The sequence below is a fragment of the Artemia franciscana genome, chromosome 5 (genome assembly GCF_032884065.1).
Source record: "Artemia franciscana chromosome 5, ASM3288406v1, whole genome shotgun sequence".
In the NCBI taxonomy this organism is placed as follows: domain Eukaryota; kingdom Metazoa; phylum Arthropoda; class Branchiopoda; order Anostraca; family Artemiidae; genus Artemia; species Artemia franciscana.
In genome coordinates, this window is record NC_088867.1 from 34,802,239 (window position 1) to 34,873,017 (window position 70,779).

The window sequence follows — 70,779 nt, forward strand, 5'->3', positions numbered from 1 at the left end:
CAAATGCTTCGGTAATGTCTTTATCGGTCTTTAAAGTGGTTTCCATTATTGTGAAATAGGGGATTTTTGAATTATAAGTTTTATTATTGCAAGCTATTCGATTTATAAGCAAATGAATTTTACTTGAAGGAACAATATTGTCAATTTTGGATGAAAAGTCATTCCAGGCTGAGCGCTTAGCCTTCAAAACTGTTTTCTTCGCTAAAGCTTCAGCCTTCCTCAGAGTAATGAAAGTTTTTTGGCTTGGATACATCCGGATAATGTTTCCTACTTTCTTTTTGCTTGTAACTGCACTTCTGCAGTCTTGACTCCACCAGATGTTGTTAGACTCCTTTAACAAAGAATTGGGCATTTGGCCAGAGAGTTTCTCGATTGAGTTTTCTGCTGCTGTTAAGAGAGTTTGCTTAGATTTTGGCTTTAATTTCAATATCTATATCTAGGCTGATAAAAGAGTAAGCAGTGCTATCTGATTGATTTTGACGTCTGATGACCGAGAGCCTATAATTTAAATTAAATGCACATGGCTTTGCAAATGAAACTTTAAGTAAGGTAAAATTAGACACTATTGAATGATGATAGGTGGTGACGATGGGATCCATAAAAGTATTAGAGTCGGTAATAATTAGAAAATAATGGAACTTTGGCAAACGTATTAGTTTTAAACCTTTAGTCAATCCCCTCCCCTGGAAAACTATGTTAGCCTAGGCCCAATGATAAAGCTTTTTACAGGGAAAAGTTATTGTAAACCTGAACCATAGGTCACTTTTTAAGGAAGTCTTAAGAAATACAGAAAAGTACTTTAAAACAATCATAAATAAGTTTAGCCTACTTACATATCTGATTCCTAAAGGTGCATTGCATCAATTTACCCCTCCCTTGTGATGGATGAATATACAGCCTACTATGTATTTTCTACAGTATATTAAAGCATTAAAAACTAACAATTACAATAAGAACATTGGTGAAGCAGCAAAGAAAAGAGTAGGCCTAGACTAGTGCTACCATAAAATATAGCCTAGGTTAATGAGGGAATATATAGCCTAGCAGGCTGCATATCTGTCCATTAAGAGAAAGGTATGGGCAGGGTCAAGGTAAAGTAATGTAACTTTAGGAATAAGATAGCCTAAGTAAGTATTTGTGATTGTTTTGAAGGAGTTTTCAAAATTATTTTTTCAAACAGTTCCTCAAACTCTTCCTCTGGAAAGCTGTATGTTGGTATCTATGCAATAATACAGGTTCTTATAGGAAATTTACTTGATAAATCTGAAGCCCAGGAGTATGTTTAAAGCAGACTATAAGACATTTAGAAAACCACTTGCTACTTAAATTAACTTAAACTAAATCAACTACTTACTCTTCTTATTGCTAAAGTGCTTTGCTTCACTTTACCTCTCCTCTCCCTCATGACAGACAAATATAAAGCCTACTAATGTATTTTCTATAGTATCTTAACATAGCCATCACTCACTGTAGGAACACTGGTCAAGCAGCAACAAAAAGAGCAGACTTAGCCTAGTAGGCTACTACTATATAATATAATGGGAAAATCAAGTAGTTTGAGGCATCTTTGTTGTCTCAAACTACCAAGCCTAACATATAGGTACAAACTGCCTTCAAACTTATCTTGACAAACATTGTTGCTGATTTATTCTTGTTTACCACCACCTCTTCTACCAGGTGTCCCTCAAAGAAACTGTCTAAGATATCATGCAGGCTTCACCAGAGAAATCAGTTCTTTTCAAACAGAGTCACCAGCCTTATCCATTAATGGAAAAAGATGGATAGGTCAAGGTGAAGTAATGCACTTTTAGGGATGTGAAGTAAGTATTTATTTATGGTTTTAAATGTGGTTTCAGAACTTTTTGGTTCTTGCTTTATATATGTCCCTGTGCTTTTGGTTTCCTAAAATTCTGTAAAGTTAGCTTCTGAGCATTGAATCAGAATTCAAAGTGTATACAACTGGCTTAAATTGGATATTTTATGACTTTATTTAATCAGTAGCCTAAGCTCTTTTTACATCAGAAATTATGAAACATTTCAAAGATCTGCTATAAGCCTGTTTTTGTAATAATATCCAGTCACTTTGAACTCTTATTTTGGATATTGTGCTCTGCTCTCTTGGATTATTAATGGTGCTAACCTAGTCCACCCACAGACTTCTCTCTTACTGTGCCTAGTCATTTCATTTTACTCTTCAACAATGGGCAAGAAACTGATTTGGAATGCAGTGCCAAATTTCTTGTTTCAAGCAAGAAATGTGGGGATTGCTTATATTGATATTGCATAAACTTCATGTGAATTTTTTGCCTCTGATTTGAAAATTCAAGCCAAGAAATTCTTGTGGATTGAAGCTGCCATTTCTACATTTGCTATAGATAGACAAAAGATGACTAATAATGTTAGAGGTATTAGATGTCTTGATCTCTCTGATGAATTGTGGTCCTACTCTGTTTTGTCATTTTTGAGCCTGATGTGGTGCCTGTAGTGCCTGGTGATACAACTGCTATACTTGCTCAGAAAGTCAATGAGTTATGCCTAAAGTTTAATAATCTAGTTGATTCTGAAATGCTCAGGGCTAGTGTTGGTTTGTTCCATAATGGATCATCCCAGGCTTCAAATTCAACCTATGCAGTAGTCTTGAAGAACCAACCCAAAGATCTTGATAATCCCATATTGCAAAAAGACTTTCTTAGTAAAGTTTGTACCAATAGTAATGATTTTATTATTGAATTAAAGCCCTTTAAGGATGCTTGGTTGCTTTTTTTTTGTATGATAAAGATGCTGCTCAGTCAGTATCACATGCTCTCAAAAATAATGATCAGTCTTTGAATTCCACAGTGAAAAGTCCATCATATTTTAGAATTACTTGCTGGACCCCTGAAAACCTTACATCTGATGATATTATTTAGCTAGTAGGAAACTGCTCTGAAGCTAAGCAGCTAGGTAGAACATGCTCCTTTCAAATCAAATTTGCTGAAAAGGCACATCTTGAACAAGCCTCTTGTGAAAGTTTATTGGTTGGACACAAGCACCTATCTATTAGCAAGTTCAAGTTTCTGCCTATGCAATGTTATAACTATGTTATAATTGCTAATTATATGCTATATAATTATAACAATGTTATAATTGCTGAGGATAAGGCTCCGGGTGCTGATAGTGTGATAAATAAGTTTCTTAAATATGGGGGCTCTGAGGTTAGGAACAAGCTACTGAAGATTATGAATATGAAAATCTTAATTAAACCACTGTATAAGAAAGGTGACAAGAGTGAGAGTTGTAATTATTGAGACATTAGTCTGGTCTCTGTAGATAGCAAATTACTTAGTAATATGATATTTTTTAGACTAAGAGATGCTGTAGACAAAGTTTTAAGGGGAGAACAGCGCGGTTTTAGAAAAGGTAGAGGACATGTCGACCATGTTTTCACTCTTAGGTTAATAATTGAGAAGTTCCTTTGTTGTCAAACACCTTTGGTCCCCAGTTTTATCAATTATGAGCAAGCTTTTGATTCTGTTGATAGAAGAGCATTAGCAAAGGTCATCCTTATATGGTGTACCAGAAAAATACATTAAAGTGATTTGTGCTATGTACATTAATAATACTGCTGCAATTAAGGTAGGAAATGAGGTTAGCAACTGGTTTTGTATTAAATCAAATTAATTTGAATTAAGCAGGGTTGTGTTCTATCCCCCTTTATATGGATCATTTTGATGGACTTCATCTTAAGGAGCACATGAAAGGCAATTGGAGACCACATAATGAAATGGGGAGGAAAAATGCTTCTGGACTTAGATTATGCTGATAATTTAAGCATATTAGATGAAAGTGTGAGCAAAATGAATGAATTTTTAGAAGTTTTGCTAGTTCAGGGTGCTAGAATATGCTTGAAAATTAATGTGAAGAAGACTAAGTCACTAAGGCTAGGAATAAGTGAAGATGAAAAGGTGATGTTGGATAACAAAAAGATTGATCAGGTTGGCAGCTTCACCTACCTTGGTAGTATTATTAGTAAAGATGGTGGGAGCAGTGAAGATGTTAAAAGTAGAATAGCTAAGGCTCAGGGGTTTTTTTCACAGTTAAAAAAAGTTTGGAAGAATAGAATGATAAGTCTGCAAACCAAGATTAGAATATTGGAAGCTACAGTGATGACAGTGGTCAAATATGGCTCTGAAGCATGGGCGTTTCAAAAAGCAGATGAAAATTTACTAGATGTTTTCCTGAGAAATTGCCTACAGATTGTTCTGGGTACCCAGCTGACTGACTGTATTTCAAACAGTAGGTTGTACAAAAAATGTGGTTCAATCCTGCTTTCTAGGGCTATAATGAAAGAATGGTTGAGATGGCTAGGTCACATTCAGATGAAGGATGACAGGTTGCCAAAGATTGTCCTTTTTGGCAAACCGTCTGGGGCTATACGGAAAGCAGGTCGTCTTTGTCTAGGTTGGGAGGATGTCATAAATAAAGATTTAAAGGAAATGGGAACTTCCTGGGAGGGTGTTAAGAGGGAGGCCTTGAATAGATTAGGTCGGAGGAGGAGCGTGCGTAGCTGTGTTGGCCTCAGGCGGCTTGGTGCTGTAGTGAGATATTAGTAGTTGTAGGAGTAATGTTATAACTGTCAACAATTCAGTCACATTGCAAAATTGTATAAGAATCCTCTCAAATATACAAGATGTTCTAGTGATCATCCAAAAGCTAAAGACAATCCATACAAGAAACCAATTAAATGTAGCCTCCAAGGCTCAGCTGACCACCCTTCATATGCATTTATGTGTCCAGTTGCATGGGCTATAATTAATAAATGACTGATTCTACAATCCAAATTTTTTCCTGGCACATTAATGGTAGTGTTTTAACAAAGCAACCTCTTCTAGAAAAATTCATTCAACATGAAACAAGTTTTAAGCTTTTTGTTCTATGTTCTATTGTTCTTTTTTTCTGTTTTGTTTGTTTAAAAAATGGGGCTATTCCAAGCTGGGGGGTGGGTGGTACATGATGAATCCTTGTTTGATGGTAATTTGAATTTGCCTGAATCCAGCTCTGGTGACATCCTCTCTTTGGGTGAGCAACTACTTCAGCTTCAAAATGATCCAATTGATTTTTTAGTTTAAAAAGTAATTCCATAGGTCAGTGTAATAAATTTACACCAAATCCCCATTTTTCCGCTGTTAGTAAGTATATTTCAGATTTATATGAAGTTTCCAAACAATGTTGTAGTTTTTCTATGCTTCAGCTAAACGTTCAAGGTCTTTGTGCTTTATTTGATTAGTTAAGACAAATAGTACACAGTGGCTATCTCATATCTGATTGTTGGTAATATATACTAGTCTCCCAATATGGGGTCTGTGACTTCTTTCCTTCAAATTCTTGATGAAGTTTTGGAAGCAATCCAAAGACATTCATGTGAAATTGTCATTATGGATGACTTCAATATTAATTTGTGTGACCATAGGTCATCTTTGTCCTTGGATTTTTCCCTCAGCTATGCTTGTTTGTGGCACACTACCTTTAGCATGTACTCCAACTCACATAACTGATACTACTGCTTCTTTGCTTGATAATGTTTTTTCATTGTTGACTTTGGTGCAAAATTATGTATTGATGAGTGATATCTCAGACCATTTACCTGTTTTTTCCATGTATGATTTTTGTGACTCCTTACCTAGGAGGCACCAGGGAACTAGTTTTTCTTCTTTAAAATTTAAAGACCAGGAGTTGGCTCTTCTTAGACCATGGTTGGCAGATCATTTGTGGGGTATTTTTGAAAATGAATCTGATGTAGATTCGCTTTTTAATTCTTTTGATACCTCTTTGAAAAAAAATTATATTGGATACTTGTTATGCATCCCAGTTGAATCTGGGATCAAAAAGAACAACCCCTTTGAATCCATGGATGACTCCTGGACTCTTTAGGAGCTGGAGTGAAAAAATAACTTTTGGAAGGCTTACAGGTCCTCTAAGCCATCTTCATGTAATTATCATTTTCAAATTTTTAAACCTTATAGAACAGATTACAATTTGCTTTGCCAGAGGACCAAATTGTAATTTTACTATAGTAAATTCTCTGCATGTAGTAAAGACATCAAGAAAACATTGCAAATAATCAATTCTGTTATTGCGCCATCTTCTTGGCCCCCTTCTGTAGCTTCAAGTGTTTTGAAGTAAAGTCATAGAGGGTGAGCCAAAAGCGCAAGACACATTTACTTCTTACTTTGCTAATATTGGGAAAACTACAGCCTCTTCTGTAAGTTCTTCATCCTCTCTAAATGATTTTAGGTGTTATCTTGGACCTCCTTGTCTTAAATCAATGGCTTTGAATCCTATCTATGGGTTTGAAATAGCCAGAATTGTTAATGGTTTGAAGGGCTCTTCATATTTTGGCCCAGGCCATATTTCTACTCTTCCTTCTTCAGTTCATTCTTCCTGTTATTGTTTCTGTTCTTTCGAGACTAGTCAATATGTCTTTTGAAAAGGGTGTCTTCCCAAGTGCTTTAAAGCATGCTCGTGTTATTATACTTTTTAAAGGTGGATCACGGAATGACTCTGCTAGCTATTGTCCTATATCTCTCTTATCAGTGTTTAGTAAAATTTTTGAAAGCTGTGAAAAGCTATAAGTGCTGTGAAATACACTTATAGCTTTTACAGATTACAGTACTCTTGGCACAGCCAGTAGAACTGAGTCCAATCTCTGTTCAAATATGATTGCCCTTTTTGAAAGAGTTACTCAGCGGTCATATTAATTATCTTGCCTTAAATGTTGGAAAGTAAAAATTTTCTTATTTTGCAAAGAGTTTCAAGGGCTTGTTCTGGTTTAAATGAAAAAATCATGTATTGAGGGGTTCTCTTAATAGGCCTAGGGATCGTTGTGTTCGATTCCTAGGCATTTTGCTTGATAAAAATCTCTCCTTCAAGCCTCATATTAACCTCATTAAAATGAAAGTCTCCAGAAGCCTCGGGATCCTTAAAAAATTGAAATACATTTTTCCAGGCTCAATTCTTGGACTCCTATTCTACAGCCTAGTTCAGCCTTATGTTTCATACTGTTCTATTATTTGAGGTCAACTTTTCCCTTATCACTGAAGCCACTTTCAAAACATATGATAAAGCATGGACTCTTATACAGGATACTTGCTGTTCCCTGCTTAAACCCTTGCTTGACTTGAGATCTCTCTATTTTCACCCTTGTGCTTCTTTTAATTTTTTGATGTTACTTGGCCAGCTTCCTGCTGCCCTATGTAATAATATTTTTTTTTATTTCCAAGCAAGTGACAAATTTTTTCTGCGCTTCCAATAATTTACAAATACCTTATACCCTGTCAATATGGTCTGACTTTAAACCTCTGATAGCTTGTAACATGATTTGGGAACAGTCCTCTGGAGTCAAGACTTTTACAAAAAGACTTTTTACAAGATTTTTTCTCGAAATGAATTTAGTTAAAACTTTGGGATAAGAATCTTGTTCAAAATAATCCATGTTTCACATAACAAAGCCTCTGAAGTTGACGCACCCTTGTATGACCTAAGGTCAAGCGTTGCATGTTATTACCCAGGGGCATAAAAGGTTTTATGGAAGGGAATTGTCGTACAAGCTTTGGAAGAGGATCTGTAGATTTGTAGATCTGTAGATGTAGAAAAAGTCTTGTTGTCTTTGCAGGGCTGCCACTCATTTGGTATCTTCTAAAAGTATGTTAAAGATTTTTTTTACAAACAATTAATTTTTTCCCAATTCTCTGATGAGTTGATGCCTGCGGATTGGTTTTGTACTTTATTTGTGTGGGTGGAAAATGAGAACGCTTCAATGAGAACACTAAAGCGACTGGATAAAATTTGCTTTGGATTTTTCCCTGAGATATTGCACAGACGCCCTTTTGACTATCTGGTGGCATGTAGTTTCTTTTGATTTAGTTTTACATCTCGTTCACATATCCCTGAAGTTTTAATTTAATCCTTTATTTTGTTCCTGAGGCGTTGTATCTGTGTCATTTTGACAACCTGAATGCACTTAAACTCTTTTGATTGAATTCAATAGTAGTAGTAGCAGCAGTAGTCACAGTCTGAGTAGTAGTAGTTGCAGCAGTAGTAGCAGTCACAGTATCAGTCGCAAGTAGTCAAACTTGCATGTGGTCGTAGCCACAGTCGCAGTTGCAAGTAGTCCCAGTCGTAAGTAGCTAAAGACGCAAGTAGCTGTTTCATTTACAGTCACACGTAGTCGTAATTGCAGTTCCAAGTGGTTGCGGTTGTATTAAGATGTAGTTAGAGTCACAGTCATAAGATGTCAAGAAGCGTAATTAGGCTATGGTATTCACCTTTTCAACATCACTTCTTAAGTAATAGCAACATCACCTATTTGGTATTCTCTGTTGGTTTCATGTTTAGCTTCAATGTTCATTGTAGCTTCTATTCGTTTTATTTTTTACTCTTCATTTGGTAAAATTTTTGCTTTTTAACCTCGAAATATTTTTTCTTCTGATGTCTGTCAGTATTCCTTTAGGTTTTTTTTACATGTCACCAATAATTTTTATTTTTCCTTCATAAACCTGTGCTTGCCTCATTATTGCTTCGAGGACTGAAATATTTCTCTGATTTTCATTTAGGTGTGCTCTCTAAAGCTTTTGATTCGGTTTGCCACACTCAATTATGACATTCTTTTTACCCTACATGGCACGATTTCTTCTGTTAAGTTTGTCCTTCAGTCCTGGAAAGCTAACTTATACACTTGATCTTGGTTAAGGGAAACTTTTGTTGGGAATATACCCATTCGGTCTGGTGATCAATAGAGTTGTCCTGTCTTCATACATTTTTTGTGTGTTTGTTGATTCCGTGCTTTCCCGTATGAATCCCTCATAGTTTACTGGCAAAACAGATCTACAGTACCTAATACAGATTATAGATTACTTATTAGTCGTGCTAAGCTTAGCCTAGCGAAGTCGACCCAGCTTATGTCTAAGCTCTGTATGAAAATAGGCCTGAAGCTGAACTCTATAAAGTGAGAATATTTGATCTCGAATCCTGAAGACCGAAGTGACGGTTTACTAATCCCAAACTGGGATTTATTCAATCTCTTATGACCCCTCCATTCTTTTTCTGTAAGGTTTACGCCAATAGTAATATATGGGATATAAAATTTTTGAATTACCATTATTGTAAATATTTATCAGACCTGGCACCGCTACTGTTGTTTCTGTATTTGTTTAGTCTTTTTAGTGTTATTTACTATGTTTTTTTGCATTTGTGTCTAAGCTATACGTTTGGGTTGTTTGTATTTTTTCTTTTCCTTTTTAGTGTAATGCACTACGCTTGCTCTAAGGCAAAAGTGGGTTGAAAATAAATTTTAGTGAAATAAAATCTTGCGTGTTCATGTTCTAATAACCTTTGAATTTAATAAAATGTTTAGTTTGATGCATGATGTGTAATCTTTGGCTGTTTTCTAATGTTTAAATTTCCTGTTTCATCTCTTTCATTCTTTCCAATATTTCAAATCAAACACCCACCATCAGCAAGTTTTCTTTTTTTCTAAGTTTATATCTTATTTATTTTTGTTATCAATGATTCTTCCTTGCTCTCAACCAATTTAGGTCGAAGTTTGATGTTAAAGTAGCCTACTGTGAAATTTTTACTCCTAAAAAGAAAATTATTTTTATTTGTTTTCAATTGTTTGTAGGATCCAGACTTGGCAGAATTCCAAAATGACTGAGCGAAGAGTCACTCGAAACGCTTGGTCTCGTAATAAAAGTTGCCTTGCTTTAAAAAGGGATTTTGAAGAAGAGTCTACATCTGAAGAAGAAATTGAAATTGATTTAAGTGAATGCATAGAAGAAGTAAGAGCTAAGAAGAGATGTGAAACAAATGAACAGGAAACAATGATTGAAAATGAGTATGTCTCTACAGTTATTGCTGCCTCTTCAGCTGACGAGGAAGCTGAGAAAGATCCTAAAGGCACAGAAGAAAACAAAAAAGCCGATGATGTCGACGTTGGGCATTTTCTGGCAACACCAGTTGGAACTTGTGACCCAAAAAGTATTTGGATGTCTCGGCAAGTTGGAAGGCCGAAAGCTAGCCGATATATTAACAATCCAGCAAGAAGAAGGCTTCAGGAATTACAAAGGGTTGTGAAACTGAAGGAAAAAAGGAGAATCTCAGAAGCTAGAAAAAGAGTCACTGTAAGTCTGTTTGAGATAATGAAGATCTGTTTTTCGTTACTTTTACGTACTGCACGCATAGAGAAAAAAAAAAGAAAGACAAGTATTTACAAAAATATCAGCTTTTGCCAGCACAAAGAATAGCTCGTTTTTTTTTTGTTTTTTTTTTTTTGGCAATAAATGATTTTGGTATTTTTTCTGCATATATGGGAACCTCTTGTAACTTGAACTACTCGACATGAATCAACTACTACTTCTGCCAACTCATCACATCATTAAGAAGCTTTTGGTTGACAGAGTGGTGAACACCGGTCCTCTTCTTCAACCTCCTCAAATTGTCTACTTTGACGACCTCCCTAAAAATATCCCAGTATTGTAAGTCTTAGTTAGATTTTTCTCATCGATATTTTCAGTGCTTCGCATTATAGATATATGAATTTTTGATCCAAAAAGAAGGCCAGACAATGCGTATCATCAAAACTTAGTTAACTAAAAAAATTTCCTTGGAGGAGGGGGGGGAGGTTATAAACGTAAAATAGGTGCAATTTCCCCAAGGAGATTTCTCGTGTTTGCAAGTATGATTACCATATTCTCAAGACTTAAATTTTAAAGTAAAAAGAAGAAAACGAACAAATTCTCATTTTGTTTTGAGAGGATTTAAAGTCACCTATGAAATCTTCTCAAATATCAGCGGGATTTTACAACGTTTGTGAATTTGCCAGATTATCGCTAAGGGTATCTACAAGAAAAAAACAAAAAGAATTTCTAGTAAAACTTTGAATAGTTGTGGCAGATTATCGAAAATGCTGGGAAGATGCGAAAAAAAAAATCTTGTGAAATCTCAGTAAAACTCTGTAAGCAGTTTGCTTGCCCTTTTGCAACAACCTATTTTTTTCTGTCTTGTGGCAATTTCGGGCACGCAAGAAAAGTCGTCTCTCAGCCAGTAAAAACAGTTGTTTTGTCTAAAGCTGTTGATAGATTTTTTCAGTAGAAAAAAAAAGTCTAACTGGCTTCATCTGTCCTATCCTATATCTTTATATAAACCTTTTTGTTATTATGTATTATTATAGTATTATTTGTTATTATGTTATTATGCACAATACCAGGACATTCTGCTACAGAAAAGTATATCTTGTCAAAGAGCAGAAAATTTAAGTTTTTATCTGTAAATTTTTCCCTGGAACTATTATCGAACTAACACTAATGCACTGATAACAAGTAGGATAAGGTTGGTAGGGGGAGTTCCGTGCACCCCTTCAATCTGCCCATACAAAAGAAATTGTATCCCCCAAGCCAAAACCACCATACGTTCGCTTTTCGGTAGAACCAACGTATCCCAATATCTAATTGTACAGCACTTTTCAGTGCTCCCAAAATAGGCACGTAAATAAAGTATTTCACATCTTATTTTCACTTCAGGGCACAGTGGATGAACAAGGGGTTGAAGCCGGCACTGAAAAGCTTACTAGAAAAGGAGAATTTCGTTCAAAAGTGGAACTGACCAAATATTATAGGAATGATGTGTATACTTTTGAAGAAGTCACAGCAATACTTCAAAAAATTGAAGATGAACATGGTGTCAAATTCAACAAAGTCGGACATTCAACAAGCTTTAAATCAGCGCTTGAAGAATATGTTGAAAAATACGGTATGATATACATACCCTAAATAATAATCAGCTGTAGCTCTCTTCATGCCCCAAAAGTTTCAACTTTTCCCTTCACATTTCCTGATTTATCATAGATATGCCTTTTTGACAGCATCAGGTGTACATACTGTTTTTTATTTAATTTAGTATCCCCAGCATAATGTCCTAAGTTACAAGGCAATACCCTTAGTCGTCCATGAAAATAAAGTTAATTAGTCAAAATCTAAAATAATCTATAAAACCTAAAATAAAATAAAATATAAAACTCAGAAATTAAAAAAAAAATCTCTATGCACAATTGATGCTACTATGATTTACTTCAATGAGAACACTGAAGCGACTGGATAAAATTTGCTTTGGATTTTTCCCTGAGATATTGCACAGACACCCTTTTGACAATCTGGTGGCGTGTAGTTTCTTTTGATTCAGTTTGCATCCCAGTCACATATCCCTGGAATTTTAATTTAATCGATGATGAATATGGTGTTATATATATATATATATATATATATATATATATATATATATATATATATATATATATATATATATATATATATATATATATATATATATATCTATATATATAAAAATAAGTTGTTTGTGGGTTATGTCTGTCTGTCTGTCTGTCTGTCTGTCTGTCTGTCTGTCCGCATATGACGTCTGAATTATTTCATCATATGAAGTATATACCAATTCAAAAACGAAAGTATACAAGCTGATGTAGCTAAGTTGGTAACGCGGTATGTTCCAGGTTCTAGGTTCGAGAGATTCAAGGTTCGGACCTTAAATACAAAAGAAGAAAAAAACTAAAAAAGGTAAAAACTACAAAAAAACTAAAAAGGAAAAAAACTAAAAAAAAAAAACTAAAAAAGCTAGAATACTAAAAAAAAACTAATAAAAGTTAAAAAACTAAAAACTAAAAAAGAAAAAAACTAAAAAAACGTAAAAACTACAAAACTAAAACCTAAAAAAAACTAAAAAAAAGGTAAAAACGAAAAAAAACTAAAACGAAAGAAAAACTAAAAACTAATAAAAAAACTAAAAAAAACTAAAAACTGAAAAAGAAAAAAGACTAAAAAGAAAAAAGAAAAAAACTAAAAAAGCTAAAAAAAAAGGGTAAAAACCAATAATAAAACTAAAAGACACAGGGACACAACTACAATGGCGCGTAACTAATATTGGTAGAGCGTTATGTTTCAGGTTGTAGATCTGAAAGGTTCAACCCTGAATACAAAAGAAGAAAAAAAACTAAAAAAGGTAAAAACTACAAAAAAAAACTAAAAAAAAGAAAGAAAAACTAAAAACAAAAAATTTATTTCATAAACCAATTCAAAAACGAATGTATTCAAACCCGAGTAGCTGAGTTGGTAACGCGTTATGTTCCAGGTTCTAGGTCTGAGAAACTACAAAAAAAAAAATAAAAAGAAAAAACTAAAAAAACTAAAACAAGGTAAAAACTACAAAAAAAACTAAAAAGAAAAAAACTAAAAACTAATAAAAAAATTAAAAAAAACTAAAAAAGAAAAAAAAGAAAAAAAGGAAAAAAACTGAAAAATAAAGGAGAAAAACAAAACTAAAAAAAAAAACTAAAAAGGTAAAAACTACAAAAAAACTAAAAAGAAAACAGAGAAAAAACTAAAAAAAGGTAAAGAAAACAGAGAAAAAACTAAAAAAAGGTAAAAACCAAAAAAACTAAAAAGAAAAAAGGAAAAAAAAACACAAAATTTATTTCATCATATACCAATTCAAAAACGAATGTATATACAGACCGGGACACAGGGACACAAATGACGACCGGGACGCGGGGGGGCACAGGGGGATATCTAAATGACGACAGGGGCACAGGGAATGTTCGATTAGCAATCACCATCAACTCACCATCAAAGCTCAAGGGCAATCATTAGAATCATGAGGTATAACTAAAAAAAACTAAAAAAAGGTAAAAAACTAAAAACTAAAAAAAAGACCAATTCAAAAACTAATGTATATACAGACCGGGACACCGGGACACAGGGAATATAAATGACGACCGGGACACTCAAAGAGAGATTACAGACTGGGACACCGGGACACAAATGACGACCGGGACACAGGGAAGAAAAAAGAAAAAAAACTAAAAAAAAAGTAAAAACCAAAAAAAAAAACTAAAAAGAATATAAATGACGACCGGGACACAGTGACACAACTACAACGGGGACCCGGGGGGCACAGGGGGATATATAAATGACGACGGGGACATAGGGAATGTTCGGTTAGCAATCACCATCAACAAAGCTCAAGGGCAATCATTAGAATCTTGAGGTATAAATCTGAATACGGATTGTTTTGCCCATTGAGAATTATATGTTGCATGTTCAAGAGTCGGTAAACCTGACAATCTATTTATATGCACAGACAATGGGACAGCAAAGAATGTCGTATATTCGTAAGTTTTACGTAGTTAAAAACATATATATATATATATATATATTCACAGGTGGGACATAGGGACACAACTACAATGGCGCGTAACTAATATGGCGCGTAACGACTTACGCGCGTGGGGGGCCTGGGGGGGGGCGTGAAGCGCCCCCACCAACTAGGTGTTGGGGTGGCGCGAAGCGCCACCCCAACAGCTAGTATATATATATATATATATATATATATATATATATATATATATATATATATATATATATATATATATATATATATATATATATATATATATATTTATTTATATATATATATATATATATATATATATATATATATATATATATATATAAACGATGGCAGTTTTACATGTGGCGCCATCTCACAAAATAGGAGAGGCTGCCAAATATAAGGAGAGGTGCAGCTAGCTCAAAACCTATATTTGCAGGAATTTGAATTTGTTTAATGCCTAGATATGATTAAATATTGTAAACTAACAGCTAGCAGCATATTATTGGCATAATCGCCCTGCATAAGCTCAATAATCATGGTTGAAGCGGTGCTGCAACCTAGTAAAGGATGGACCACAGCCCATAGTAACCCAAAAAATTAAAAAGTGTGTTTTTAAAAATTGGATAGTGAGAAAAGATTGCCATTTTAACTGATTCTAGAATGGTACCTATATTTTCGATTAGTCTTAATAGTAAAATCTTATTTCGAAAACAAATTTTTGGGAATTTTGAGAAATAGCCTAAAACATCTAAAAATTTTGCGTTGAATCGAAACGAAAAGAACAGCATTGGGATCGCCATGACCGAAAACTCTATACAAGAAACCCTTCAATTCCCGTGAAAATCGAGCAATATTACAATTTAAAATGAACAGAAATAGTTCTGTATATGGGAGGGGGGATTGTCCCCTCCTCAGTTCCATGGTCTTTACGCTAAAATTGGACTTTTTGTCTCAATTCAAAAACGACTCCTGGAACACAAGGTGGTTCAATTGGAATATGAAGCTTTCTTAAAGTACAAAGAAAAAAAAAATTAAGCATAACAACTTAGGGAAGGCAGTCCCCCTTATGTATGGAGTAGTCTCTGCTCGTTTTAAGTTTTAATGTTGCTCCTTACTTTCAGTTCACTAAACTTTTATTTTTATATTTAGTTTAACCAGAACGGGCTATTTCAGCAAAGATTTCTGAAACATGCATGGCAAGTGATAGCAAATAGTTTCTTTTGAAATCAAAAGGATTATTTCGTAGATAACGCTATTCACCAGATAGCAGGAGGCACTTGTATTGTGCATCGAATTCAACCGCGTTTTTTCAGAGAGTAAGTTTTCAGTTGGATGGCAGCATTATCATAACTGTCAGTATAAGCATAATCGTGCTGCAAAACTAAATAATAATTAAACGTTTTTATTTCTAAAAACGTTTATATCTTTGTAATTAAACGTTTGATACTCAACGTTTTTATTTTCAAGTAGTAGAAACAAGTAGTAGTCAGTTTCAAGTAGTAGTAGTTTCAACTGTCAGTATAAGCATAATCGTGCTGCAAAACTAAATAATAATTAAACGTTTTTATTTCTAAAAACGTTTATATCTTTGTAATTAAACGTTTGATACTCAACGTTTTTATTTTCAAGTAGTAGAAACAAGTAGTAGTCAGTTTCAAGTAGTAGTAGTTTCAACTGTCAGTATAAGCATAATCGTGCTGCAAAACTAAATAATAATTAAACGTTTTTATTTCTAAAAACGTTTATATCTTTGTAATTAAACGTTTGATACTCAACGAAAGTAAAACAGTTCAAAATAGGGATGATACCTTTTTATTGACAACCCTATTTTGAACTGTTTTACTTTCGTCATGGAAAGGCAGTGTGGTCTTCGAAGTTATCTACGTTGATACTCAACGTTTTTATTTTCAAGTAGTAAAAATATTGCTTCGGAACTACTCCTGGTAGCCTTGTTGCTGGATAGTTGTTCTGTTACGTCACAATTTTTATACAATCTAAAAAGGCATCCTTCTGAACAAATTTCTGCGGTGAAGTTTTGACTTTGAAGTTCGTACATAAAATAGACGCTAGATGTACGTTTTAAACGGTGCTTATTCTTTTTATTGTGTCTATTTCCTAGCGTCTTCAAAACAGGCAATGGTTCACTTGATTTGCATGCAAATTTAACTATTTGTACGTTTTAACTGAAGTAAGATGTCTTGTTTTTTTTTCTCGCGTTTTTCTTCATTAGTCTTTTCAGACAAAGCTGGCTAAATGACGTCAAAATGGGTAGCTAATTGGGTTGACTTTACATGGAGTCTTCTTGGCCCAACTCCACTGAGGTAAACACGATTTTTCGTCGATTCTGTTGAAATCACCTCGTCGGTTTCACCGGAGAAAAAGGCGTATGAAAATGCAGTATCAGTATTTTGAATATGCATACAGCATGGATTACGCCTGCCAAATCCATAGCATCTTCAACTATGAATTTAAACTATTCTATTGGGTCGTTCACGATCGAAAATGATAAAAATAAATTCCGTTAAATAAAATTAATATAAGTAGTTGTTTTTCATACTAGAAAAGCTCATACGGATAAAAGCTCAGAATAATATATATAAAAAGAGAAACAAATATAAGAGAATTTACACACATAAAAGAATATTATAGAATAACAACATCTCGATGGGGCATGTATGGGAACGGTTTGATGAGACTTCTACTTATTATCTTCAATTAGAAAATAGGAGAGACACGAAATAAGATACCTCTAGAATAATTGTTGATGTATAAGAAGGACATAAAAATGCCTGACCTTTATCCCCCTAAGGATTTGACATTTCTGCTTCTATGATGTGAAAAGCACCAGCCTTGAAAAACAGAGAACATTACATTTATCTACTGCTGCTGTTACAATTACTGCTACTACTGAGCCTAGTGATATTGGGGTGAAACCTTCAGTGAATGTTGTGAGGTATGCTGAATTAATTCAAAACACACTATGTATGTGCAGGTTGTCCGAAGGGTATTTAAGCAATTTTCGAGATTGTGCTTCGAGTATTTATTTGAAACTTTCATGGCATATCGTGGGGGATGTTGAAATCACTAAAACGCACAATGTTTGTGTTAAGACTATGGCTACTACTACTACTGCTGTAGCTACTACTATAACTGAGACTAAGGACATTAAGAGTAAACTTTCAGGGAATATTTTGGGGGCTGTTGAACTAAATCAAAATATACTATATCGGCCTTAGACCCACTTGTTGTTTCCATATTTATTTCTTTGTTTTGTCATGGCCGGCCAGATCGGATTTAGATCTTATATTATTTTTAAATAAAACTTTTAGTTGATGCTGGGGTGTGCCATTAACAAAATGAAAACACTATTATATGAATACAGGTTGTCAAAAGGGCGTTTCAGCAATCTCAGGAACGGCCGAGGGTATTAAATTTTATTTTTCATAAATTACTAATTATACTGCTACTAATACTGCAACTGCGACTATTTTTGACTGGAACACGTTGTGTTTGTGACTACTTGCAACTACAAAAACTGAGACTGAGACTTTAACTGTTTGTGACTACTTGGAATTGCTATTGCAACTTCATGTGACTTCACTGCTACAACTACTTGTGACTGCAGCCACTTACAACGGTGACAGCAACTTTATTGTGAATGCTTGAAACAGTGGATGTGACTACTTGTGACTATGCTTATCTGTGACTTTTATTACAACTATTGGAACTTCAACTGCGGCTACAAGCAGTTTTGACTACTTGCAACAGAAACTGCTTGCGACTGCTACTTCTGCTACTGCTGCTATCTTTTTGTTAGCAAATGGGTCGGAAAAAACACAACATAGAGATCTCCATGTAATACTAACAAAGCTGCATATAAAACTAACTTCAGGAACTTCTAAGGATAGTTGATTTTATGTCAGGAACTTCTAAGGATATTAATTGAAATTGTCAAGACATGTTGATTGGGAAATTGAGCTAAATCAAGATTCACTATGCTTCCAGGGTTGTCAAAAGGGTGTATCTCAACTATCTCAAGAAAGGCTTAGGTAATTAAGTTGAAACTTGTAGGGTTAGGGGGATAGTTGATTAATATTTGTCCATATTCAAGGTTGTAACACGACGAGGGTTAGAAATGCGTCAGCCCTACAGATTTTCCACCCACAAATTTGAATATTTCACCCGGTATTCATCGCTCCAAAGCATTATAGTACTGCTGTTAAAAGATATAAAACATTCTTTTTTTTAACCAATGAAATACATATTAAGATAAGATATTTATTTCAAAAAGATCACTATCACAAGCCCACAAAGGGCCGAATTCGAACTTTGGAGTCGGCAAATCTTATGATTACACGAAAATGTCGATGAAGACCGGACAGAAATTAATTTAAAAAAATATCCACAAAAGAATTTTCACAAAAGTAGCAAAAGACATTTTAAACGTTTTCTTTTTTTTAACTTTAATAAATCCAAAATGATTATGAATTTCAGGAATCAATATCAGTATATACATTACAGTGTAAACTCACAATTTTTTTTTCAGTAATCTTGGTTATGATTGCGTTTTTCTTTTTTTTTCTTTTTAATATTGTTTAAAATAACAAATACATTGCTTGAAATCGGGATTGTTTTCAGTAAAATGTAAATTATGTTCTGGTCTTTAGAAGTCACGGAGGGCATTAGCCTTACTCCTCTTTGTGGTATTTCTACATGTTTTGAATTTGACGTGACTATTTATTAGAAAAGACAAAGTATATTTAAAGCTAAATAAGGCCATGTACGCAAAAAGAGAATCATATAAACGACATCAGCAATCTCTTCTCTTACAAATTCATATCCATTTCTACCCCAATCTCTACTCTTACAAAAAGAGACATATTTCTAGGTTGCTAAATTGCGATCATTATCACGGTTTTATTTGCGTTTTTGGCGATTCGTCCCCGCGCCCCTTCTAATGGTCCCATATAACCTTAGACTTTGTAGAATAAACTAACATAATCATTGATGAAAACTGATTCAAAAAGATATAAAAAAACGAGGAAAAACAAGGAAACGTGATTCCTTGATTCTTGGTGCATATTATAAAGTAAGAATTTCATCTTTTTTTCTCTCTTTTTTGCATAGCCTAGAGGTATATGACACCAATAGGGGGGCTGGGGATGAATTTTCAAAAACGCGAACAAAATTTTATAGCAATGTCAGAATATGTCTGTTTTTGTTCTAAGATGTCACATTTTTAAAATAACCTTTTCGGTATTTTCATGGTGAAAAAAAACGACATGTCTTCCTTCCTCCCAACAAAATATCTATAGTATCTTGGCCAAATCTCTTTTTGTATTTACAGTTTTTATGTAATTATTAGGTGATCCTTGTAGACCCGCCAAGCCGGTTTCTCTTTGGTGGCGAATGTCTGATTTTTAAGGTAAACGGCGGTGCGGCATGGCTGGCCGCCAATCTTTCTCCGGTGACGTGCCGCCGACTGACATCTGATTTTTCAGTGTGATTTTGTGTTTTGTCATGATTAGCCAGCGTAGTCTCAGAAATTATTTACAGTTTTCATGTAATTATTAGGTGATAAAATATGTCAAAGGCAGAGATTGGTCTACCAGTCGAGTACTGCATTTCCAATAAAGTACTTTGGCAATCCTTATTTGGTCCTTGAAGAAAGTATACATCTGTGTGAGTATGGCATGGGGAGAAAATACAAGGCCGAACCGAAGGTGAGATCAATCAATTTGGAAACTGGGTTTTCCCATTGTTTTGTAGCAAAAAATTTTTTGCTCAATCAAATGTTTTTTCAAAGGCAGTTTGTATGTTAGGGGTCGTCATATAAAATAAATTTTTATAAAATAAATTTTTTGCTGAGCATATAAAATAAATTTTTTGGCTGAGCAAAAAATAGCTATCATATTTGTTAAGTTTTATTGTATAAGAATAAATTTAAAAAAACTTTCCGAAAAGGAAGTTTTTCAAAGAAAAGTAAAGGCCATTTTAAACTTAAAATCTGCAGATAGAAATGCCTGTTAAAATTCAAACTCAGAACGGCCAGAAATTACCGTTAAAGAGTACATGAAACCCGAAACGAACAGTAAATAAATAAAGAATCATAGCAAAAAATATATACAACAAGTAATAATATGAATGAATAAATAAATCTTAAAGCGAGTAATGCTTAAATTGAATATGCAAATCGAGCTTAAAACGAAAAAAAAATATTTTGCTATTGAAGTATAAATATAACCCAAAATAAACAAAATTAAATAAACAATCAACGCATATAGATGCTAATATAAATGAATAATTAAATCTTAAAACGAGTGAAACATAAACTGAATATGCAAATCAAGCTTGAAATGAACAAAAATCACTACAAACAAGAGTTTGGGTATCGCCTCCTTCTCTCACTGTAAAAGTCTAAAATCTACTGCATCATTGGTGCTTTACTGAAGACTATATGCGTCTTGAACAGTCGTGGAAAGTATAAACAAAAATGAAACTGAATATTTGATGTATAATGACATTAATTGTTGAAAATTCCATCAGTTCAAGATTATATTTCACTGTAATTCTATTTTCATTCCTAATGCTATAAGAAGTGGAAAAGAAAATATTGTAATGTAATTCGTTTTCAGTGAAGCGCCAATGACGCAGTAGGCTTTAGATTTTTACTGTTAAGGAAGGGGACAGTACCCAAACTCTTGTTTGTAGTGAAACTATATTCGTCTTGAGCAATTTTAGAAAGTACTAATAAATTAAACTGAGTGTTCGACGTATAATGATACTAATTGCTGAAAACTCATCAGTTCAAAGTTTTACTATAATTTTAATGTTTATTTTCAGTATTCAGTATAAAAGAAAATATTTGTAATATAATTCGTTTTCACTAAAGCGCCAATGATGCAGTAGGTTTTAGACTTTTACAGTGAGAGAAGAAGGCGATACCCAAACTCTTGTTTGTAGTGATTTTTGTTCGTTTCAAGGTTGATTTGCGTATTCAATTTAAGTTTCACTAGTTTTAAAATTTACTTGTTCATATATATTAGTATCTATTGTGTGTTTGTTTTCATTGATTATTTATTTAATTTCTGTTTGTTTTGGGTTTCATTTGTACTTCAATAGCAAAATATATTTTTTCGTTTTTAGCTTGATTGCAAATTCAGTTTAAGCATTACTCGCTTATTTATTTATTATTATCGTTGTATTATTGTTCATATTATTGCTTGTTGTATGTTTTTTTGCTATGATTGTTTATTTAATTTCTGTTCATAGTAATTTCTTGTCATTTTGAGTTTGGATTTTAACAGGTATTTGTATCTGCTGATTTTACGTTTAAAATGGCCGTTACTTTTCTTTGAAAAACTTCTTTTCAGAAAGTTTTTTTTAATTAATTTTTGTTTGTTTTTGATTGCAATTTTTGATTACTCCTTTAAGAATTTCATATGCCCCCAGGACATAACTTACAACGTCGGTCCCCTTGCTCTGGGGGGTTGTGTCGACCCTGGAGTTTTAATACATGATGTTTGAACTCTTTTAACAAAATAATCATCTCAAATTTTTATCTGGTCGGTTTGGTGGAAAATTTGCGTGGAGGCAGAGGGGCTAGTTGTCCTCTGATCTCTTTTGACTCTGAAAAAGTGAACTAGAACTTTTAATTTCCAATCAAATGAGCCCTCTCTGAAGTTTATACGCGTATCCTTTCTGTAAGAACCGTATTTGCCCCCAGTCCCTAACTTGCAACGGCTGCCAACCGTCCCTGGGACGTTGTCGACATCATATTTTTGTTATCTGACCTTTGAACTATTTTTGACAAAATTACTTTTTCAGAATTGTTATCTGATGTAATTGAGGAAAAAAAGAACGAGGGGGTGGAGACTAACTGCCTTTCGATCACTTTTGACTCTTAAAAAGTGAACTAGAACTTTCAATTTCCAATCAAATGAGCACTCTCTGAAGTTTGTACGAGCATCCCTTCCATACGGACCATATATGCCCCCAGAGCATAACTCACAACAACTGTCCCTGGTCCCTAGGGGGGGGGGGGGTCGACAACGGAGTTTTTGCTATCTGATGTTAAAACTATTTTATTTTAGTGGCTGTGTCAAAATTTTTATTGGATGAGTTTGGGGGAAAAAGTGCGAGGGAGGGCTAATTGCCCTTGGATCTCTTTATACTCCTAAAGAGTGAACTAGAACTTTCATTTCCAATCAAATGAGCCTTCTCTCAAGTTTATACGAGCATCCCTTCCATAAGAACCATACATGCTTCCAGGGCATAACTTACAACGCCTGTCCCCGGGCAACGGGGGGTTGTATCGACCCCAGAATTTAAATATATGATGTTTGATCTATTTTTACAAAATGGTTATCTCAAAGTTTCCATTGGATGGGTTTGAGGAAAAAAGGCGTGGATGGGGGGAGTGGCTAGTTGCCCTCCGAACTTTTAATTTCCAATAAAATGAGCCCTCTCTGAAGTTTATACGCGCATCCCTTCTAAAAGAACCATATTTCCCCCCAGAGCATAAATTATAACACCTGCCAACGGGCCCTGTGGGGTTGTGTCGATACCAGATTTCTTGTTATCTGACCTTTGAACTATTTTTGACAAAATGACTATCTCAAATTTTTATCTGATGCATTTGGGGGGAAAGGGGGCATGGAGGGAGGAGGCTAATCGCCCTCCGATAACTTTTGACTCTTAAAAAATGAACTAGAACTTTCAATTTCCAATCAAATGAGCCCTCTCTGAAGTTTATATGAGCATCCCTTCCGTAAAAACCATATATATCCCCAGGGGACAACTTACAACGCCTGACCCTGGGTCCTGGGGGGTTTTGTCGACACGGGAAATTTTGTTATCTGACCCTTGAACTATTTTAAAAAAAATGGCTATCTCAAAATTTGTATCTTCGTTTGGTAGAAAAAGGGCCGTGAGGGGAGGCTAGCTGTTCTCCAATCACCTTTGACTCTTGAAAAGTTAACTTCAATTTTGAATTGTCTCTCAAATGAGCCCTCTCTGAAGTTTATACGAGCATCCCTTCCATAAGAACCATATATGCCCCCAGGGCATAACTTGCAACGCCTGCCCCCGGAACCCTGGGTGCTGTGTCGACACCAGAATTTTTTTTTATCTGACTTGAACTATTTTTGAACAAAATTTCTATCTCTACATTTTTATCTGATGCATGTGGGAAAAAAGCGGGTTCATTCGATTGGAAATTTCCCATCAAATGAGCCGTCTCTGAAGTTTATACGAGCATCCCTTCCATAAGAACCTTATTTGCCCCAGGGTATCACTTACAAAGCCTGCCCCTGGACACTGGGTGGTTCAGCCGACACAGGAAATTTTGTTATCTAACCTTTGAACTATTTTAACAAAATTGCTATATCAAAATTTTTATTTGACGCCCTTAGGGAAAAAAGAGGTTCGGAGGGGGGGGGGACTAGCTGCCCTCTGATCTCTTTTGACTATGAAAAAATGAACTAGAAATCCTAATTTCCATTCAAATGAGCCCTCTCTGAAATTTATAAGAGCATCCTTTCCATAAGAACCATATTTGCCCCCAGGGTATAACTTACAAAACCTGCTCCAGGGTCCTAGGGGTTGTGTCGACACGGGAGTTTTTGTTATATGATCTTTGAACTATTTTTAACAAAATACTATAGAAGAATTTTTATTGGATTTAACTGAAGGAAAGGGCGTAGAGGGCGGGGGGTTAGTTGCCCTCCGATCACTTTTCACTCTTAAAAAGGGCACTAGAAATTTTAATTTCCAATCGAATGAGCCCGCTTTGAAGTTTCTATGACGACCCCTTGCATACAAACAAACTGCCTCGGAAAAAAACAGATAAATAATAAAACATTGGAGCCGTGTGGACTTCACTATAGGCAACACTATAGCGTTGCCTCTGATTTTATGAAGATTGATTTTATCAAGTTAATCTTTTTATTGTTGCTTGACTCATTAAAAATAAGTGAAGGTATCTGAAAAAGTAAAGCCAACTTTCTTTCTGTGTCATCCTACTTGGGCTCAAGTTCCCTAAGTTGACCTAATCATATTTTGGATACATGTTTAATATCTCGACCAGACTCAGGAAGTTGATCTGTTTGATCTATTTAAAACCGGCTTCTAAACAAGAGTCGATCGGTCGACTAATAAAAGTGTTTTGCCAAAAACCGACGCTCGATCTAATAATATTCTTCAAAAAACTCTTCTCAGGTCAGAATTGCAGCTAATTTTTTAAATTCGTCATGAAACGCAAGGTCGCCAATATTCCCATTTGTCAAACACTTCGTGGTAACGAACTGTAAGTAAGAAGCGACCCGGCTCAACAGTAACAGAAACTCTAAAAAATGGAATTTTGATACCGTTTTTTACGCTATAGTTTTTTTTTTTAGTCCTTTCAAAAGAGCTATTTATTTTAATTAAACCGCCTTTGTGATTCTTAAGGAATTGGGAATAGGTATATAGGAATGAGGAATAGGTCATTCTTAAGGAATTGGAACAAAATACGAACTTTAACGTAAAGAGCGAGGTATTGACGAGGGGGCGAACACCCTCACTTACGTAATAATTTCTGTTGGTTTCAAGTTTTAATGTTGCTCCTTACTTTCAGTGGAAAAAAAAACAGTTTTTTTTTTATTTAATTTGCTTAAATAGCTGTCAGAATGTTCAAAAAGTGAACACCTGATTATGCTACTATTATGATCACAAAAAAAAACTTTGAAAAGGGAGTTGTTTTTCAAATCAGCTTTGATAATTAAAAGTGTGACAAATACCATTTTTTAACTTTTCAGGAGAACCAAAAAACGGAAAAAAAAATTTGTGGTCGGCCGTGGTAGCTCTGAAAGATGGGGCTAGTTGAGATAAAGGGAACAAAGCCTAAATCAAGTTGTTATGCTCTTCTCAGTGATTCAGTGTTCCGGAACGCTTAAATTCAAGTATTCGGAGTTAACTCAAAATTATTTCATTTTATGGCGTATGTCTCCTTTTTTCTTGATAAAAAAAGGAGACGGATGTCAGATCCACATGTTACAGCTCCATACAATAATCCTATTCTGTCATTCTGAATCGCAACAAGACCTGATAAAAAGAGACATCACACCAATTAGGGGTTTATATATCTTTTTATACTCGTAACAATAGAAGACAGTTTTGACTTCGTGGGACAGTTTTGACTACACCATTCGATTCCTCGTGCTTAGGTTACCCATGACACATACATGATTCATTTCCGACTAGAATGGCATATGTCGCACTTTTAATTATTTTATTATATTCTTTATTATTTTTAATATTCTTACGACAAAGGAAGCGAAAGAGTTTGCGAATTTCTACGAACGGCAATTGACTGCTTCTACTTTAGATTCTTTAGATTAGTTAGATTCTAATTTAGATTTTACTTTTTAATTAGATAATTTAGATTCTACTTTAGATTAATATATTCATTTACTACAATAGTCGGAGCTAACATAAGCATGTGAATGTTGAAATAAGACAAAGTCAAACAAGGTTAAAGAAAAAAATAAAAAGTAATACAGCAACATCAAAATATAAGTAGCAAATGCTGCTTCAAGGTCAAGAGATAAAAATGAGTCATAAATTGAATTTATGTATGAATAAATGTATATCATTTGTAAGTTGTTCTGATACCTGGTAATTCAGCTGGTTGGTACGGAATGTGGGAGAATAGATCGATATTTCTTGTTTGCTAAGATCTTTTTTCCGAATTTATTTATTATGACGTATGTTCAGAAATTAAGTTCCTTTTTTATATAAAAAAAAGTAAGCAACGAAATTTGTTTACAAAAAATTAACTTTTTGTATACCTTGTTCATAGTTTGTAGTCCCCGGCATTATCAACCATGCGATAACATTTTCTTTCAGCTCTTCATCGCTGTTGAAGCGATTACAACGGGGGAAATTCATTTTGGTTGAAGATAGCCATGAGGGATGAAACCTGAGCTGCAAATGATACCCCTGAAATCAAACGGCAATCGATGTAATGAATGTTTCATCACTTCGTCGTCAGCAAAAGCCAAACCCGAGCAAATCTTAACACCTCGAAAAGCCGTTTTCACACTGTTTTGGAATAGACAAAACTTTTAACGGATTGATTTTTTGCCACAAGAGGAAATATTCAATAAAAAAGTTTATTACGAGACGCTTAAAAAACTTCGCCAAAGGGATGAGTATTGCTCACAAATGGCTTGGTTTTCACCCACGATTGTGGTTTTCACTACACTGCCGTTGTTTTCACTGTACGACTGTGTGGCGACATTCTATGAATATGGTATATAAAAAATCGTGTACCACGCTATGATAAATGCCTTGAAAACCGCGGTAGCTATGTCAAAAAATAGTGTAAGGTTTGCAATTTTTGTAAAATAAATTTCGTTGCTTTATTTGTACTTGTTTCTTTTTATTATTATTAAAAGTAGCTCCATCACGGTTTATCACATTCTCAAAATATTCTGCCCATCTCGCTTTAACTTTTACCTTCTCACTAATTGTGGCCCCGTTCCTATCTTTAACTGAGGCAAGTCAAGATTGACTATTCTATCTTATATTATAAACATGCCAGTACAATATTTTACTATTATGCCGTCTGGCTCCATCTTCCAGATCTTCGACGATTTTATTCATGGTGCACTTCACACCTCCTTAATTCACATTTCAATGCCTTCTCCACTTTCTCTACGTTCTTCTTATTTTCATATGATCTATTACTCAGATAATTTTTGTACAAACCCCTTCTCCTCTCTATTAAACATGAAGCATTTTCACTAATATTCCTAGCTGCGTTTCTAACTTTCTTCCCTAAGACATCAGCGTCTTCAGAGACTCCTGAAAAGTTTCTGGTCCTGGAACTGTTCCTGGAAAATTTTTCTCAAATTCTCATCCTGAACTCTACCAGCGTTATAACTTCCCCGAGTTTATTTTTGACATTCAAGTATTAAATAAAACATTTGTTAAGCTTCATATGCCATTTATTTATGTTTTTTTACAGGCCAAGGTAGTTGAAGGTGCTGAAGTAAAACCCTCTTGTAAATCAAAGAAGCGATCCTGTACGGCAGAGGTCTGCATAAGGAAACTTTTAGTATTTCGGAAGATACATATCCCAGAGAATACAGAATATCAAAGGAATTTGGCCTCGAAAAGAGTAAGAGACATACTGAAAGGCTGGGCTAAGCTTGGGAAAAAAGTGAGTACTTGTATATAACAAAGGCTAAATTTAAGATCAAAAGCAAAGGGTTAAATAGTTAGTACATAAAACAGGCTGAATAAACTTAAAGTTCCTACTACTACCAACAACTCACTGCAGCACCACCCCACCTGAGGCCAACACAGCTATGCACGCTCTTCCTCCATCCTAATCTATTCGAAGTCCCCCTCTCTCACCCTCCCAAAAAGTTACCATTTCCCTTAAATATTTCCTTCCAACCTCCCTTCGCTCCATTTGGGGACGACATGGTTTTTATTTAGCTTTAGATGGTCGAGTGACGAGGACGGTCTTTGGCAATCTGTCATCCTACATCCGAAGAACTTGTCCTAGTCATGCCATGGTTGGCATCAATATATACTTTTTTGTCTTAAAAAATTTAACATTCGTAGGTGGAGGAGCTCCAACTATTTACAATGTATACATTTTTTTCATTAGTTGTTCATATGGGCGTTTTTTTTAAATAATCGGTGGTATAAATTTGGCTAGAACTTTTCAATTTTAGAAACAATATTTCAAGGTTTTTAATTGCTATGTTTTATTTGCAAAAAAAATGTTTTAATTTTAATTGGGTGTTTTTTGTGCGTTCTAAATGTATTAAAGGAATTTCAAAGGTTAAAGTATGTTTTTTAAACATATCTAACAGTTAAAGATTGTTATAAAAACTTATTTGATAGGTTTTTTCCAGAGCAATTCTTTGGATGGGTGTCAAGAGAGAAGTTTTGAATAGATTAGTATGGGAGAAAACCTCACTGCTTGGAGCTCTAGTGTGCTGTTGGTGGTAGTTGTAGGCCTTAACATGGGTTTCATTAAAATTGAAAACAAGTAGCTTCACTAACAGTACAGGTCCACTAACTTCACCGACAGTGCTGCACTTGACACTTCAGCAGAATTACGAAAACAGTATTGAGCAGAATGGGAAAATAAAAATAAAGTTTTTTTTTTTATTTTGCTATTGCAAGTTTATTACACAGAATATAGAAGGAAGGTTTGGATAGGACTTTTGGATGCGTGGGGGGATGTTGTTGATAGAATTAGACCGTATAATACTTCTCTCCATGATTGTAAATTTACCAAATATGTAGGCTATCTGCCAATTCTTCAGTCCGCTTCAACTAATTTTTTGTTCATGTTTCTTATTTGACGTCTACAAAGTTTTAAGCAAAAAAATATTTTCAATTTGATTGTTTATTCCGTCTCTCAGCCTTATGTGAGTGAGTGAGAACAATTTACATACAATTACAGGAACAAATAGACTACATTCTAGGTGAAAATACACATTTTTACTCGGGGACTATATTGCACACGGTATTTTCATGGAGACAGAGCTATTCCTAGGGTGGAAGGAAGGCAACCGGTTCAAATGCCCCGCACGCCGTGGCTTTGGGGGGGGGGGGCTGTGTGGCTGGGGAATTGCCCATTTTGACCCAATTTTACACTTTGGTTTGTTTTTTTCTTATATTTGAGTCGGAAGGGAGTCCTATTTTCTCCGGGCATCCCCAGCCCTAGGAACGGCTCTGCAAAGAGGGATAGGTTTTATCCTAGCTTTAACTAAATAGAGTTGCAAATCAAATAGCAATGGCAATAGACTGCGATTATATTCGAAATGTAATGCTCCAATTATGACCACTACGGTATTTGCTCATAGTATGGTCTTTAAGCTAACATGACACTCAAATTACGACCATAAAAGATATTTGTATCTTTACACGGTCATATTTACAAAAAAAAAACACATATTAGGAGATATAGGAATTTAAATTTGAACACTTTCGTGTTGAATTGGATTTGTTGGAGGATAATGAATGTGATCTTAAATTATGACCCATGGATTCTGCTTTGAAAGATCTGGAGAAGAAAAATTGTCCTATGCAACGTCAATTTTTTTCTGTCGATAATAATTTCTACTTTTTAGCTCCTTTGCATTACCGCAATATTCATCTATAGTACCACATTTGACAAGCAATTCCGATCTCTTTTATAAAATTATGCATTTCTGACCCTTCTTGCTTTTATTGAAGTTTGCTGTTGGTGCCAACCTTGAGTCTGATTTCCTTGAATTGTTTTAATTGTTTGAATTTGAGTCTTCTACTGTTGTTAATTTTTCAGTTCTTTTTTTTTCTTTTCTCTATTTTGTTCCTGGCAATGTGTCACTTTCAAACGTTAAATACTTAGATAACAATTATTGTATGTCACTTTATACTTAGTATGTCCTCGGTAGTATAGTGGTCAGTATCCCCGCCTGTCACGCGGGAGACCGGGGTTCGATTCCCCGCCGGGGAGGATTTTTATTTTGTAGTTAAATGAGAAAGGAAATATCTCGAATTTATTAGGTCGTTTTCTCTATCGTTGGACAAATTAAACGGGTCTAAACACGGTTCTTTTAAAGCAAAAATAAAATCCTAAGAAAAGTATATTATTTCATTATCTTTGCAACTTGTTTGAGAAGATAAACTTATGACTTTTTACGTTAACGTCTTCAAAATAGCTACATGTTAAAAGTGTACTAAGTAAGCATCGGCACTGTTTCTGTTTTTGAGAAAAACAGAAACAGAAAAAAAACAGTTAGAAAAAAAAACAGAACAGAAACAGAAACAGGTCAAACAAAAACAGGTGACCTGTTTCTGTAATCTATTCTGTTTTTTGAAAAAACAGAAAACAGCTGTTTTTTTTAAAAAAACAGCTGTTTTAATAGCTGTTTTTCCTGTTTTTTCCTTACTTCTTCTATTTCTAATAGGAAAGAAAACATCTTCTTGTTAAATCCTTGTAGTCACATACGAAAGATGAGCAACTTCGTGTAATTCAACACACTAGCGTATTTTCAGGGGGGGGGGGCGAAATTTGTCATAAAATGTGTCCAATCGGGTGATACCAACGCTATATTCCTTTCAAGCTTAAATGTCATTTATAATTGACAATTTACCCTAGTTGCTCTTAGACCGTTGCTTTAGCGGTAAACCATTGCTCAAAGCATATACCAACACTATATTCACCGCTTAAAGCACGGATGCTTTCAAGCCGAGGCTACTTAGACCGCTGCTTGCTAATATATACCAGACAGACACAGAGTCATCCCATCTAGCTTATGTCCACCGCTTAAGTTAGAGGCTATTTAAACCGTCGCTATAGCGGTAACCCATTGCTCTAAGCAAATACCAACGCTCTATAACGCTCTATGGTTAGACTATTGCTCAAGTGGTAATAACCCTCCCCTACACACATACCAAGGTGTCTAGGTTCACCGCTTAAAGTACGGATGCCTTCAAGCCGTGGCTTGTTGTACCGCTATTCTAGCGGTAACCCATTGCTCTAAGTAAATACCAACGCTATATTCCTCTTTTATATGGGGTTTCATTGAGCCCATGTTTGCCGCTTAAAGCACGAATCCTTAAAGCCGTCAATGGTTAGACCGTTGCTCAAGCGGTAATAGCCATCCGCTACACATATACCAACAGTAGAGACATTGTCATATGGGGTTCCCATCTAGCCCATGTCCACTGTATAGCGTTCAAGCTTCTCTCTCTTTCTCTATCTCTCTCTTTCGCTCAGATTTACCCCGCCGTGAATTAGCATGAGAGGTTGACTCTAGTTGAGCATTGTGGAGTGACATGCATGAGAGGAAAATTTTCAAGTAGTCAACCCGTAGTCAACGGGTTGACTCTATTTCGGCATTGTCAAGGGACATGCATGCACGGAGAGGTGTAGCATAAATGGGAGACAGTCACAACGGCAATCAAAGGGGTAAAATTAACCTTGACTGGGTTGCCCACTTAATTGGACAATCGGTCTTAGCTTTTTTCTACAATTGGCCATGACTTTGACTTTTCCCACAACTATTCCGTTTCTGTTTAAATTCAAAAATCAACGGTATCATGGTATCATGCCCGCTAGATGTGCGTTTCGGTACGGTAGGTACGGGTAGGTATCATGCGTTTCGGTATCATGCCCGCTAGATAGCGCGGCATTTGAAAAAAAAAAAAACAGAAAACAGATAAAAAAAAAATAGAAACGAAAAAAAACAGATGCAAAAAAAAAAACAGAACAGAAACAGAAACAGGTAAAACAAAAACAGGTAGCCTGTTTCTGTTTTCTGTTCTGTTTTTGTAAAAACAGAAACAGGCAGAAACAGGCAAGAAAAAACAGAAACAGAAAACAGAAACAGTGCCGATGCATAGTACTAAGTAAGGAAAAAGACAAAATTAATAAGACATTTTAATAAGTGATTAAAATTGTCTTTTGTCGAATAAGACAAAAGACATTTTAATAAGTTCGTTTCAGGTTTATTTTTGACCGTTGGTTCCCTGGCTAGTTTCTGCTGAGTGATCAGAATAAATTCATGTACAATACGGAAATGTCTCACCTCCCCTTCTCTCTCTCTCTCTCTCTCTCTCTCTCTCTCTCTCTCTCTCTCTCTCTCTCTCTCTCTCTCTCTCTCTCTCTCTCTCTCTCTCTCTCTCTCTCTCTCTCCCTCTCTCCCTCTCTCCCTCCCTCTCTCTCTCTCTATCTATCTATCTATCTATGATTTAGCGTTTGAATAGCATTTGCATTTTTTTTTGTTGTTGGGTGGTAGTTAGTTGTCAGTTGTACTTGGGATCCTCGCTCATTTTTGTGCATCGTGTGATAGGAGAAAGCTAAATAAAAGCTCCAGAGAGCTTATTTCACGTGAGGGGGGTAGTTGTATTTTGTTTTCCCGCTATAGCTTTTCATTTATTTCAGTCCCAAGATATTCCTGAAAAGTAATGCAGCATGATATAGGATTAGAAAAGTTTTTGCTGAGACTATTACTGAAACGAATGTTTTTTTGTGATTTTATATATTTTCATAGAGGGAATTTTCCTTCCTCTCTGTATAAAGACATAGCCCCCGGACAAATTCTTAAGGTTATCGAAGTATTTAGTCAATCTTGTTAGAAACATTAGGACAAATGTTTGTTAGGCCAACAGATTTGTTAGAAACAAATGAAATTTGTGAGACAAAACAAGACACGACACATTCAGAGAACACATGCTGTCTCAAAGACAACAAAAAAAGCATCAATTTTCTAATCAATAGAGCTTTTGACATAGCTGACTGAAAACATTTCTAATTTGTTATTGTTTTTATTTCAAAAATTGTATTTTTCCTCCATGGAAATCCGAAGCCCATTGCCACGAATTTTTGAAGTTGAAAGTGAAAAAACTGTCTGTAACCCTTTAATCGGAAGCATCCTTAGCACTATTAATTTTAGTTTTTGTTTAGAAACTTCGCAATAATGGACAAAATGTGTATATTTTGGAAAGGCTCCAAAATCTTAAACATGTACTGAGTGTTGGATTTAAAAAGTAAGGAATTTATAATTTTGGGAATAGACTGAAAAGCCTCCATGGGCTTACCTATTTGTTCTTACTGATAAGAATAAGAATATAGGGTGTCAATGTTACTAATAAGAAATACTCTGATACATGTTAAAAGTTACGTTGTCGAGACAGGCCAAGTGCGCAGGATTTTATCTCGGGGGGGGGGGGGAGATATCGTCTAAATAAATAAAAAATATTTGAACCGGCATGGGAGGAATAGAACCAAGGCTTTTGGCTGTCTGTCAAAATTAAAAAGAACCATCAAAAATTTGAAAATCCTCCTTGGAAAGAGGATAACGATTGAATTTTAATGGGAAAATCGTAATTCTCTCATTGTCGGAACTATATCACTCTACTTTACCCTCCCCCACTAATGGCTAGATATATAGCCGAAATTATACATTATCCATAAATTTCCCCGTCGTATCTTGTACCGATTCTGGCATTCTTTGGTTTCAATATCATAAGCAAGCTAGTTGGCTGTTTTTAGCATAATGTGAGTACCATCTTTGCTTATCGGCGTTTTTGACCAAATACTGTATGGTATTGATTAGATTATTGTGCTTAAAAAAATGTAGCAGTCATCGTTGTTACTTTTCTTTCCTACCCTAAATTTTACCTAGGCTAGAATACCCTTTACCCTTATTATTAGTATAAAGGGCATTATAATACCCTGAGAAAAATACGACTAATGACTGCACAAGAGTTAATCTCTAAGGGGGGGGGGGGGGGGTACTATCGTTGAAATAAACAAAGATATTTGAACCGACGTGGAGGAACTAATTAAGTAAAGAAACTTTGGAATGTAACGAAGGAATAATATATTTGAGAAAAAAGATAGGGCAAGACCCCTCTCCCGCCTCCCTTCTGCACACGTTGTGTAGTCAACTCAAAACAGCAGTGACTTTGGTTTGGTGCTGAATGTCAGTTGAAATAAAGTCAAAGGAAAGTTGTTTTGGAACATTGCTGCTTTGCATCACCTATTACCAGGATCAGCTGTAAGTGGTTGTAATTTCTTCTTTAGTTTTGTAAAGGGCCATACTATAAAACACTCTCTGTTCTCCTTTTCCCTTTTTTCATTCCATAAAAAATGGGATAGTCCAAGATTCATCTGAAGTCAGGTATAGTGTTGTAGTTAAACTTTCACCGTGGATATATTCATTGGCGCAGGGGTGGTTTTCAACCATTCATAATTTCAGTCGGTACTGTGCCAGCCACTATAAGACTTATTTGAATTTGAATCTGCTGCCAAAAAAAAATGGAGAATAAAACTTCTCAAACACTAATTTGACTGAGTAGACGGGTTGCCATAAGGAAAATGTGGGGTAGTAATATGGAAATTTCAATTAAAATCATGTCTAGTTAAATTGAAAATTTTAAATACCAACTAATATTGTACGTAGACAGAAATTAAAAAGAAATTTATTTGTATTAAGTTTATTTAAAGCAGATATTACAGTTTGCTCATATGGCTCGTAATGTCTTATAGCTTTACAAATAAAGGCTTTTCAATCTCTAGGAAACTTGTCAAACAGTTCGTGGTAACGAACTGTAGTAAAGAGCGACCCGGCTCAATAGTAACCAGAACTCTAAAAAATGGAATTTTTATACCAATAGCTACATTAAAAGAATCGCATTTTACTGCTGATTTTAAATATATAAGTTTCATCAAGTTTAGTCTTACCCATCAAAAGTTACGAGCCTGAGAAAATTTGCGTTATTTTAGAAAATAGGGGAAACACCCCCTAAAAGTCATAGAATCTGATCGAAAATCACATCATCAGATTCAGCGTATCAGAGAACCCTATTATAGAATTTCAAGCTCTTATCTAAAAAAATGTGGAAATTTGTATTTTTTTTTGCCTTAAGGCAGATCACGGATGCATGTTTATTTCTTTTTTTTTGTTTTGCGTTGATGAGGGCTGCTTCCTCATCAACGCCTCGCTCTTTACGCTAGAGTTTCTTACTGTTTTAAAAAGTAGAGTTAATAGAAAGAGTCAAACTTTAGCGTAAAGAGCGGGGCGTTGATGAGGAAGCAGCCCCTTTCATATACGAAGTAATTTCTGTTCGTTTTAAGTTTTAATGCCGCTCCTTACTTTCCGTTAAAAAAAACTTGTTGTTTTTAATTTAATTTTAATTAAGAATGGTATCGGCTCTTCATTTCTGGCAGCCAAATTTTGTGTAGTGACCTGCTGCGTTGCAGTTATAGCACTAGAATTCTCTGATCTGATAGCTTGAAAGCTGTTGTGGAGCCCTTTCATCCTGTTTAAGACTGCAATTCCTGTCAAAAGGAATATTCAGATCTTTAAGTCCGGCATGTGATGAAATTTTTATCTTCCGATATTAACCGGTTTTGAGTGGGATTCACTCAGAAGGAATACTTGTTTTATCTTTTATATGCTGTTGGGCTTTGAAATATTTGATGATTTATAATAGTACACTCCTCCGAACGCTATAGGTTTATTATATACTATTGGACTTTGAAATAATTGATGATTTATAATAGTACACTCCTCCGAACGCTATAGGTTTATACTTATATAAACCTTAGAACATTATATTTTTACGTTACAGAACGTCATATTTTTTAAATTATCAATACGGCCAACTCCTAAGTCGAACTGGCTCAAATTTGTGCACATATCTTTTTGTTAATTTTGTATGAGTCGAACAATTTTTTTTGGGAGGGGGGAGGGGAGTAGACAAAATAAATTTAGTTTCTCTCAATACCATTGACCTTTTTTAACTGATAATGGACCTTCACATAGAAGTCAAGTCAATGGACCGGGAACTGGGAAATCAAAGAGACCTAGTATCTGTAACTGCTTTGAAGAAAATAAGAGCGTTAAACAGTATGTAATTAATCTGCTGTTTAGTAGAAAGGTCGGTGTTTTATTTGTATTATTTTAGTTTATCTGCTGATGACGGCCACTGTATATGTGATGAAAATATTCAGATTTTTTTTTCACTGTTAAGTAAAAGGATTTGTCCCTGTTGAATCGGGTATCTCCCCTGGATACAGCCCTTGAATGCGGAGAATAAAAATTATGGAATAATTTACCATAATGGTAATTATGGAAATAATTGTGAAAATCGGAAAATTTATTTATTCTGAGGCAAGGCCGTATACAGGATAGATGTTCGCGGGGAGGTTTTTTGGGAGGGAGGGGGGTACAAATAGAAATGTTAAAACTCATCAAACATTTGTTTATGCGTCTTGGACAAAAGTTTCGGGTAGGGAAAGGACGGGGGGTTAAACCCCGTAGCCACCCTCCTGGGTATTGTTTTGTACTGAGGTTTAGAACGTGCTTACAGGGGAAGGAGGTGCTCTAATTCAAACCCTCAACAAATACTCCTAAATAACAATTCAAGAGAATCGAAGTCCTGAAATAAATACTGAAATAAATATCATTAGCCTAGACGCACACGTAATTATGGTTAAAAATGGTAACAATCGGGAAATTTCGCTAAATTATGCTCCCGCATTTATAAATAGAAGATGGGAGTACGCTAGCCCTACTACATTCTCAACCTAGTAATACTCAGCTCATCCTCAAATCACTAGCGATACAAATTGTACACAAACCTGAAGGGTTTTCTTAGAAACGCTTGGAACTGACCCCCGTCCCAAACCAAATAACCAGCTACGCCTGGGATCGAATCCGTGCCCAATGGACAAAGAATTCTCAAACCAACGTGCCAACCACTTAGCCAGGACGGCTATATACAGGGACGGCTTAGCAGGACGGATACATATATTAGTAATGATTTAAAATAGGTTTTGGTGTGCAGAAATAATACGAGAAAATGCCACGCACTTCATGCCTACACTTGACTAGAAGATGTATGGAAGTCGACACCAATAAATTCAAAAGTTTGGTTTTGCGACTTGTGTATTGTCGTGGTAAAGGCTGGTCGTATTATACACAAGTGCGTATCTTCCATTATTTAGCTTTTATATCAAGTTCTTTCACCGTCGGATCAAAAGAAAATAAGATCAGCAAAACCTGTATTTAAGTTTGATATGAAAAAAGAACAATTCAAAACTCAGATTTTGTATTTGAAGGACACTTTAACTAGTATTCGAGTGTCTCTATCCCTTTGGTTTCAATTTCACAGAGGCCTCACAATTCTCACAATTCATTACAGGTGCCTCACTTATTCAGCTTGGACAAAATTAAAAAAAAAAAAGCTTGTGAAATTTTTAGCAGACTTTATTTCAAGAAGAAATGAAAGAAACACCATACGTCTGAATAAAATGGGGGTAATAATAGATATTGCTGTTAAAATTGATCAGATTTCTATGTATTGGCTCCAGTGAGAGCACATGGGAAAATGTAGGTATCTAACCCCGCCCCAAAGAAAATGTTTCATTTCTTACAATTATTACCATAATTATCAACGCTTGTCATATAATTTAGTATTTTTGTTGTTAATACGTTCCCTGCAACCTCCCTCAAAAAATTTATGTGTGCATTTAATTGGATTATATTGTTGACAATGGAAAGTGCTGTGAACTAGTTTTGAGCCCAATTGTTAGTAAAAAAAAAAGAGACAAAAATGGTATAGTGTTAAATTGTCTACTATATGTACCCTCTAAATGGCACCTTTACCAATCGAAATAAACCATTCAAGCCTTGTTAATATATTAAAATAAATAAGAACCAAGATATTCCAACCTAATACATGAGCTGAGAAAGACTAGTACCCAACGCTTTCAGTAATAAATTATATTAAGTCCACTTTTGCCGTATTCAAATGCTATGTGCATGCACTTTCAAATTGTTTGTGCATCAATGCCTCTGAGATCGACTTATGACTAAAAATGGATAGGTTTCTCTGTCGTGAGTTGTTATGCGAGGATTTTTTTGCATATAAAAAAAAATATCACCTACTAGAGAATGACTATGTCTGCTATCTATGTTAACCACTTCAGAGATTGTATCCAATTGCTACTAGTGAAAAAGAAGAAATTACTGCTACCGGTGCTAAAATGTGGTGCTAAAACCGGTGCTAAGCTGCTGCGGTGCTAAATTTCTTTGTTGTTCAAAATGGAACATCAAATACGAACTTGGAAAGACTCGCCGTGCGCCGGACTTTCAGTATTAAAGTGAGTCATTCGATTTTTGTGGTTCTCAAAAGTGATGTTTTCCATGTACACTTTGAGATTGGTTTCTACATCAATGTCTTCATTGATGTCCCTGAGGTTAAATTATGATTAAAAAGGAAAGATTTCCTCGTTGAGTTTTTAAGGGAGGCATTCTTTGCGCTTAAAATAATATCAGTCACTCAAGAATTTCAACAAAAAAATAGGAAAATATCGTTCTAAGTAGAAAATTTATTTTGTATAATGGTTTCTTAAATAAAATGGGCTACAAATTATGTTGTTTGCATTCATGGCAATAAAGCAAAATAAATGCAAAATCAAAGATTGTCATAAAATTCGGGAACAAACTTTCTTCTTTTTTCTTCTTCCAAACTTTTTTCAAAACGCAGTGAAAAACAAACCCGCTCATATCTAGGAAATGGCGGCCACTAGGTTTAGTAGTTACGACTAGAAAAAGAATAGTTCTACCCAATCAGAATGGTCAAATTATACCATTGATGATTGGATATATCAGCGTTTTAAATTTGATTCTTTGTACTTTTAGTGTACGCTTATTTGAGAAATTGATTAAAAGCTAGAAAATTATTATTATGGCACTTGGTATTAACCAAGTGACATATCGATCGCAAATTCTGTCGGTCTGTCTGTCTGTCCCGGTTTAGCTACTTTAGGTACTTCCAGGTAAGCTAGGACGATGAAATTTGGCAGGCGTATCAGGGACCGAACCATATTAAATTAGAAATAGTCGTTTTCCCAATATGACCATCTGGGGCAGTGGGGGGTTGGTTAATTCGGTAAAAATAGAAAAAATGAAGTATTTTTAACTTACAAACGAGTGATGGAATCTTAATGAAATTTGATGTTTGGAAGCATATCGTGTTTCAGAGCTCTTATTTTAAATCCCGACCTAATCTGGTGATATTGGGGGGAGTTGGAGGGAGGACCTAAATCTTGGAAAACGCTTAGAGTGGAGGGATCGGGATGAAACTTGGTGAGAAAAACAAGAAGAAGTCCTAGATACGTGATTGAAATAACCGGAAAGGATCTGCTCTGTTTGGGGGAGTTGGGGAGGGAGGGTTAATTCTGAAAAATTAGAAAAAATGAGGTATTTTAACTTACGAAGGACTGGTCGGATCGTAATGAAATTTGAAGTTTGGAAGGATATTGTTTCTCAGAGCTCTTATTTAAATCCCGACCGGATCTGGTGACATTGGGGGAGTTGGGGGGGCACCTAAAATCTTGGAAAACGCTTAGATTGGAGGGATCGGGATGAAGCTTGGTGGGAAAAATAAGCACAAGTCCCAGATACGTGATTGACATAACCGGAACGCATCAGCTCTCTTTGGGGTAGTTGGGGGGAGGATTAATCCTGAAAAATTAGAAAAAATGAGGTATTTTTAACTGACGAACGGGTGATCGGATCTCAATGAAATTTGATATTTAGAAGGATATCGTATCTCAGAGCTCTTATTTTAAATCACGACCAGGTCCGGTGACATTGGGGGGAGTTGGGGGGACCTTAAGTCTTGGAAAACGCTTAGAGTGGAGGGATCGGGATGAAACTTGGTGAGAGACATAATCGGAACGAATCTGCTTTATTTTGGGGATTGGGGGGGGGGGGTTAATTCTTGAAAATTAGAAAAAATGACATAGTTTTAACTTAAGAAGGAGTGATCGGATCTTAATGAAACTTCATATGTAGAAGGACCTCGTAACTCAGATCTCTTATTTAAATCTCGATCGGATCTAGCGTCATTGGGGGGGGGGGCAGTTGGGGGGAAACCGGAAATCTTGGAAAATACTTAAAGTGGAACGATCAGGATGAAACTGGGTGGGAAGAATAAAACCAATTCCAAGATACATGACTGGCATAACCGGAACGGATCCGCTCTTTTTGGTGGAGTTGGGGAGGGGGGAATAATTCAGAAAAATTAGACAAAGTGAGGTTTTTGTAACTTATGAACAGGTGATCAGATCTTAATGAAATTTGATGTTTAGAAGGATCTTGTGCTTTAGAGCTCTCATTTTAAATTACCAGATCCTGTGACATTGGGGGTAGTTAGAAGGGGGAAACAGAAATCTTGGAAAACGCTTAGAGTGGAGAGATCGGGATGAAACTTGATGGAAAGAATAAGCACAAGTTCTAGATACGCGATTGACATAATTGGAACGGATCCGTTCTCTCTGGAGGAGCTGGGCGGTGCTAATTTGGAAAAATTAGAAAAATTGAGGTATTTTCATCTTAAGAACGGGTGACCGGATCTTAATGAAATTTGATATTTAAAAGGAAGTCATGTCTCAGAGCTCTTGTTTCAAATCCCGGCCAGTTCTGTTGACATTTGGGGGAGTTGGAGGGGGAAATCGGAAATCTTGGAAAACGCTTAGAGTGGAGGAATCGGGATGAAACTTGGTGGGTTGGATAAGCAAAGGTTGCATATACGTGATTGACGTAACCGTACTGGATTCGCTCTCTTTGGCGGAGTTAGGGGTGGGGTTCAGTGCTCTGGCGAGTTTGGTGCTTCTGGACGTGCTAGGACGATGAAAATTGGTAGGCGTGTCAGGGAGCTGCACAAATTGACTTGATAAAGTCGTTTTCCCCGATCCGACCATCTGGGGGGCTGAAGGGAGAGGAAAAATTAGAAAAATGAGGTATCTATAACTTGCGAGTGGGTGATCGGATCTTAATGAATTTTGATATTTAGAAGGACACCGTGACTTAGAGCTCTTATTTTAAATCCCGACCGGTATTAAGCCTCTGATTTTCATTTTAAATCAATCTATTGATTTTTATAATTTTGCTAGAGCTCATACCATATGAGCTCTTGGCTATTTTTCAAATTGAATGACAATATGCTTCTCCTATTGAGGCTATTGAGGCTAGGGAAAGCTGAATTTTGTTGCCTATTGGAATTATTCTTCAACGCCAGCCAATATCCATGCTCGGGTATATTAAAAGGGTACAGTATCTAAAGGATCTCCCTAACCCGTCCATTATAACCTTTTTTTAGTTCGTTTGACCAGCCTATTTACAATTGAGTGGACGGTCTAGTCAGACGGGCATGAGCCTAGAAACAGGTTTGAGTTCAATAAAAGTCATCTTAAATTTGCTTGATTTTGGGTCAAATTGTAAATGTAAGGCAAATTTGCTTTACATCAATTGTGGCCAAAATCATTTTTCTAATTCTCATTATTGCTTGGAACGTGCTTTGGAATGATGGCCGAAATTCTCGTTTGACAGAGAGTATTTTAAACCTAAAATAATATTTCACTTTATTCTAAACAAATAGAATTTGTTTAGAGTTTTTCAACCTGGGATGAGTAGTGAAAGGTACCAGTTGAGGAAAAGAAGCTTTGCACAGGGAAAAAAAGATGATAGTGGATTTGAATAGGAAACAAATATTGTTTAAAGGTAACAGGTAAAATCTTGAATTTTGTCCGTTGCAACATATGTGTCAGCACAAAGCCAACCAGAGCCTGGTTGGCTTTGTAGAAGCCAACACATGGCTAATTGTAGAAAAAGCCAAGACAGATAATCCAATTGAGTGACAAGAAAAACCTGGCATTCATTTCCCCCTGTTCATTGCCGACGTTACCAGGTTTAGGTTAGGCAAATTTGCCTTTACATCGATTGAGGCCAAAATCATTTTTCTAATTCTCATTATTGCTCGGAACGTGCTTTGGAATGATGGCCGAAATTCTGGTTTGACAGAAAGTATTTTAAGGTGAGAGGGTAACTGAATGTTTTATAATTATCATTTTAATTTTTAGGTTGAAATGCTTAGAAAAAGTCTTGGTGCTGAAATTGTTTACATATGCTGGTGTCCAAGGGAAGAAGCACATGATCAAGTTCATCCCATGAAAGAAGAGGTAGGCTAATTCTGCTGAAACATAAGTTGTATTGGCACCCCTCTTACTGAAAGGCTTGTGTCTGTATATGCTAACAGGACAGAGGCTGAAGCCCTTATACTAGGTTGGAGGGATATAGCACAGGGGATTAGGGTCAAAGTCTAACACCCAAGTGAAATACATCAACTCCAAGCGTGTGTACTCAAAAAACGTATATATATATATATATATATATATATATATATATATATATATATATATATATATATATATATATATATATATATATATATATATATATATATATATATATATATTGTTGCTGAATTATGTAACAACATAATTAAGTCGAACATAATTACGGAGGAAAAATATGAAACAGAAGTTCATATTTCTCGAGTTAGGCTCGACTCCAGTAAAGGCCAACTTATATGTTCAGTTCAAAGACAATCCCCACTTCGACCAGCACTTGACATAAACAATGCACAAGTCGCAAGACGAAACTTGGAAATTTTTTGGCGTTGACTTCTTTATACCTGTTTTAATCAGGTGTAAGCATGTTGGGTGTGGCATTTTCTCGTGTTAGACGACAATGTTACTTAAAAGTTCTTCTACCACCTGAAAATGAACGACAAATATACTTAATGCTGTATTGCATATATTATTGTATTGCTTTATATAATGCTGTATTGCATATATCGATCCTCGTTGTCACTTGTCTTCTAGCTATAGACAATGTGAGCTTCTTCTTGATGTCTTGGCGTCACCATAGATTCGGTACAACCACCAAGACAAAAATACGAATTTTTCCTTACGTTTGTGACCTATTTAGATCGTTTTTGAGGCTATAAATGTCTATATGCTTAAAAAGTCTTATAAAATGTCTTATAAATGTCTATATGCTTTATTCTTAAAAAGCAAAAATATGTAGCCGATTACGAGGAAAAATAAACACATATATTCACAAATATTCCTCGTTTAATTAATTACAAAGGCATTTAGTTATAACAGAAAGATGTTTCACTGGCAGTTATCAATGCTTCCTTCACATAGCATTATATGTTCGTCGTTCATTTTCAGGTGATAGCAGAACTTTTAAGTTAAATTAACACGAGAGATAAATTATCTCGTTTAACACGAGAAAATGCCACGCCCAAAATGCCTACGCCTGATTATCCTGTTCCTCTGCTATTGTAAAATGTTAGGTCGTCAAGTAAAAGCAATTGCAGTTCTTTTTTATGCAATTTTTGTGTACCTTGTAAACGGTTCAGTTTTATTGCCTGTAAGTGCATGTCGAGCCTGTCAATAAATTTGTCTCTGTCTAAGTCTTCTTAAATTAAAAAAATAATCCTGCATGACCTGTTTTCAGAGCTTCAAATGAGAAATATATGTAAAACCGCCTTTTGCATCTGAGGTGGAATACATCAGTATACATCAGAATCAGGTTATCTGTGAGTACATCTGTTAGAGTTTTTATATAAAAACTTTTTTTATATAAAAAATTCTGCACTTTTCAATTCTGCTCCTTAAGCTGCATCTCAACAGAAATGGTACATTACAGGTGCAAATTTAAGTTCTGATAAAACTTAAGTTGAAGCAAAATTTTGACAGAATACAGTAAATCATGTCAAGTGAGATCAACCAAGTGACGTCACCATTGAAATTCTTATTGGTATCTATGACTGTAAAGTAAACTATTTGGACGCAAAAAATTCGATTCTAATTTTTGCAACTTTTATTCAAAACTGAAACGAACCGAATATTCCCTTTGTTTACTATTATATTTGATCAGTTTTTTTTTCTTTTATACTTAACTAACTAAACGAACTTAACGAACTAAGGTAGATAGCTATAGAGCTAAGACAGTCATAAGTAAACAAGCCCGAAAATAAAGGCCTAATAGGTCCTGATAAAGTGGAGGATATACTGGGCCAAAGATATCCAATGGCCTAGGGGAGGTTTGACACATCACAAGGAAATTGTTAAATGCCTTACTTCAGAACTATGTAAGAAAATTAAATTCATAAAAAGTCACTTCAACTGAAAGTAAGAAGCCAAATTAAAACTTAAAACGAAGAGAAATATTTTGGTATCCCTTGGTCGTTACGCTGAATTTTTTATAAAAATTTTTTTTATAAAACTTCATAAAGTTTTTTTTTATAAATTTTTTTTTTATAAAATTTAAAAAAAAACTAGAATCTGTCTTTAGAAAATTATTTGAACCAGTTACACTTTGTTTTATTGGTGTCTTTTGTTCTAGCGTGTGAAGCCAGTTCACCCAGATATAATTGCTTACATACGAAAAATGACGGAAAGCGGCATCACCCTTGGATCTCAAATGATGATTTGCGTTGATCGTTTCGTAAGGCAAAACTTCCCAGAAGCTGTGTTACCTGAAAATTTTGGTAGGCCCAATATTTTTAAATCGGGCTTTAGACCTAAGGCATTTGAAGTTGTATAGAGAGGCTTTTAGATGCTAGTACACGGGCGTAATAGGAATTAAAACTAACAGTGGAGCTTTACATCGCAAAACTAGAAAGTTTAAAATACGCTCAAATTAACTTCACTTTTGGTTTCTTAAAGGTCAGGTTTAAATCGAAAGTAAAAATGAGTGGATGTGGGATAAAAATAATAATAATCTGATCTGCTCTTTTAGTAAAAAGCCAATCTTTTAATGAAGACTTTTTTTTCTTTTTTTTTATGATCATAAGCAGAAAGAAAGGTAGATTACAGATGTTGAATTTCAAAAGTTGTTTTTATGTATCTATATGCATGTTTATTGTTTGCTTATAGTTTTTTAGTAAAGGAAACTTAACTAAAAAATGCGATAAATGGAGGGTGGGGTGATCCACCGGTAGGTTTTTGTCAAAAAAGCACATGTATATCCCCTCATCCTTGATGCTCCCTTCTTAAAATCATGATAGCAAGTTCAATGTATACGGTTTTTTTGTTTATTTTTTTAGTTTCACCAAATATCTCTAAATTAATTATATTACTAAGTTTTACTGACATGACTAGACGCTAATATCGAAAAAATTATATTGAGAACTCTATTGCCTTAAATGTCCTGTAGGGAGTATGCTCTTGATTGGCTATATAGTTATCCTTTCAGATAGGTATCAGCTAGAAGTTAGGTCAACATATAAGTTTTGTTCACCACATGACGTTAGCTCTGCCCACAAAAAAAGCAACACGAGCGCCGATTAATATATTAATCCTTATTTAAAGTATAAAGTATAAGTAATAATAGTAGTAATAATAAGTAGTAATAAAGTGTAAGTAAAGTAAGTACCTTATTTTAAGCCTTATTTGATGTCTGGAAAATGCTAAGGTCTTCAGTTTTAGTGGAGCCTCTTGGGAGGGGGGATGCTAAGGTTTGCCTAATGTTGTGTATATTTAAAACTAAGTTATTGTGACGTCATTTTTTTTTTACTTTTAGCTCTGAGTAGGTAATTATGTATAATATTTTAGTGGTAATTTTCGTATATAATACTGTTTTCGTCACTGTCAGTAGAAAACCCCTTAGGCCACTGATTGTTTTTTGTCACACTTAGATTAAGATTATTATTATTATTATTATTAGATTATGTCACACGTAGATTAAGATTATTATTATTATTATTATTATTATTATTATTATTATTATTATTATTATTATTATTATTATTATTAGATTATGTCACACGTAGATTAAGATTTAAAATACAGGCAGGTGGGCCAAATAAGAGTGGAGGCATCCCTAGGAAACGCGAGAAGGATTTTGGGGATGATTTTAGAAATGATGCGAGGACATGATTTCCAAGATGATTTCTGCTCAACTTCCTAGTAGAACTTCTATCTCTAAAACTTCTTAAAATTACTTACTCACTTAATCCTCATGCCGGGGTGGTATTGAAAGTGACGTCGGCCTTCTCCTCAAGGGACGGTCAGCAGCAAGGACCTCTGCACCACGCAGTAAAATTCCAGCCTTGTCCAGGAATTTCTCGAGACTTTTATTCCACCAGAACTTGGGTCTTCCTCTTGGACGTATCCAGTCACTTCTTAAAACTGCAGTGGATAATCTCAGGTTTGCTTCTCAATCAATTGGACTATCTGTCTCGGCTTTTTCTACAATTGGCCATGGCTTGATGCTCTCAACTATTCCATTTTAATTCAAAAATCAACGGACTCGCTTTGCTTCTCACTCAATTGGACTATCTGTCTCGGCTTTTTCTACAATTGGCCATGGCTCGATGCTCACAACTATTCCATTTTAATTCAAAAATCAACGGACTCGCTTTGCTTCTCACTCAATTGGACTATCTGTCTTGGCTTTTTCTACATTTGGCCATGGCTTGATGCTCACAACTATTCCATTTTAATTCAAAAATCAACGGACTCGGTTTGCTTCTCACTCAATTGGACTATCTGTCTTGGCTTTTTCTACAATTAGCCATGACTTGATGCTCACAACTATTCCATTTTAATTCAAAAATCAACGGACTCGGTTTGCTTCTCACTCAATTGGACTATCTGTCTTGGCTTTTTCTACAATTAGCCATGACTTGATGCTCACAACTATTCCATTTTAATTCAAAAATCAACGGACTCGGTTTGCTTCTCACTCAATTGGACTATCTGTCTTGGCTTTTTCTACAATTAGCCATGACTTGATGCTCACAACTATTCCATTTTAATTAAAAAATCAACGGACTCGGTTTGCTTCTCACTCAATTGGACTATCTGTCTTGGCTTTTCCTACAATTAGCCATGACTTGATGCTCACAACTATTCCATTTTAATTCAAAAATCAACGGACTCGGTTTGCTTCACACTCAATTGGACTATCTGTCTTGGCTTTTTCTACAATTAGCCATGACTTGATGCTCACAACTATTCCATTTTAATTCAAAAATTAACTAGACATACTGTGGCCTGCGGTTCAAACCTCCCTGTCTTAAGGCCATCTCCATCAAGGATCGATGAATATTGAAGCAATTAAAATGAATTAATTGACACAGCACTGCCGCGCCTTGTTCTAGGGAGACTTTTGTTACGATGAGTTTTTTCTATAATAAGGTACGTTAACCGATTAATTATTGCAGCAAAAATCTTTTCGTCTCATCTAAAGAGAAAAGGGAGGGGAGGATTTAAAATCATGCTATGCAGTTTCTTGGCTTGGGAACCCCGGATGTAAAGGCTTGAATTAAATCTGTAAGTGTGTGTTAGCAAAATTGTTATCATACGCATATTTGAACAGATAAAATCTAATATTGTACAAATTTAACATGCCAAAATTTAAAATAAATAACTAGACGGGAATTTAAGGATAAAAATACAAAGAAAAGGACAACATTTAAAATGCAGTTTTGCATTACCAGTAAAAGTAAAAAATCTCCTTTGCTTTTTGGTAATGAGAGACAAACACATTCATAAAAAGTTTAACCTTAAAAAAGACAGAAAAAGCAATCTAAAGTAAGCAAAATGGCAAAATTTAATGTGAATAAAGTTTCTTCTGCTTAGAATTCAATAATTCAAATAACATATTAAGAAGAAAATGATTATAGAATCTGCAAAAAAAGGAGTTATGTCCAAGAAAGAAATTAACAAACGAGAGAGAAGATATAGGAAAGGTTTTAAACGATAGAGAAAAAAAAAATTGTTTATTAAATAGAAATGAAAAGAAGCATTGTATATTCAAAATCTTCCTGAGGCTAATGTGATCAAGTTTCCTTGCTTATATTTTTTAACTTTTTAATATCAAAACAGTAAATTATGCCCCATTACTAGATTTTTTTTTTTTTTTTTACTAGATTTATACTCTTTCTTTGTAACCAACGTTATTGGCCAGGAATTGAAAAATTTGGAACGTCGTGGAAAGCCAGACGTAACACGGAATGCCGTGTTGTGTCTTTATTGGCACATTTTGATTTGACCTCTGTGAACATCAAAAACAAGAAGAAAAACAGGGAATTCTTTTAGAAAGACAATGGAAATCTAATTTGAATGAATATTTTGGCCCTATGTCCAAGGGCCGTCCTCAGCAAAACACAAAAATATATAGAAGAAGAAAAACTTGCAACAACATACGACCATTAAAACTAAAAAGCAAATTTTTAAAAACAGTCTCATCATCCTTACTTCAGTGAAGTTCAATCAGGACTGATATATTTATTGTAATGAAACGAGGCAATTCGGACTACTTGCTTTATGCCTAAGTCATTGCCTAATAAGGGCGGATTCTTCAAAAAGTATTTGTGGCTAGGATTTTCAAACACATGGCTGCTTAAAGCAGAATCAAAAGAAACAGAAGCAATATTAGAACTCAGAGCTTTAGTGATATCATCTTTATGCTGTTGTAGGTGTTTCTCTAAATTCTGGTGAGTTCTTGCTACATAGGATTTGCCACAATCGCATGGTATTTGATATACACCTCTTTGGCGAGTAACTGGAGTTTATCTTTACCAGAATTTAGAAGATTTATGATTGTCAAATTATTGGTAAATGCAACAGACAGATTTTGATTACATCAAAAACGTCAAACAGCAAAAACAAGAAGAACATTAGGGAATATTTTCGTAAGACAATGGAAATCTAGTTTGAATGAATATTTCGGCCCTATGTCCAAGGGCCGTCCAGTATCTGAGCAATTATTAGAAAAAAAAAATCTTGGAAAATATCTTTAAAAACCTGTAGATAGTAACACAGAGCCAGTCATAAATAGACCTTTGAGGTATTTAAGATATCAAAGATAAGATATCATTTGAGGCATAAATAGACCTTAATAGACCTGCCAAAAAGGCAAGATTAGTGCTAAAAACGTGTTTTTTAATCATTCTTTTTTTATTTCAATGAATTGCCTTGTTGCATCTCACTTTATTTATCAGTCCTGGTTGAATTTCGCTGAAGTAAGGATGCTGAGACTGTTTTTAAAAAAAATTCATTTTAGTTTATTGGTCATATGTTGTTGTAAGTTTTTCTTCTTCTATATATTTATATTTTGCTGAAGACGGTCCTTGGACATAGGGCCGAAATATTCATTCAAATTAGATTTCCACTGTCTTACGAAAAGAACTCCCTATTGTTATTCTTGTTTTTGATGTTTGTGATGGAAAGGGAGTGTGGTCTTCGCCGCTATTTAGACCTCTGTGAAGGAGGAGGAAGTAAATCTCTAAATTCTTATCATGAGGAAATTTACTAATATAGCTCTTCTTGCTTATATTTTTCAGGTTTTAGTGTCAAAGCATCAGATTCTTAACTCTTACCAGTCCTACCTTACCTACTTAGTCCACCTTACCTACTAGATTTATTATCTACTAGACCTTATTAACCAAAAGTTAAAAAATATAGAGCGCCATGGAAAGCTAGATGACCAAAAACAAAAATGGTGAGAATACCACGGACGTTCTTTAAAAAAAAAAACTTTTGTCTGAGGTAATAGGGAATGTCCTGTTTGTGTCTTTTCATAGACAGGTGTCGATTTGGGATGAAGAGAAAGAATGTCTCTAAATTCTCATTATAAGCAAATTTACTAATACAAGTCTTCCTGCTGATACATTTTGAGGCTTTTGTGTCAAAGTCTACTTCCTACTCTTTCTAGGTAAGCGACCTTATTGGCCAGAAATTAAAAAAATACGGAACGTCATGGAAAGCTGGATGACTAAAAAGAAAATAGCCAGAACTCCACGGACAAGATCATTGCTGCGTGACAGACGTTCATATCGTCCTACCGATCTGAATGATTCTGAAATACAGAAAAGGGCCGATAGAAGTATCAATATAAGTGGCGATGTGTGGCTTGATGAATATGGTGAATTTTGCTATGAAATAGAAAACCAACAACCAAATGAGGTTGTTGTGACAACAGAGGACGGAGAAAGAAATGAAGTGGTTACAGATATTGTTGTTGAAGAACTTGAAGACTTCTATGAAGAGTACTATGTTGAGGGTGGGGGAGAAGAAGTTGTTGAAGAAGAGCTTGTTTGTGCAGAAGTATTAGAAGAAGAAAAGGAAGGAGAAACCACAGACCATGTGGATGTGTTGCAAATATTACGTCAAAGAAAAAATGATCCCTCAGGCTATGAGCGACGTGTAGTGCAGGCGCAAGAAACTTTGCGTGAATTGACTGAAAGACTATCGACTTTAAGTTACAGTGTAAATGAGGTTACGTCCTTAGAATTTGCTCAAAGATTTCTAATTGACGCTATTGAACTTTTGGAAGAAAACCTGGAATGTAAGGAAAAAACTAGTGATAATGTAGACCATGAGGCGTTTTATGTGTCTTTTAGTGATCAGAATGATTCAAACAAAGCTATAACAGAAATGGTTAACGAGACAAACGTGTCAACGGTTACCAGTACATCTTCAGTTGTAAAAATAGAAGAACCGGTTTACCACAATGTTCCGACTTGTGATAATTAAACTTGTACAAATCTTTATTTAATTGTTTTTTGTATCAGCTGTTTATTTTGTTATCTGACTGAGGGAGGGGAGAAATCTCTTGGCCTAAAAGGAAACACAATCTCTCGTTAGGGAAACATAGCTATAACATATCCCTCGTTAGGGAAACATAGCCTTTCATAGAAGAACTAATACTAATAGAAAGCAAACAAAATAAGATATGGGCTCAGTATAAAAGTGAATCAAGTCAACGTTCTCTGATTTTTGAAGTATCGATGCCCATTCCTGCACAAGGGGGCAGATCTAATATTGGCCGAAAAGGGACTACCCATAGAAGGTTGGAAAATAGTTGCCTAATAGTGTATTTTGAGCACTTTCGCCTTGGAAAAAGTCTAAATGCCTCCACCTCCTTGCTAAGGGTTGAACCTTGGCCGACCCTTTGTTGACACTTCAATATAGATCGAATTCATTGTTTTTGTCATTATATACGGAACTACTTTCAAATTCTTGTATCTCTAAGATATAACAGTGGTTGTGGTAGTTTTCTAAAAATATCTAATTTCCTTCTATAGCCTCAATGAAATGAACCCACTTGATTTGGTTTATTACTCAAAAGAGATCATTTCTATGATTCTGAATAGGTATTATAATTGTTTGCTGGTCAAGAATATGTCAATGAGTAAGAGATTCCATTTGTGTCAGCTACCTTTAGGAGGCTACATAAAATACTGCTTTTTGTTGCCATGATTTGCTTTGATTCCGATCCAGCCAAATAAGGACACAAAGAGGACAAATGGGATTTGATTTTTTTTTTTTTTTAACAGATCTAGTATAATTTTTGTGGATCAAAATAGATGATATAAGAGGAAATTTTGGACATTACTGAAAAATCCTTTTTTTAAACCAACCTCCAATTCTTTGATAATTTTGTTTATGGAGTTGTAAATTGTGAGTATCCTTGGAAGCTATATTATTCAATTTTTTCTGATTTAACGTTAACGTTTCTCTGCAATGATCCAATCAAAGATTATTACCAATAACAAATAGTCGTACAACAACATCATTAGTTAACAATAAGCCATAGGGATAAGCAGTCGAAAATTAAGGCACGATCCCAAAGTTGTTTTCCAATAGAGAGAGGATGTATTCATAAACACGAAAATTTGTGATCAAAATGACTTTGATTGGTCCCATTCCACTACAAAGCAGTCTGTCTGAGATATTGAGTGAGGTAGCTGCTACAAGATTCCAATATATGAGCAGGTAAATGGCTACTGGTATTTAAAAAGAACGGTAGTGATCAACCAGGTTATAAAGTTAAATAGGGGTTTAAATAAGCAGTTTTGTCTGCTTCAAACATGTTAAGAAATATTTTTTGGTGGCAAATAAGAATAAAATGTAAGGAGCACACTAAAACCCATGCTTTTTATAGTTTACAGTAAATTACTACATCTGTCCAGTCCTGCGAAACCTCTTCCATGACATTAAAAACCAATTAGTGCTGCATCTAGGCCGAGATTCTATAGGTAAATGGTTTACCCTCCTTCTGAAGGAACTTCTAAAATGATACCTGCCAGAGGTGGGATGGCGAGAGTAACTTATAGCCTTACTAAAACTGATCACCTTCACGAAGAAACTTAGGCAGAAAAACCTCTAAGAAAGCTGCATCTGTCGATCAATTGCCATATTAAACAAGCTTTCTCCAGAATTAATCCCTAGAAAGTCATCTTCAAACCCCTTTGGCAGAGATTTCAACCGTTTTGTAGAGTACGGTAGCTGGAATTTAGTGCGATAATTGGGCGAGGTTAGCAGCTTATTTGCAAGTCTTGTTACAGAAAAGAAAACATTAGTAATTCTTTAATTACAAAGAAAATAGTTATTTTGTTAAAATTTGTAGTATAATTTTTTTTATTATTTACTAAAACACAATTTACCTGTCTTTGCTTATTGTAGTTATTTTCCATGTACTATTTCCATGTATAATGTGTATTACGTTGCTATATGTTTGATATTTACGTGTATATATGTTTATATATTGTATATAAAACTAAATTTCTTGTTTTATAATTTATTATTATTATTTTTACTGTTATTTGCGATTTATTTAGAGTTACTTATTATTAACTATCAAATGATGCATCTAAGATTACATGGACTTTTAATAAGGAAAGGGGGTCGTATCAGGATATACTCAGGTGATATCAAAAATGGTATTATTAACTTATGAGATAAGCCCAGCCTTATTAGCTGTTTTTTGCGTAACATCAAATAACTGCTATCAAAGAATAAAATTTCAATTAATAAAGAAAAAAAACATTATGTATGTTTAAAATTCAGTCCTCCTAATCAGTGTCTCCAACCCATAAATTAGTTGGCTTCCGACGACACTTATGCGTACTTGAAGGGCCCATACCCTGTAAACCCCTTGACGTCGTCGCTGAAGGGTTATGCCTACAACACACTATAATTCCACCTGACCACAAAAAGCCAATATTTATTAATAATGTGTATTCTTTGGTAATTCAACGTGTGATGCGAAAGCAGAAAACTGGAATCGTGTGAGCTTGGTTTGAAAAACCTACACCAATACTAATTCGTTTTCCGAATTTTTCTTACTAATGCTATATCTTAATATCTATTCTGAGGTTTAGCATAGAGGTTTATGAGGTTATCTATTCTGAGGTTTATGCACCTCTGAGCTTCCATCTTTTCTAGTTTACGCTTGAAAGTTAAACATTGCCCAACTCACCACAATACTCAAGGTATACACGGTGTGTAAACTTCTTTTAAATCATCCAGGAGATTCTTTTATGGCTATAGAAAGGCTAAAAACTTTTAATAGATCGGGAAAAGAGCGAAAAAAGCAATTTTCATAAGTCCCCGTCTTTATAGTTTGATCAATTTGCGGGGTATTAAAACGGTAACTAACAAGCAGAAATAATTATTACTTTCGAAAGTTAACCATTCAGGAGTGCTAGAAAAACTATGCACTGTAAAAGTTCTACATTTTATGAAGTCATCGCAAATAAAGCTTACGGTTACGGTGCGGCTACTGATGGTATAGACCGCTGCTTCGGCACTGGAAAACTTCAATTAAGAAAAGCTTCGCCAATTTTGTTAAAACAATATCGAGGTTAAACATCTTCTAATTCTAACATAGTCAAGCAGCTCGTGGTAACGAACTGTAGTAAGGAGCGACCAGGCTCAATAGTAAACGAAACTCTGAAAAAACGGAATTTTGATACTAAAAGATACATCAAAAGAATCAGATTTTTATGCTGATTTTAAATTTATAAGTTTCATCAAATTTAGTCTTACTCATTAAAAGTTAAGAGCCTGGGAAAATTTGCCTTATTTTAGAAAATAGGGGGAAACACCCTCTAAAAGTCATAGAATCTTAACGAAAATCTCACCATCGCATTCAGGGTATTAGAGAACCCTGTTGTAAAAGTTTCAAGCTCCTATCAACAAAAATGTGGAACTTCGTATTTTTTGCCAAAGACCAATCACGGGTGTTTTTTTTTTTTTTTTTTTTTTTTTTTTTTTTTTTTTTTTTTTTTTTTTTTTTTTTTTTTTTTTTCAGGGTTCATTGTATCGACCAAGTGGTCCGAGAATATAGCAAGCGGACTCATTCTATCGAAAGTGAGAAGTTCTAGAGCCCTTTTTGAGTGACCAAAAAAATTGGAGGACACCTAGGCTCCTTCCCACGCTCATTTTTTTTCCAAAGCCAACAGATCAAAATTTTGAGATGAGATTTTGTTCAACATAATCGAAAACCATAATAACAATGTCTTTGGGATCACTTCCCCCCCCCCCACAGTCCCCGGGGAGGGACTGTAAGTTACAAACTTTGACCAGTGTTTACATACAGTATGGGAATTGTATAGAGGTTTCCAGGGAGATTTTTTATGGTTAGGGGGGGGTCAGGGGAGGGGGCTATGTGGAAGGATCTTTCCTTGGAGGAATATGTCATGGGGGAAGAGAAATTCAATGAAGGGGCGACGGATTTTCTAGCATTGTGGTAAAAAAAAACAATGAAAAAATAAATATGAAAAAGTTTTTTTAACTGAAAGTAAGGAGCGGCATTAAAACTTAAAACGAACAGATATTATTACACATACGAGGGGTTCCTCTTCTCCTAAATACCTCGCTCTTTACGCTAAATTATTTTTAGTAATTTTAACTATTTACTCTACGGCCTTTCTGATTCAGAGGTCATTCTTCAAGAATTGGGACAAAATTTAAGCTTTATTTTACTGTAAAAAGCGAGGTATTAACGAGGGGACAAACCCCCTCATATACATAATAAAGATATAAGAATATAGAAGTTCGTTACGTAAGTTGATTCTTAAAATACGTATATTTTTTACTAATAAAAACGTTCGTTAAAAATTAAAAGTTCTAGTTGCCTTTTTAAGCAATCGAAAAATTGGAGGGCAACTAAGCCTCCTCCCCTATCCCCTTTTTTCTCAAAATCGTCTGATCAAAACTAAGAGAAAGCCATTTAGCAACAAAAAAGAATTAATATGCAAATTTCATTTTAATAATTCATGTGCGGAGAGCCAAAATCAAACATACATTAATTCAAAAACTTTCAGAAATTAAATAAAAAAACAAATTTTTTTAACTGAAAGTAAGGAACAATATTAAAACTTAAAATGAACAGAAATTACTCGGTGTATGCAAGTGGCTGTTCCCTTCTCAACACCCGCTCTTTACGCTAAAGTTTTTTACTGTTTTACAAAGTAGAATTGAGAGAAAGTTTCAAACTTTAGCGTAAAAAGAGGGGCGTTGAGAAGGGAACAGCCACTTTGATACACGGAGTAATTTCTGTTCGTTTTAAGTTTTAATGTCGCTCCTTACTTTCAGTTAAAAAAAAACAATTTTTTTTATTTAATTTTTCCACAGGAACCAAGACGTTTAGTTAAAATTAAATTATAGATATAAACGCTTCTGTTTTGTGATGACAGGGTGAAGAACAAATAAATAATTTGCTTTGTAATTAGTTTGGTTTTAATTCTGCGTGATAAAACTTTTGTTATTTTGTAATTTCTTGCAAGAGAATTGAGATATCATATGATTATTTATACATTTTATTGAGGAAATCATTGTAAGACAAATATTTTTGAGGTTATTTACAGGACACGACTACTAGCGCTTTCGGCTTTGGACAAATATTTCTACCTGGGTCATAGCTCCTAGGGTGTACAGACCTTAACTGCTAAAAACATAAGGTCATAACGTCATGGACGAAGAGGTCTATTTTGGCAAGGGTAAGCTATTTTGGAGACTTTAGCTGAGATCATAAGTGCCTTTGAAGTACTTCAGCCATAACGCCTCAGGCGAACACGCCTCTACTGCTAAAGACATAAGGTCATACCTTCTGGGCTTTAGAGACAAGGATAAGCTTCTTTTAAAGATTTCAGAAGAGATGTCTGGAGATAACAGGAGGGATTTCTGGAGTTAACAGCATAGAATTATTTTCGTCATAACGCAAAGGTGCACACACCTTCACTACTAAGGGCGGTCACCTTCAGTCAAACTTGAGGGTGGTCAAACCTATTCTAGCAAAGAGTTATGTATTATGGAGTTTTCAGCTTAGTCTGTCCCAAAGAAAAGAAAGCCGATTGCTGTTTTGGAAGTATTGCAATTATCGTCGAATTGAGATGAAAAACACGAACTCCTGATTGCTTCTTTCCAAAATGGCGCAGCATCTGTTATGTCAATTAGTAAAGTGGTGGGGACAATCTTCTGTATGTTGATGACGAATAGTTGGTAACCAGCACTGATGCCAAAGCAGACGGCAAAATATCTCTTACGGGGTATGAATGCGAGGTACTGGGCGACGCCACTCGCGGCAGACCCGCTGTTTCCACTCAGCAGCCCAGTTCAGCCGTTGACCTAGTTTCAGCAGTTGAGTCATTCGAGAAGAAATAGCTCGCGGCGTTATCATACTTACCAATGCTGTGATGATCTACAGACAGTAACAAAGAGAAATTTACTTCTCGAACGTAGCGTGCTCTTTAATACCCTCTCTACCCCTGCTCAAGCTAAAACTTGCAAATGCTACGGCACATTTTTCGCTACAGAGGTCCCATTCGATCTTCAGTAGACCTAAAGGCTGAGAAGGTACACTTACCCCTGGAAAAGACTCAGAAACTGATCAACGCACTCAATCAGCTCAGTCACCATAACTTTAAAAAAGTCACGTCTGTGTGAGATGACAAATGAAGCTGATTGGCCTAATTAGAACATACTAAAGAGTAATCTCTTTCAACAGACTGTATCTCTGGAAAAGTCAATTACTGACGATTTGATTGTTAGACAGGGCATGGAAAATAACAAATATAAGCATTCCAGTTAAGGCAGACATGAAAGCGGCTTCTTCACTCTGTCTGAATAAAGCTTGTTTGAGAAAGGATCTCCCTGTCAGACCCTTGATTATTAAAACATAATTTACCGATAGCCAAGCCTTCAGTTGGGGTAATTGCCTAGAACAATGGTTCTCAAGCTTACTTAGACACTATACCCCTTTTTATCCACGAAGAATTTTAGGTATCCTTTCTTAGTTACGGTACTAAGAAAACTAGCTAAAATATAAATAAAAATTGCCAGTCCTAGAGTTAAAGAGTTGTTCTATTTTTTTTGGCTGCCCTCGCACCCCCTAAAAATTGTTGCGCACTCCCAATGGGTACGTGTACCACAGCTCGAGAACCATTGTCGACCCATCTCGAGACATTCTTCTGAATAGACCTTTGCATGAAAAATCTCTTCATAACAACTACTTCAAAATGAAAGCTGTTAGCAAAACAGGCGAAAAATTTGAAGAAAAGCCAAGACACAATGTGGTCACGATAACAACAGGCAACTTGACAACAGTCAACTACATGAAGAAGGAGGGCGGAACCCAGATATTAAGCTTTTTTTTTATTACGATAGGTCTGAATGTTCACTTGAGGGTAAGACACATAGTGGGGTCATTCAATCTGGCAGCTGGCGCACCCTCATAAGAAGAAAAAGGTCGACCCATAGAATGAAGTAATATAAGTGTCTTCAAGGCCATGCCTGCAGACTACGGATTACCGGAAGCCGATCTACTCATAGCTCAATGGAACCAGAAGATTAACAAACACTGCCCCTAGATCCAGATTCTATGACGGTAGGCATAGATGTAATAGTCGGCGATTGGCCAAACAAACGCAGCTATACTTTTCCTTCATTTGCGCTTAACGAGAAAGTTCTAGAAATGGTTTGAGGGTCTTTGAACTTCTGATTGAGGTTAATTGCCTCTATAAGGGCTTGTCAAATCTGGTCCTTGGATCTTCCCAACTTGCCAGTACACCAGCCTATATCCCCAAGAGATTATTAAAATTGCTCCAGCAGAGTTGGAGGGCACCATCCAGTGTCAAATAAATTACTGCTACATGACTGCAATATATTAGATTCAGTGCATATTGAAAAAGAGGGGATTTTTCCAGGAAGCAGCCCGGCCGCAGCAGCAACCCACTTTGATTTATACAATGGGAGGTGGCAAGTATTTGTGGAGGGTGTTGTGAAAGACAGATTAATCCTATCAAAGCCAATACTTGGGTAACCATCGAACTTATGATGCATTTAAGGACTGGTGGAACTATCACACCATCGACGATAGAAGGCTTCAAGACACCAGTGTATGGGGACTTAGCTCTAGGTACAGTAGAAGATATCAGCAATCATACTTGCTAGTGAATTTTAAAGCAAGAGGCCCTGCAGACGCAGGATGGTATTCCTACTTGGGATCTGGATCTTGTTCTTTTGCATTTCAAAAGCTTACGCTTTCCTGAAAAAGAGAAAAATTTTACCAGTGTAATCACGATATATCCAAGAAAAAGTAATTAATATTAGTCAAATATGTCAAGAATGCTCTTCTTCTCAATACGAAAAACGAGTGAGTCGTCTGGAGTGAGCCAGCCTTCTTTTGCTGTTCATTGATAACAATTTGGCCAATCAAAATATTTCTTTACATTTTTTGTATGGAGAAAGCATAAACTCATTGTCATATGATCAACCAGGGCCATATCCACGATTCTTTTTTGGGAGCGGGGGGGGGGGGGGTGGTTGGGCAAAAGAAAAAACTTTCAAAAACACATCAAAACATTGCTTATATTCGTTTTTGTTATATTTTTTACGAGTCAAAAAATGTAACAAAAATGCAAAAATGGAACAAAAATGAATACAAACCAATTTCTGATGATTGTTTTAAAGTTTGTTCTTGTACCAACCCTCCGCAATGTTTGTTAGACAAACATTTCGGGGGGGGGTCAAACTCTCTAGACCCCTCCTCCCCTTGTGATCTAAAAGCCATCCCCTTATGATAATAGGATTGTTCTAGTACGTGTGATACTAGAGGGACACCAGGCTGGTTGCCTACGAGAGATCTTTTAGTTCCTGTCCAATTCAAATTATATGGTACTGGATTTATTTTGATGTTCTTTTTTAATTTTCAAAATTAGATATTGCACGCAAAAATTGCTTTCGGTAAGAGGGACCATAGCTTTGAAAGAAATATGAAAACAGGCAACTTTTATGGAAACTATGAGGTAAAGAGTAAAGTGTCAAGATTCCAAGAAACATACATCCCTTCGTACCTACTGGTGGGGCTCGTTGTTCTTAGTTAAATTAAGTCTGAGTGTAACAAAAAAAACTTAATAAATAGAACCCAGTTAGGCTTTCTATGGGTCAGTTCACCAATGCAGTGTTTTAGGGGTGGTTCAGTTCCCATTCACCGACCCAAAGTGGGCATATTATATTCACCCTGGCTAGATGATGAGCAAAATTGAACTAGATTATGAAGCCTGTGTACGAGGGTGAGTTTCCAGTCCTGATAATACACGGGTAATACCCTTTACCCTGATATATTGAAATTCTAGCGGTTCACCTGTAATTTCTTATATTTTATGTATAATGGGTCCTTTTTACCTCCCATCCCCTAGAAACGTTTCTCACTCGAAATATTGTCCAAATTAGCCGCCCCTTACCTCGTTACAGGAGTTTATTTTGGCCTAAATCCTTAAAAAGGCCTGATGCAAGCCTTAATCCTTGGACAATTTCTTTGCCATCCCTTTAAGGGTTGAATCTCAGTGCATCTATGAGGGTTATTATGTATTACTGGTTATCGCGGAAACCAAGTACAGAAACAAGGTTCTCTCTAGGCCTAAGACAATTATTGACCCATTTTGGTTTTTGCTCATTCATTTCGATATTATACAATCTTCAAATTACGGCTCGCCCGTCAGTAATATCTAAGGTAGTGCAACTAATTGGTTGCAAAGTTTTTGCAACTAAAGTGGATAACGGCATTGATTTCATACGAGATCAAAGAGATTTTGCCTTGGAGAGTTTTTCAGCGACAGAAATCTATCGACGCAGTTAGTCCAGTCACGAAAATCGTCATTACGCAGCGCCGGTTTATTGAATTCGCGCGGAGAGCCAAAAACTAGTCGACGGATAAAAGTACTAAAGCAGTGAGGCTGTTACAGATAGATGCAGATAAACTGAAAGTTTTTAAATCGAATTTGGTTTTAGCGAACAGTATGAACAAAGACTATGTGTCAGCTTTAATTAGTGCAATCAAAGCTAGACCTGAGTTGTACGATTCTGCAAGTCCTAGGTATAAATGTCGAGTGGGCAGACATCTACTTTGGAACGAAGTGGCAGAAGAGTCAGGACTAACAGGTGAGTCCCACAGAGATACCAATTGGGAAGTGGGAGCAGTTCCCCCCTCTTAATTTAAAAGTTTACTTTCTGTAGTATTTTCATTGAGAAAAAAATAAGTTGCCCCCCCTGTATTTGAAAAATATTTTTGTATCTTTTTTTTAATGACTAAAAATCATTTCCCCCTCGTTTCAATCAATTGATGTTCCTGGAGTACCTTGAACTTAAAGGAGAGTAACATCCCACCTTCAAGGGTCTTTAGATGAAACATAACGGTTTGTTTGTTGTTTTTTTTTTATGTGAAAATGGTTGGAAAATGTGGAAAAATCTAGATATGTCACTAAGACCCGCTTTTTGAAGCATTGTCTCTCATCATCTTATTGAAAACTTTGTCGGATCTTCTTCCTAAAATTTTTAGGCATGCATAGACCTGTCACGTACCAAGTGCTCCAGGTCGGGATAAGCTGAGCTATAGTTGTGTTTTTTTTTCTTAATGTCCTATAATTCTCACTCAATTTGCCAGCTTGTTCCTGTTCTGACGAACTTATCCTTTCCTCCTCCCCCTCCTAAAGAGAATGAGCTTTTGCCTACTTCCTTGATATGGCCTACTTCCATCCTAAGGAAAGGGATCATAATGCAATATAAACAAAGGGAGGAAAAAGGCTCTGAAGTTTATTTCTATCTATTTAATAATGCCTCGGGGGTACCAAACATTGACTAATAAGGATTTTAAAACATGGCTTCTAGTTGTCTTTTACCCTTTCACTTTTTTCAAAATTATTTCGAAATAAAAGCGAATGAAATCACGAATCTAAGATACATTTATAACACGTGTTATCCCAGTTTATATTTTCGCACTTTTTTTTAATGTGGATTTTTCAAAAAAAAACTATCCAGTAAATAATTTGATTTCTAGAAGAAAGAAAAAGTTATATTTTTAACCACGTTTTAGCACTCAGGAATACAGAAATTTGTAAAGAAAAACAAGAATTTTTTCAAATAATCGGATAAACTGCAAAAATTACAAGCTAAGCTTCTGGGGCCAAATAACTGTGGGCAATGCTTGTTTAAAAAAAAATCAGCCTTAATAAATCATTGACAATCATTGATGTTGTACAGACTGAAACATGATAATGCTATAAAATAGAATACAAATTTACATTATTATTATTAAGTATAAATCATTCGCGTTTCTTATTTCCTACAGCTTGGATTCATCAGGTTTGAGCGGGGAGAAGTTAATTTTGAAATTTCTGAAAAATTTACCAACTTCAGTGTAAAAAATACGTTTTTTAATTTAACAACAGCAAGAGTACTGCAGGGACGTACTCACAATCCAATAGCTTTAAATCTTAAAAGGGTACTGAAACTTCTCATTACCAATCCAGTCAACCCCTCCGAAGTTTATACGACCACCCTTTCTATAGAAACTGTATATGCCCCCAGGGCATAGCTTACAAAACTTCCCCGAGGGTGGCGGGGAATTTACACCCTCAAAAATAAAATTTCCGGACTTTTTAACTACGCCGAAAAAATGACTATCTCAAAAATTCCAAATAATTCCAAAATCTCAAAATAATTCCAAAGAAGCCGATTTTTTTTTTTTTAGCAGAGTATCAAATTTGATACGGGATATTGCAGAAGTTTACACGGAATATTGAAGGATAAATATCTTGTCTTTCCCGCTATATGCACCCGTGAGGGACCGAATTTTGTGAAGGACATCGTAGACTGCATTTCTCGAGGTTAGAAAACAATGAATTGTTTGGGGGAAAAAAATACATGTCTTCGAAACAGGGATTCCTGAGGACTGTTGTATCGACGGGGGTGATATGCCTATGGGTAGACCTGCGTTCCAAATAAACTACTAATTAAAAAAGTGGTCATAGAGCTAAGATATTTTCTATCTTTTAGAGACGATTTTATCCTTAAACAGCATATCATAATAATGCAATCATAAAATGGAAGTAGAATACCGTTCTATTTTTTTTCGGAAGGAGCTAAAAAAAAACCTAGCCTATTCTTTTAGGGGGAAGGGGAATGTAAAGGGAAGTGGATAACCAGTTTTACGTAGGGGTAAATGAAGCAGAGGCGGGAGCTGCTTCCCGACAAGAGAGATGTAGAAACACCAGATTGAGGTAAGATGAACCGGCCTAAGAAGATCGATTTTGATCGTTAAGTACCTCCTTCTCTCTCTCTCTTTCTTTCACTGACTCGACCATTCTCTCAATTTTGCTCTTTGTCTATTATTTATCTTATTTCAGTTGAAGAATGCAGGAAAACATGGAAAAATATGCGAGACTATTTCTATGCCTTGCGACGACGTAACTATGAAAAGAATTCTGATTGGACCAAAAGGATTAAATGGGAATACTGGGATAAACTTCAATTTTTGGCCACTACCTGGTAAGACAAATTTTGCTTTGGTGACCTCAATCGACCAGCAAAGCTTATTCAGCAAGAAAGTAGGTACCCAGGTTAAAGCCCCAACCACGTTTAATTCGTATTTAAACAACTGACCAAAGAGTATATGTAATTTACGAGAGTGGGAACTGGCGCTAGTTATGAAAAGTCCACCAGCATCATCTAGCATCTGGCGTCTCTTGATATTTTTTTAAAAATTCGTAATATCATTTTCTTTAAACTTATTACCTTACGAATTTTGCCAATTACAATAATTACATCAATTTCGCCTTATTATTACCATAAAAAAGGGCCAAGGAGTGCCAAATGCTGGATTGGGATGTCTTCCAGAACTCTACTATCATTAATAATAATCAATTATTTGCTATTACTTAGTTCGAAGACTACGAATAGCAAATATTATAGAAGAGGAATTTCTGTTTTATAAGTACAGAATGGATCAAACTGTTAGTTACTCTAATGTATGCCAGTAAAGTCATGGTAACTACGAGACACGAGCTAGACAACCCACCCGTTATCATCATGGGGGAAGAGACAGGTTGAAACGTTTAACCGTTTTTTGTTTTGCGAGAGCAACACTTTGGTTTTGTCCCAGTTCTTTTTTTTTTTTCCTATGCTGCCAATGTCAGCTTGTTCCTGGAAACTGGTAAGGGTCTAACCTGTGCAGTTTTTACGGAAAGTGTGGACCTCAGGCCGGATTGATGAATATGGCATTACATTTTGAAAAGCTCCGCATAACTCTTGCCTGGGTCCAAAAAGGATGGTTTTTGCTTGTCCACGAGCCAGAGCCTATCGTGTGCGAAGTGAAGGAGAGTTATGCAGCCTATGTCAGAGAGGAGTATCTGAAGTTGTGCAGCCAAGCTTTCGTTTCATCAAACCATGTTTCTGCAAATGTTAATCCCTTTCGAAAATAACTCTGGTTTCAGCCACTGTTACTAGCGGAGCAGCAGAAGTGCGTAGGCTATACCCGTACGCTAAAAGTCACGTGGGTCACGAGGTAAATCGTAACTGACACTTTTATGAGAGCCTTTAAGCTTTCTACAATTCCGCATATTATTATTATAGAACAAAAATTTGCAATTATTACAAGTAATGATTCTCTATTTCGAAAAGAGATTACAACAATTCAAAAACCTTAAAAAAGAAAACCAAAAGTTTCAAGTTTTGTGCATATCGTTGTTAGAAATTGGACTAGCCTCAATAATCAAATATCTTTGAAAAGATATTTAAATTGCAAGATATTTGTATGAAAAGACATTAAATTGAGTAAAGAGCAAAAAACTGGTAATTGCAAAATTATTTGTATATATTTTAACAAGGAATTACAACTATTCAAAAACCTTAAAAAAGAAAACCTTTTTGAACGCAACCAGTTATAATGTCAGTAGGAAGGCCTAAAAAACGAAAATTTGCCATTATTACAAATGATGATTCTTTTTTTTTGACAAGGGATTTCAACAATTCAAAAACCTCAGAAATTCAAAAGACTGCAAAATGTCTGATTGTCTGTGGTTAGAAGACAAGTGACAATGAGAATCCATACATAGAAGCCAGCCACGTGCCGAATGCCAGGCCCGGTGGCAAAGCCACCGTGCTCCCGAAAAATTTTTCTCTCCTCCTCCTAGATTTTGGAAAATTATCTTACAATGAACATTTTCCCTTCCCCTCCTAGATTTTGCAAAACACCGATCTTTGGAGTATTTTCATTGAAAATATTCTTCTTTGTGTTGGCTTTTTCATTTAGAACACTAAGAAACAACAACATCCCCCATAAATTCTGGAAAATAATTCCCCCCACGCTAGTATTTGTCCAATTTGAGAGTCATTGCTACTCCCGCCGTTTGCTCGTGTCGTTTATCATAACACGTGGAAAACTATAGGTCTCCCCTTTCGCCTGCGAGTCCAGGGGACTTGTTTGTCATGCGTCAATCCTAAAACACGGTAGTCTCCCTGAGACTCTTAGCGGGCAAGCCTAATAGGCTTGGCTCACTTGTTCGCCTGTGAGTCTTAGCAATTTCAATCCCCCCTCCCCTTTTGCATGCAAGTCCAGTTGACATTTTAATTCATGAGTCAAACCAAAAATCTCGATCATCCCTTAGTTTTATGGCTATCTACCTTAGTTCTGCCCTAGGATGGATGGATGGATGATAAACTCTCTATCAACAAGTGAAAATGACATCATTTTTATACAATCCTGAAAAAGGCTTATGCTAGCTCTGCCTCTCGCTCAGACTATCTGTATTGGTTTTGTCTCCAGTTGGTCAGTGGCTTGATGGCAACTTTATTTTAATTAATTCAAATCCAATGGGCCAAGGGGAATTTAACGTGCAAAAACTGTTCAGGCCCCCGAAAAAAGTTGGGTCCAAAAAGGGGTCAAGAAAATTTTACACGGTCGGCTAAAAAACAGTAACTCTAAGTCCATGGGCTAAGGAGACCCCAATGCAGAAGAAAAAATATATTTTTACAAGTGCAAAAAAAAATTTTTCATCGTCCACTTGGAAGAGGTGGTCATAGAAAATTGTGAGGGGCACATTTGATTGAAAGTTCAAGTGCCCTTCTTAAGGCTGAAGTGTTTGGAGGGCAACCAGCCTCCCTTCCGTGCCCTTTCCTGCTATCCGGCTAACCGTAATTCCCAGGATATTGAATCAAGAATTTTGAGATAGTCGATTTGCTTTTAGGCGTTGAAGCGTTTAATAAGTACATCTCTGAAATCCACTTCATCCCACAGCCCAGGAGCAATAGTCACAAGTTACGTAAATAGCCCAGTGCTCACAGATACGTTTTTGTAGAAAGGCGTCCATGTTTGGTCCTAGTTATCTGATTCGCTAGGAGCTTTTAGGGATCGTTCGCTGGGTTAAAGCTATGGATATTATTAGGGATCGGTCCCCAGGTGGACATTGAGAGGATTTTACCCAAAGATTGTTCAGGAGAACCGTCATACGTCCTTTTCCTTCCAGACAAATTAGAAATTTCTTTTAAAACCGACGTATTTTCACGATATTTTGGGTTCCTCTCTTTTTAATAATTATTAAGTACCTGTAAATCTAAAATTTTTGCTCCTCCCCCTTTAATTTCCCCTCTTATTTTCTAAAGTTTTTCTGTTCTAGTGCTGTTGCAAATCTAGAGCTGTCAATGGATGACCCAGAAGTCGAAACCAATTTAAATTTCGAGGAGATGGGACCATCTGACATTAAAAAGGAAAGAAACGATATGTGGTACTGCTCCTATACATCTTCGCCTTATAATAATGTCGAGTGTGTAAGAAGCCCGGAAACAAAACGAGCGCAAAATGGTGAAACAACTTCAGCAGAAACTGCTGCTAATGTTTCGAGAACGTCTGCTCTTCGTACATATCATGTCTCTGACGACAATGAACTGTTTCTTCTGTCGTTGGGAACATATATGAAAAGATTGAATGACCGTGATAATATGCTTTTCCGATGCAAAGTTCAGGAGTTAATTCTGCAATTTTTAAAGGAAAAACATGAAATAGGCACAAACACATATGCTTGATGGTGGGTCTTTAATGAATTCCGCTTCCAGTGTTTCAAATTTTACTTCAAATTCAAAGACTGCATGACCATTATAATTAGCTTTTCTAAGTTTAAGAATTGGTGTTGCAGTTTTAAAAAGAAAAACTTTAAATGGGTATAAACACATAAGCTTAACTGTGGACTTTCAGTGAATTTCACCTACAATATTTTAAATTTTACTTCAAACTACTAGGTCTAACTACCGATATAATCGCTTTTTCATGTTAAACTTGAAGAATAAATGTTGCAGTTTGTAAGAGTGAAATATGAAATGGGTACAAACACGGAAGGTCAATAGTGATCAGTGCCATAATAGTTTCTAGGTAGAGGGCTAATGTTTTGACTTTTGATTTTTATTAATATAATAAACCAAAATATAACTATTACAGATATAAATCACTAAAAAAAATTAAATTCTGCTGAAACGTAGCGATTAACTACATAAACACTCCTAGAGGCATCCTGAATTATTATAATAATAAAAAAAATATTCCTAGAAGCATCCTATACTAATTAAAATAATAACAATAAAAAAAAGTAAATCTGTCGTTTTAGTGTTGTATTCGTGAATTAGCCTAAATTCATCGTGACTACCGTAACAAAAGACCAGATATGTGGGCTTTTCCCACAAATCCTTTCCCATTTGCATAACTCCCACCGGCCATTTGGGTATTTCTTGAATTTAGGGAGCGCAATGATCAAACTAGTCGGAACGTTGCATAATTAACAGCATATTATTATTAGAAGTCAAAAAACTGAAAAAAAAACCCACTTATCTTTGAGTCAGGGCCGAGCCTCACTAATGCACCAAAGGGGATTCCCATCCAACCCGTGTGAAGTCGGCCCAAAAGACTTTCCTGCGTAGCACTGAACAATGCACGTTAACAAACAGGGCCTAGAAATTAGCCAGATTTCCCCTTTTGACATAAGTGACATTTTCCGCTTTAAGTTTCCAATACTCTTGGGTCTTATGACGATTGCTGATAGAACGTATACGTCTCTTGTACCATAGCCTTGGTAACCAACTGTAATTTTGGCAATACGTTCTAGATTTATTAATTAGCAATCACTTTAATAAGTGCCACAGTAACTTCAAGACACCACATCTTTTCCGATTTTTATGCAGAGCTAAATGAAAATAAATTTTATTAAATTTTAGGTTTAATTTTAAATTAAACTTAATTTAATTTTTTATTTAATTAAATTAAACTTAAAATTTAAATTTTAGGTTTAGGTTTAAATTTTATTATTTTTTTAATTTAAACTTTTAAATTAAAATAAATTAAATTAAATCTTATAAAATTAAATTTTTATTTAATTTTTTATTAATTTTTTTATTAAATTTTAAATTTTATTAAATTTAAATTTTAGGAGGATCAACACTCTGTCCAAGAATCAATCCCTCCTTTGAAGCATAAAAAACATCAAAATGAAACATATTGTGACCATGGACAAGTCAAAAGTTGCATTTATCCCTAAAATTTATTTATCCCTAAAACTACAATTCTCTTTGATTTTCTTTTGATTGTTTCAAAATGATGAAGTTTTTACGGCAGTATCACGTTTCTGTCGTTGTTTCCACATTTAACCGTGCAAATAAACATTAACAAACAGTAGATTTCCGAACTTCAAAGGAAAGCCACACTTTCTCAAGGTGATTAGTGTCATATTCTACTAGCTTATTCTTGTCTGATTTTTTATTAAATCAATTAAATTTTCTATTGTTTATTTTTATTAAATCTGTTATTAATAATATTATTAATATTGATGTTATTGATAATAATATTAATGATAAATTAAATTATATTGTTTCTTTTTCTTAAATTTGGCGCGCAATACTACCAGAAACTTCATAACTGCATATGTAGGTCTTTTTTATTAACAACTGAACTCCCACTTTTTAATAGATTCTTAAGTCATATTTTGTTGTGTAACCTTCCACTTAACCAGTTCAAACAATCGAATTTCATTTCCACTGCCCTTGGTGCTTTTAGTAATTGTGTTAAATCGAAAAAAATGCTTTTAAACAAGGGTAAAATTATATCCATCTTGGAAACTAAACACTTGGAAACTTGGGGTGGGTCTTAGTCCACTAACTCTGTCAGTCAGTGTTCTTGTAACTCACTGGCGCGTCTGATTTGATATAATTTATTTATTTACTTAAGATAAGATGTTTATTTGAAAAAAATAATATCACAACCCCTGAAGGGCCATATTCGAAATTTGAGGTCAACAATGAAAAACAAGACAAACAAAAAAGCACAAAAAGCTACAAAAAATAAAGGATATTGAAATAAACGAAAAGAAAACAAATCTAAAAAAAGAAACATGGTAAAAAGTCAGAATATCATCGAAAGGGAATCAAAATTAAAACATCATAGCGAAAACCCATGCATTAATCACTATTTAAACTTATATTGGTCGTAATATGTCGAATGGATAGAATTGTGTAAAACTCAATAAAACGGAAAAATAAATATAAATCTAAAAAAAAGTTTGAAGCGACACAAAAACAAGAGGGGGCAAAAGCAAGCGAACAAATGCAAACCATGGACAGTGCCTATGCCAATTAACAAGAAAAAAGAAACGAGCGAGATGTTCTGTTTATTTTTTCCGTAATTTGGGGAATAAAGGGTTTATAATGGGGAACGTAATGGGAAATAAGGGTTTGGAAGTACCTAATAAATAAATATGAAATAAATATAACATTATCAAATATGATGAAATTGAATATGAATAAATGTGAAATAATGAATATGGAAAAATATTAAAATTTAAACCTGAATAGAGTTGAAGTCTAATTTCAATTGCTTCTCGTACTACTTGCTTTATGCCTATGTCATTGCTAATAAGGGCGGATTTTTACAACACAAATTATGTTGTGGCTAGGATTGTCAAAAACATGGCTGCTTAAAGCAGAATAAAAAAAAAAACAGAAGTAATATTACAATTTAGAGCTATGGTAATGTAAGCTTTGGTAATGGGCCCTTTAGCTACTAAAGGGCTTCAAATTAAATTTTCGACGGAAACGCATGTCATATTCGGATACATAGCAGCGGGACACAAAGTGGCCCGACACAAAGGACACAAAGGCTGGGAAACCGTCTGGGCAATATGTAATCTGAATGGAGAGTTTTTTTTTTTAATATGTTCAGTTCGAGGATTTATCATTACATTTCTAGAAAAACACCGGCACGACAAACCTCTCCTGTGTTCAAGCGTTTCTAACCTACCTTTGTTTAGAAGGAGAGAGAATTGTGGCATAACATATATACAACTTATAACCGACTTATATTTTTATGAATTAGAGCTTCTCTAGCATGGAAGGGGGTGTGTATGTTACTTCGCTGTATCCGATATTGGGGGAGAAGCGATAGCACTGGAGAGTATTTCTATATTTTTTAATGGCGGTTTTTACGGTGAATCCAATTAGGGTATACACTGAGTAATGAACATCCATGAATTCCTTTATTATTTAATTGTTTCAGTTATGTATTTGTTGTTGTTATAATATATTGTACTGCTTAATTGACTATCTTTGCATTTTTCATGGTTTGGATTGTTCAGTTTTTATGTAGCATGCTTGTTCAACGGCTAAGTTATTCTAATAATGTTTGTGGGCCATCTACTTTTTTTCGTTTTCTCCTTTTTTCCTTTTTTATGACGTCCAACACCTTCGGAAAGCGAAGTCTCAGAGTCAATCCTCAGTAATTTTAGCCCTATATTGTGGGTTACACTGTCAATATACTAAAAACGTAAAAAAGAAACAAAAAACTGCCTATTACAATTTGTGACGGGTTAAAGTTTCAGACCCCCTCCCCTCTTCTTTCCTCGTTCGATTTATCGTTTTAAATGGTTTCGTAATTTGTAGTTCCTCTTTCCACCATGCGATTTTCTTATTGTTTTTTTTTTCGTATGTTTGTAGTTAGTTCCAATAACCCGGAATCGTATGTATCTATTTAGTGTACACGTGAATTGTTCCTTGGATCAATTAATTATCTCAATTGTATTCTTGGCGTTTTTCTTATAAAATATACTACTTAATGGAGTATTCTTAAATTTTTCATAGATTAGGGTGTTCAGGTTTTGTTTAGCCTGTTTTTTCATAAACCAAACATGTTTATAATGTTTCTAAGCAGTCTTTTTTTCTCGTTTCTCCTTTTTTGTGCCATTTTGAAGTTTTAAACCAATTTGAATAACTAGATATTTTCATCAGTATAAATTTATATATATATATATATATATATATATATATATATATATATATATATATATGTATGTATTATCACAGTATAAGTCACTACATGAAGGGGTATCGTTTTGATGGGGGACAGGGGGAGGGGGGTTTCCCCTCCCCAATAATCTGAAGATGAAAAATTATTATATAGCTCATTAGTAGTGGTCTAATTATAGGTTCAGGGGGGACATCCATATTTGGACTCGATTGCAAGATTGCCTATATTTGGGTCATTGACCTACTTAGGTGACCATGCTATAATATAGATACATCATTAGCATAATCCATCCGGTATCTCATTTTTAAATACCTGTCTGAACATGATTAACAAAAGAAAGTAAACCGTTTCATTTGATTTCAAATTGGACTAATAATATTTATGATATAGTATTGAACTTTACATGACAATGTCTTTAATACAGGCATGGTATAACCGCTTGTATTATCATGTTCATGGGAATGAGTGGGGAATGAGTGCTTATATCAACACTCCTTTTAGAGGGGACTTATGGTCATCCATGTTCAACCTCCAAGGGGCCCATTACCGCTCCCCCAGATTCCCCCCCCCCAAAAAAAAAAAAATAAAAAAGCAACTAAGTAAAAAAATGTCATTACAAATGTGTTTTTTCTAAAACAAAAAGCACAAGTAACATATGTATACCCTTTTCATTTTGTTTTTCAAAAATATCACAAGTTAATTTCTTTTGCTATTTGTTTAAAAAATCATCTTGTGATATTATATTTGAATGTGCACTTTCAAAATGACTAGTACTCTGTTTTGCCAAAGG

General features: G+C 35.2%; 2 protein-coding genes, 1 long non-coding RNA gene and 1 other non-coding gene across 5 annotated transcripts; all 4 read left to right on the forward strand.

The window, feature by feature from the left end:
• Positions 1-492: 492 nt before the first annotated feature.
• LOC136027322 (uncharacterized) lies at positions 493-50,142 on the forward strand. Of its 2 annotated transcripts, none has more exons than XM_065704447.1 (8): positions 493-549; positions 9,659-10,157; positions 11,556-11,784; positions 19,789-19,937; positions 27,224-27,418; positions 41,648-41,746; positions 43,986-44,130; positions 49,305-50,142. In XM_065704447.1, exons 2-8 carry the CDS (start codon positions 9,684-9,686, stop codon positions 50,123-50,125), a joined length of 2,112 nt encoding a protein of 703 aa, XP_065560519.1. In that variant the 5' UTR covers positions 493-549; positions 9,659-9,683; the 3' UTR covers positions 50,126-50,142. The 2 variants fall into 2 exon arrangements, with proteins under 2 accessions (XP_065560519.1, XP_065560520.1); XM_065704448.1 differs by having other exon boundaries at positions 504-544.
• On the forward strand, positions 12,481-13,825 carry LOC136027321 (uncharacterized). The gene is made up of 2 exons (XR_010617573.1): positions 12,481-13,432; positions 13,464-13,825. It is a non-coding gene; the product is annotated as an uncharacterized LOC136027321 (long non-coding RNA).
• Positions 29,648-29,719, forward strand: Trnad-guc (transfer RNA aspartic acid (anticodon GUC)). Its single transcript has one exon. It is a non-coding gene; the product is annotated as a tRNA-Asp (tRNA).
• Positions 50,143-59,543: 9,401 nt separating the features above from the next.
• On the forward strand, positions 59,544-69,803 carry LOC136027323 (uncharacterized). Its single transcript, XM_065704449.1, has 3 exons — positions 59,544-59,818; positions 62,062-62,203; positions 65,329-69,803. Exons 1-3 carry the CDS (start codon positions 59,677-59,679, stop codon positions 65,732-65,734), a joined length of 690 nt encoding a protein of 229 aa, XP_065560521.1. The 5' UTR covers positions 59,544-59,676; the 3' UTR covers positions 65,735-69,803.
• Positions 69,804-70,779: the final 976 nt, after the last annotated feature.

Excerpts from the sequence above, each read along its gene's own strand:
- LOC136027322 (XM_065704447.1), top strand. The coding sequence starts at position 9,684 with ATGACTGAGCGAAGAGTCACTCGAAACGCTTGGTCTCGTAATAAAAGT. Across the intron at positions 27,419-41,647 it reads GGGCTAAGCTTGGGAAAAAA|GTTGAAATGCTTAGAAAAAG; the intron begins GTGAGTACTTGT and ends TTTAATTTTTAG. Across the intron at positions 44,131-49,304 it reads TGTGTTACCTGAAAATTTTG|GTAAGCGACCTTATTGGCCA; the intron begins GTAGGCCCAATA and ends TACTCTTTCTAG.
- LOC136027323 (XM_065704449.1), top strand. The coding sequence starts at position 59,677 with ATGAACAAAGACTATGTGTCAGCTTTAATTAGTGCAATCAAAGCTAGA. Across the intron at positions 59,819-62,061 it reads AGAAGAGTCAGGACTAACAG|TTGAAGAATGCAGGAAAACA; the intron begins GTGAGTCCCACA and ends ATCTTATTTCAG. Across the intron at positions 62,204-65,328 it reads CAATTTTTGGCCACTACCTG|TGCTGTTGCAAATCTAGAGC; the intron begins GTAAGACAAATT and ends TTTCTGTTCTAG.